At 38.3% G+C, this 72089-nt stretch overlaps 2 long non-coding RNA genes across 6 annotated transcripts; both read left to right on the top strand.

Moving 5' to 3' along the window:
• Positions 1–4206: 4206 nt before the first annotated feature.
• On the top strand, positions 4207–14869 carry LOC119715690 (uncharacterized). Of its 4 annotated transcripts, XR_005263031.2 has the most exons (7): positions 4223–4237; positions 4302–4375; positions 5542–5584; positions 9404–9532; positions 9638–9734; positions 11135–11244; positions 13028–14869. It is a non-coding gene; the product is annotated as an uncharacterized lncRNA (long non-coding RNA). The 4 variants fall into 4 exon arrangements; XR_005263030.2 differs by lacking the exon at positions 5542–5584 and having other exon boundaries at positions 4207–4237; positions 11204–11244; XR_005263029.2 differs by lacking the exon at positions 5542–5584 and having other exon boundaries at positions 4207–4237.
• A 14617-nt stretch (positions 14870–29486) lies between these two features.
• Positions 29487–67985, top strand: LOC140001732 (uncharacterized). 2 transcript variants are annotated; one of them, XR_011807240.1, is made up of 3 exons: positions 29487–29724; positions 35149–35227; positions 67831–67985. It is a non-coding gene; the product is annotated as an uncharacterized lncRNA (long non-coding RNA). The 2 variants fall into 2 exon arrangements; XR_011807241.1 differs by lacking the exon at positions 67831–67985 and adding an exon at positions 46869–47355.
• The last annotated feature ends 4104 nt before the right edge of the window (positions 67986–72089 follow it).

Genomic DNA, 72089 nt, shown 5'->3' with positions numbered 1-72089 from the left:
TATGAACATCAAATACACCACTGATTCTGCAGGAACTGCCACTGTGCATGTTTTTATTCCCAAGGACATGGCCTGCTTCTTGGCCCATCCTTCACTAACTAGTGAACTATCCTGCTACATTTCTGATTGCTAATAGTACTTTCTTTAACATGTTTTCATCCACAATGTAGTTTCTCAAAGTACATGTAATCATTTCCCAAAGTAATCTGAAGTAGTTTCTGATTTTTCTTAGAGACCAGATATATTCAAAATGCCAGTTCAGCATTGTCAGTCATCATTATATGTATAAACTCTCTTTTAATCACGAGTTTAACTAGTGAAACTTATGTTCACGTTAACAAATGGCTACAACCTCAGCAATATGGACCACTTACCTTTAACTTGAAGTCTTGAGTGGTGGCCACCTTTGGGCTGTGTTACATAAACTAGTGAAACTGATGGTGTTGGGCTGGTTTGTAACAGAGAGTGCAGGATGACACTCTTCTGTTACAGATGATGTTCATTTTCTTTGCATTCTTTTCAGTAGCAGTGCATTTGACAGTTTCCTTCTGAGTTTGCATGAGATACTAGGAATTTATGTCTTGCTTGCCTTTCTTTGGTTTCTGCTCAGCAGACAATCACTTAACATTTTCAGATAAGATTAGTTTTATCACTCTGTAGTTATGCCTCGTTCTGTACTTATGACTTGTTTTAATTTGTGTCTTGGACTTCTTTTCATACATTTTTTCTATTCCTGTAAGAACAACAATAACAAAAAGTTTTTAAAAAACGAAGCTAACTGATCAAACAGAAGAATCTTTTTCAAAATGCTGCATTTATAGTTCTGTGAGGACTGGTAAGATGAGTTTCTACAGCACTTATTGGTTGGCTGAACATAAGGCAATCAGTACTTGTATTTTGTATTTCTTTTTTTTTTTTGTCATTTGTTTTGTTATTTTTTTGATATTTTTGTGAATACAGTTCAGAAAAAATTTTCTCTCTTAATGAAGAATGAATTAATTCATTAGGATTGAAATGGACAATCCCTCCTTCTAACAAAATCTGTGTTATGTTCTGTTTTGTTTTTTACAAATCGAAATGCCATCACATTATTGAATTACTGATAAGGAAATGTTTACCTTTTAACAAAATATTAATTCTCAAATACAAATTACCCTTCAGCGTTTCCCCAGCCAGTATCAGGTATTGGTCAATCTTTGAGCTCTGAAAAGATTTAGATAACCTCTTATTTCCTGTTATATTTTATTTTACTGCCACTGTACTTTTAAGTGGCTGGCACAGTCAAAGGAAATATCTTAAAGTCGTGCAAAAAAAGAATAATTCATGCTTTATGTGACACAAGAATAAATGCTATCTCTGTACCAGTTGCTAGCGCTAATTGGCCTCCTTTCTCAAGAGCATTAACAGAAAGACAAAGAGGAATGGACTTTGAGACTAAATTGCCCTCTTGTGACTTGAGGTGATTCTTCCAACTAAGAGCTGAGATGCAGTCCATGACTGCAAGGAATCTTATGATGTGGATTGCACCTATTAAATGAAATGCATTTCCCACTATAGCTCTTAATTTAATATATTTTTTGAACTATTACATAATTATTCTAACTGATTCTACATCGATTCTGATTTCCCGGACTGCACATATCCTACTGAATCTGAAACTCTTCCACCATTATTTTTTTTTTTGTGTGTGCATTTTTTTTCCTCCCCTAACCAACACGATACATTTCTGAATTGTTAGAATATAATACTTATCTTTTTACACTTTCTAAGGAGACCCAAACACATGCACCCTTCTCACAATGAAAAGCTTCAAGGCATTTGTTTCTGTTTTCAATTTTCTCCTATTTGTTTTACTATGGTAACTTTTTTTCCAGTTACATATAACAAAGTAATTCTCCATTAGTCTACTCAGCACCAAACTATTAATGCAACTTAATACTGACACAACACTCCAAGCAACAGATGAATCAACAATTGACAACTGGGATTTTCAGAAGGGTTGAAAGCCTGATATCTCATTTTTCCAGAAGCGTTGAGCTAGAGAAACACTTGTTGAGCTACAGAAATGTCTGAAGCACAATACACTAATGAAACTGGATCCAAATTTGCCAGCCAATATTTAGAAGATAAAACCAGTGTGCAAAAGCTTTTAAAGAGAAAGCATAAGAGGAAAAGTAGGGAGAACCAGCAGGGTCTGTGGTATTGCACTTGCATGGGAGATGTGAAGCCATTCTCTGGAGAATTTTGACAGAGGTCTGAGGTGCTTACATACAGATTCATACCACCAGGCATTACCATTAGATTTCTACAGCTTCTAAAACATGCCAGTTTTTACCATACAGGTAACAAGAATTTATAGACAGTGCCTTAGAAAGCATTTTGAGATCTCACAGAGCACTTTAACTTTGATGCTATTATGATATGTTTCCAGATACTTGTCTCTCACAGGAGCAAGTGGTTGAAGGACAAGAACAATTCTGCCTTTACTTTCTGTGAAGGTTCTTTGTTGTCAAATAAGTGGTCATTTTATCTGGAAACCTCATTGAGGTAATTTGAGGTATTATCCCAAATAAGGTGGGCTAATGCCCTCAGTTATGCATCATCTTCAAAGAAATGTATTCTCTTTTTGACTACAACCCCACCTGTTTTTTCATTTTCACATGTATCTGCTATTCAAAATCGTTACAGAGCATTGTGAAGGGATCAGATAGAACTTTGAAATGAAAATGCTTCAGCTTTCCTTCAATTCAACAGGACACTGAACGTCTCAGTTTTTTGTTTTGTTTTTAAATGTTTTAATAGAACACAATAATAATTATATTGAGCAAGATAAACCTTTAAATAGACAAAAGCACCATCAGCTCCACCTGTCCCTTCTCAGGCCCAGCCCAGGCCCCATGACAACCCCAGGGCCGCCAGCCCTTGCCCCACTGAGGCCACAGTAGGGCTGGGATCCAGCACCCCACAGCTCTGCCCTGCCCAGCCATGGCCCCTGCCCAGCCATGGCCCCTGCCCAGCTGGGTCCATGCACAGGCCCATGGCCTGGCCCCAGCCCCATGGAGAGGCCTGTGCCCAGGGCAGGGACTGCACCAGTGCCCCCAGTGCCCCCCTCCTGGTGGGGCACTGGGACGGGCCGTGCCTGTGGGCCTTGTCTGGCCCCCCTGGGGACACCCCATTCTATTGGCCTCAGGGAGCTGCCAGACCCCACAGTGAGAATGAACGAGAAAGATTTCCATGTTCACCATAGCTTGTTTACTTTCTTCAGACTTGCTATTAAGCACAGAAACGTCATTGGCTTCCTGAATTACAGGGAACTCCACAGTCTCTTGTCGGTCTCTGAGGAAATCCTTCCACCATCTCTAAGGCTGGGCACTGCATCTGCTCTCAGTGAAGGTGATCTTTCAGCTCCTGCCCCAGAATCCCTCTCCCAGGCCCTGCTCCCCAAGCCCTTTTAGGAGCACATAGCAGCAAGGGGATGCTCTGTTCCCCTCCAGAAAGCCCCCATAGCTTCCCTCTTCCCTCAGCCCTTCCAGGTTGCAGCAGCCCAGGCTCATTCATTTTTTTCCTCCTGAAACTCAGCCATATTCATTAAAGAACCCCAGCGCAGTGTGCAGTATATTGATATGGTTCTGTTATTTATCACTTTCTGTTTGACAAGAGGGATACGATATACTATTAAGTAAATAATCTGTCCTGTTTAGAATTAGGAACTGTTTTTATGCTTATAACAAACAACAAACTCCTTTTCCCATGTCCCTAAGTCATCAACCTACCTTTTTTTTTTTTTTTTTTTTTTTTTTTTTTTTTTTTTTTCTGGCACAGTAGTGTGGAGAATCTCCAGAACTCCTTCCGAGAACAAGATTTGCAAACACCCTGTTTTTGTACAAATTGGGTGGTGAAATAACCATCACTGCTACAGATACACTGCATATGCCTGTGTGTGATTCAGTTCCCTAGCTGGCCTAATCAACAAAAATATTTATGTTCTCTCATGTGGCATTTAGACCTGAAGGAATATACATTTTACTCTTCTCCTTCCTATTGCTATGTCATTACTTAAAAAGTATTTTATTTTTTGAGATCTACTGTCATGCCATTCTAACTGAGATCTGCAGAGACACCTGTGCTACCCTCCTCCCCTGCCTCCTCGGTGCAGAGCACCTGTGAAGTAGCTTTGAGGGAAATTTAAAAATTAAAACCAGGAAAGTTAAGCACATCAGGGAGAGGCTGAGCTTCAGTAAGCCACATCGGGGGGGGGGGGGGGGAAAGTGTGCATTTACATTTGTGATTTATTTTTTCAGTTTTCTGTCACCTCCTACATCTGTAGTGCCAGCTTTCTGGCAAGGAGAAGACTTAGACATCCAAATCTCTTCAGGTAGGAAGCTTCTGCAATGATTCATTCCTATTTTTTCCATTTTTGCTCACTGTTTATCTTCCTTATTTTTCAAGGACTTGAAACCTTCTCAACCAGGGTCTTGACTGAACATGTACATAAATATTTTTTTTAGTCCAGAATATATTCAGTCCTGCAGTAAGCTATTCAACTTTCTAAGTAGTGACCTTAGCTCAAAAATAGCGTATATAATAACATGACAAACAAGCCAGGTCAGTTTTATGAATGGGTGAAATTCAAGTCCCTAAAAGAGATAAAAGCGAATGCTTGAGTGTGAAATATTTTTTACTAACTGGTAATTATTGTTTTATATTAAAGTTTTCAGAGGTGACAATTCTAATCAATTTAAAAGTCCTACTCCCCAACTGTAAGGTAATGGTTGTGAAGAATCTGTTTTTCTGAGCAGGAGGAAAATTGATTCTCACTACCTTAAAAGCAAACAAAACTGATGTCCCAAGACATCATGAGTCACTGCTGTCATAGGTACCATACTGTGTAATATCCTTATGCATATGATTATAGGTATCTGTAATTCCAAAAACTGGAATTAATCCACCTATTCCAAAATTGAGTTTTATGAAATAGCCATTATTATAACACAGGGAATCTCTCTTCAGTGGTTCAAAGGCACTGGTCAAACAATAAAGAGATTAGATGTAGTTACATTAACGGTATGAACATGCCAGGAGAAATCCATTGGTAAATTCTTTTATAATTGTCTAAGCACACAATAACACACAAAGTGCTCAACAGCAGACCAGCTGGCTAGTTCATATGCATTTGTGAATAATGAAAAAAAATATTTTTTTCTCATCTAAGAAAAAAAATGAAAAAAGATATTTGAAGCTGTTATCTGAATTGTTTTTCAATTACTGTTACTCAATCAGATGTACTAGAAACTTTAAATTACATTGAAAAGATGAGCCTGCACTATCAGTATAAAAAGCTTGGGGAGAACAGGCAAGGTAAACAGAAAAAACCATGCACAAAATTGAAGTGACAATCTGATACTGTCAAAAGATCATTATATTTGATATGGATCATTTGATGAGATAGAGGCCAAATTCAGCCCTGGGGTAAAAAAAGATGGAATGCCCAGAGACTGGAAAAGTAACAGCAGAATCTTTTATTTCCTTTTTATTTTGAAGCAAGAAATAGGACGTGCACTGCAGCTACAGCTCTCTATAAAAGGTATGAAAAACAGTAGTATTTTTGTCTCTGAAAGAAGCTCAAGGAAACACGCATCTATTTCATGTTTTATTTAAATTTCTCATAATTGTAGAATCATTTAGTTTGGAACTCCTTACCTAATATTTAGTTGTACTGATTATTCTTCTGCCTATTGCTATCACCATTAGGGCATCTGTCTCACAGCGTTGCATTTGTCTCAGGCTTCCATATTTTGTTTTCCCTCCGTCCCTTAGAGTTGTCTTTGAAAGAAGGCATGCATATCTCGTAAAACCTCTAACAAGGTAACACATTGAAAGAAGTGCCAGTCACTTAATACAGGAAGGGGAAAAGAGTTTTCAGCTGTCAAGAGCATAAAACACGTAGTAGAATGCAATAAAATAATACTGGTAAGGTCTTGCTTTCCTCTGCCCTTTCCCCCCACTGGTGACTGTTCTTTGCTGTAGTTCAGTTGCAATTGGAAAGCAATCTGGCTACATGCAACCACCTGAGGGAGGGGTGGTTTAAGCCCACACACTTCTCTGCAACCACCTGAGGGAGGGGTGGTTTAAGCCCACACACTTCTCTATCAGCCACATTTAGTAGTGGAAGAGTTGTGAAACTCCTGTGTTGTGGTCATTGAGTAAGATAAATTAGAAAGCAAAAAGGCAAAGTAGATTCCCCCTCCCCCGCCACCCTCCAAGAATGGTAGCACACTTATACATCTATGAGTTTTAATCCAGCTACCATCTATGGACTTAAGTTTTCAGTTCTTATGGTACCACAGTCCATAGAATTGTCTCTCTACACATTGTTTCTGAATTAAAACAAATTCAAAAGGGAATATCTTAAATATCATATTGTCTGTCTATTCTAGCAGATCCTAGAGTAATGGTGCTTTAAGCAAATTTTATCTGTAAACCTCAGGAGGTCACTATATTTATTGGGATTTTTTTAAGATCAATTTCAGAGAAGAAAAGGTAATCTCAAACCTCTGTAAAATAATAGGCTATGTAACAATACAATGTTTTGCTTGTACAGGAAGGAACTTGTTATATATATGACATAGAGCTTAGGGACTCTCTTAATTATGTATATCATTCTGTACAAATGAACTTACTTTGTGCACAGTAAGTGCAAGAATTACTATTTAAACCCCAAAATCACTGGGAAAACCTGTTACTCAGTTCTTGAAAGTTTATGCTAAAACTAATTTTGTTCCTTGAGCTATTTGGGGAAGAATTCTACAGACAAACATTCTACGTATCTACAGACAAGCAATTCTACATATCAAATTATGACAATTATGTACACCCTTCAGATAACTTTGCTAGCGATAATCTGTAGGGTTACTGTTTTTTTTGCCATATATTCTACCTGAAGTCCAATGTTCTATGCTAGAGGTAAGGATTCAGCATGGAAGGGGGTTTAGGTTATGTCTTGTAGCTACTTTCTGACTGCCTCTGGCCTATCCCCCTTAACATTTTCAGAACTTAGTTCAAAACACAAGTACTCATCAAAATAAGACTTCTCTTAGATGGCTGAAAATAAAACTATTTTAGATAATCTTATTTATTTATTAATTCATTCATTTTTAACGAGTATCAGCAAGCATTTCTTTTGTAGAGTTATCACCTTATTTGTGAGTGTTCATTTCCCTCCTATTGCATCACTCTTCTCCAGGCTCCTCAGACTTAATTCAGCGCAAATTCCTACAAAATCATTGTGTTTTCTCAGTGGTGAGAAAGGCACTCAGAGAACAGTTCAAAAGACCTCAACGAGGCCATGAAAGAGAACCTACACTAAAGCAGGCAAACAGGAAACAATAACAAGGACTTAAACAGAATTTAAGCTACCTGATCATAGCTTTTCCTTCTTCAAACAGTTTTTCTGGTGTTACCAGCAAAGTTAACTTTCCTAATGTTGTTCTCTGAATTAAGGCTATTACCGATTATTGTTTTCATGAACCAGAGAGATCGCATGGTTTTGTCAGAGGTAAACAGAAAAGAAGAATTTTGTATCCTTACACCCGCAGTGGTATGGTATGTGAACAGAATGGCTCCTTTTGTCATTTGTCAGCTGAACTGATTGAACCACAGCAGCAGTGATATTACCAGCAGCGATTGTTTTGATAAACACAATCTTTTACATCTGTTTTTATTTCTAATCAAAGGATAGGAATCACTTTTAAGTTCAAACACACAACTATATATATTTTCAATGTTTTATTAGTCTAATCATACAGTAGTTTGCTCACACAGTTTTCCAGAAAATATGACCTGGACTTTGTACAAACATCTCATAATAGAATTATTTAAATTTAGCCATTTAAAATTTAGGTATGTTAAACCAAGAAAGTTACTGACATTCCCACTATTACTGAGACAGTAAAAAGTGCCTCCAAACTGTTATTTCTCCTTACCACCTCTGCATTATGTCTAGGTGACTTAACTAGAAAGATGGCCCACCTTTTAAGTCACAGAGAAATTCAGACATTTTGAGAGTGTTGCTGAAGTGAAGATAAGCCATGTCCACCTCTCTCTCTTTATCTGCAGAGCAAATCACATCATCATAAAAAGATTTACTTTCACTAAATCTGTGCTGGCTGTTTCCAGCCTCCTTGTCCCTCCCATCCCTGCAAAGGGCTTCCATAATTTTGAGGGCTGTGGTGAAACTGGATGGCCTGTAATTCACCAAATACACCTTCATGTTGTGTTTGGAGATGAGACTAACATATGCTTGCTTTTAGGCAGTAGACCCCTTATCTCTCAGTCGCCACATTGCAAAGATGATGAAATGGCCTTGTGAAGTCCCAAAAAGTGGATGTGAAGACATCAACTAGCTCTGCATTCCCAGATGCACCCCATATGGGCCTAGAGACTTATATATAATTTGCTTTACTGCTCCCTAACTTAATCTTTCTCTACTATGCTACTAGATAGACTTTCGAGGCCTGGGAGCTGACCTCACCAGTGAAAAGCAGGGCAAAAAATAGATTTTGCTCTTGACCTTTCCTATGTGCTGCTTGATTTTTTTTTTGGTTGTGTTCTGTTGCCAGTGTATTCATAGAAGACAATTTCATTACCTGTCCTGTCCTAATTCCATCCTCGTGTGCCTTTGACAGGGCTTCTTTTTTCCTCCTTGGAAAAGCTACCTCCCAATACCACCTTCTGTACACATCTTTTTGGCATTTTGTTTGATGTAAAGGAGACCAATGATGCCATAAAGCTTATGAGTTGAGTGGGTGGTTATTCCTTTTTTGTTTTGCAGGAGTAAGTCATACCAGTATCATAGCAATCTTCTTCCAAAAAGAATCTGTTAGCCCAAATCCAGTTATTGTGACCATTAAAGAGCTGGAGAACGTTGGCTATTTTAATGTTGAGTGCTTTATAAGAAAAGTTAAAATTCTGAGTTGGTGGATAATTTGATTTCTAATGTGCTGTGTTAGGCCTTACTTGCAAGTATATCTATACTTCTGAAGTTTTAGTCACTGACAGAAGGAGCTATTTCTAAACAAGCAATCAGTCAAAACTCCCTTGTCATTTTAAGTTAGATGAATTTATATATTCAGTAATCTAATAAATGCTCACATTTGGTCTTTCTCTAGTTATATATTTGATGAAGGCAGCTTCTTAAATCTTGTTCTTGAATCGGATAGTCTTTCTTTCTTTCTTTCTTTCTTTCTTTCTTTCTTTCTTTCTTTCTTTCTTTCTTTCTTTCTTTCTTTCTTTCTTCCCTCTCTTTAGAAGGGTGTTGATTGCAATTTACTGTATGTTTCACCAATGAAGTGTAAAATCTTTGCATGTTGCATGGTAAGCTTTTCTTTTTTGGAATTTTCCTCAGGTCACATTTTATGGAAAAGTTACTTCGTTCTGAATCTAACAGGATACCTGTGTAGGAGGTGTTGGGAAGCTTGAAAATGTTTCCATAGATACAAAACAGAGCCATAGCAGCAGCTTTCAGCCAGGCCATGTAAGTGTTGAGATATTTTTCTAAATTAGCAATGGGCTGTAGGATTCTATCCAAATATATATTGGATATATATATGTTCATTTTTCAAAGTATTTTTTTCCCCAGGGTATCTCCATTGGTGGTAATTGACACAGCTCCACCGGTATCAATGGAACTGCATGAGCTTATGAACTTTCATGGTGCTTCTAGATAACATTTTAAGGTAAGAGAATGCACATGCTTCAGTTCATATCTAGCCAGTCTGCCAAGCTTTATTTAGTTATCTGCAATGCATTTATTACATAAATGCTTGGCATTATGGATTGCTGAGCTTAGTAGAATTCATACTTAGTAAAAAGTTACTTGCAGCGAAGAAAATGAGAATAAACATGAAGTTAGGATACCTGATTTTTATGGAAGAACTCTACTTCTGTATTTCTTCCATGTTGTGCTTGTACTGCCAACAGTGTCTCCAAGCTCCCTTTTCCTTTCCTGTTTTATTTTCATGTTTACTACTCTTCCACTGCCTGTTCCTTTCAGATACTCTTGCTATCCTTTCATCATCCTCCTGTAATTTATAAATAGACTGCAGACTATTCACTTTACCTCTAGTATATCCCTGTGAAGACCACTGGGACCTCCATGAAATGAAATACTAAGCCCTGATATTAAGTTCATAATTGTTATTGTTATTGAATACCTCTGTGCTTCAGAGAGAGGGAAAAGAAGAAGAAGAAGAAAAAAAGTATAGGCTTATTTTCTAAGCTCCTCTCCCAGCATTCACTGAACTCGAGACAAAATGGATGAACGACACGAGGAAAGTTTATTTTTCACTCTTGCAGCTGCATGGCTCAGGTGCCCCGTGTTTGTCACAGCCCTGAGGGCACCGCCAGCACCGCCCAGGCCCGGGCCCCACGGCAGCCTCGGGGCTGCCAGCCCCTGCCCCAGTGGGGCCGCAGCAGGGCCGGGCTCCAGCTCCCCACAGCCCTGCCCGGCCATGGCCCCACGGAGGTGCCCGGCTGCTGGTGGGGCGCTGGGCTGAGCCCTGCCTCCCCCCGGGCTGCCCCAGGCTGCCGGCCCCAGCCGCACCGCGGGGAGGCTGTGTGGTGAGAGGGCAGGCGAGGAAAGCGCTTGTTTGCCTTCTGCAGGTGAGGGGCTGCGTGTACCTGCTGCTAGGTGTCTGTAGATATTTACCAGTATTTAAGTTCCCACTAAAATGGCTGAGAATCGTGAAAGTTTACTTAAAGGTAGGTTCAACCGTGCTGTTTCTCCAACCTCCCCCTCCCCCCCTTGTTATTTCTAACCTTGCAAGGCTCTTCCCTGCCAGAGCTATTTCCAGTGATCTTCAGTCTGAGGGACAGTGCGTTTGCAGTGCTCTTCTACTGAGCAGGTTCTTCTCACACAGCCACTGGCACTATGAGTGTAAAGAACGAGCATTTTCTTCTGCCTGTGTCTTTAGTTAGCACTGCCTCTGCCTGTCCTGGCACAGTTTGCTCCTATAATCTACATAAGAATACATTAAATTCTTAAACTGTCAACAGACCAAAGCCATTCTGTCTTTAGATGTGGTTTTCTCTGTATTAATCATAACCTTATGTCTCATACCTATCTAAATTTAAATAGCATTGCAGCTAATGGTAAATGATCCTGAAAGCACCTACAAGGTGCTGCTAATACATCAATCCTCTGCAGAATGTCAAAAGAAGACAGGAGAGGACTGGGAATCTCTACAGGTACAGTTCAGTAAATTAACAAACTCTTACTATCACAAAACTGATTTTTTTTTTTTTCCTCTCTTATCTTTTGTGGTTTCTTTGGAAGTTTCTGATAGTTCCTTATAGCTAGTTTTCATGATAGAAATGCCATTTGTTTTCCACATCAGCCATTTCAATGAAGTTGTTGCATAGAGTTGTTTCAACCTGGTGGTTTTTGTTGCATAGAGTTGTTTCAACCTGGTGTTTTTTTGATTTTTTTTTTTTTTTTTTTTTTTCTGTATAGTTCTGTGTGGGTTGGAACTGTATGTATGTGATGTGTCCTGAATAGAGTATCAACTTTTCACCTATAGGTACAAGGTCAATGACAGAAAGTACGTCTATTGCATGTTTTAAACTATTTTCTGTAATGTCTGTGGTTGTGTAAATGTTGATGGGTTTAATGGTGGGGTAAAATGCCAACAGCTTGAAATAGCGATGAGTGGGTAGATATGGCAGTGTTACTGCATTCCAAACAGTCTACAGCTTTCACTTTAAAGAAAGGAAAAAAAGCATATGAACATAAAAATGTGCATTAACATGTGGCCCTAGCTAAGTTCAATAAAACCCGTTTAGTCCTTACTAAGGAAAAGGTTTCTTAGTAAGCCCTGTGTTAGCTTGATAACAACTTGGATTTAACCTCCGCACCTCCACTGCAAAATAAGATGCAAAGGATGGGCTTTAAGAGAAAAATACCATCTAATTGAAATTGTAGTTTTGAGAAACACTGTTCTTTCCCTGGAGCTGGAAAATGACTGGTAAAGAGTTCACGTGTATAAGGAGGCCACTCTTGTTTTCACTTTTTCATTCCATACTATGTAGTAAATGAATAAGAGTAGTAGAGCACAGCAAGATAAAAACATGGGCCACTGATCAGAAGCTTTATTATAGTGTCAATAATGATATATTCAGTAATTTTTGTTGCCAAATGTCTTCTGTATGCATTAAAAAAAAAAGCATGGAACAATACACATTGTTTATTTTGCAAATAGCATATAATAATCAACATATTGTAATGTGTATGTGTCAGTGAATATTTGCTGTACAGCTTTACCTCAGGAACTCTCTGCCCTGGTTCTGTCAAACCAGACAATACTGCCAATGTATAAAGTGTAAAGAAAGAAGAAAAACAGGATTATATGGGCAAAAATCATGCAAATTGATTTTTATATTGATAAACCTTTTTTGTTATTGGCTTCTGAAGTAAAACAGGTGAACCGAGATGCTTATAAGGTATTTTAATCAGCTCAGTAATTAGGATTTTTCACAGCAGGGAAAGGGTGGCTATTTAAATATTTTATATGGATTTAAAACTCTCTTAGCTAGAGGTATTAGTCTTTTGTTTTATGCATACATTTGTAAAGATACAAACCATTATATTTCCTATCGTGTTTTGTGGGTCAAATTTGTTCTATGTGGCTGTTGCTGAGTATTTTGCACTCGCTATACTTCTAGTAGAGAGTACATGAAAGACTGTACCATTAGGAATGGCATTGAGAGTGTTGAGAGTGCCACCACTGAAGTAGTTGGCATTAGAACTATAGGCAAAAATAAAGCACAGGCTGTTCTTTGAAAATAGGGAATAGAATTTAATGAGGACAGGGATGTCCTTGTCTAGATAGATAGGCAAACTTTCTGCATCCTTATATTTATTTGTTTCAAACTAAGCTTTCCAAGGTATTGCAAATATTACAAGCAACAGCATGCTCTATTTATTGGAAAAAAAAACAAAAACAAAAACAAAAAAACACCTCATCTTTTCCAGATTGGGAATGTGTTTCCAGAGCTACAACTTGACAAAGATGACTCCGGATGTTTTCACTTTCCCATGTGGAAAGCTGTGCATACTTTTTCCAATCCCAAAGTAAAATATGGAAAGCTTGTTCAAACCCCATTATTTTTCTGCCTTCAGGTCATCTTTCATGATGCTTGAACAGTGATATGTGATGTGATTTTTATGTGGAAAACTGCAGTTGAACTTTTCAAGGTGTTTTGTAAAGTGCATAACAAACATGGTAAACCAAGAACTTCCAGTCTTCGGCTTTTGTCTAATACACGTTTAAGTCTGATTTTGCTTTGGGCAAGTTCTACTTGAAATTATGCATATGGATAGCATTTTAGTCTTTGTAAGTGCCTCTGCTCTCGTCTCAGAGCTTTCTATATTCTTAATCCATTATTGACATATTTTGGCAATTCTGTTTGTCCTGTAAGTGTAGCAAGAAATAGGAAATACTAATGGGTTCATTTTTAGCACTCAGTGCAGAAAGAGGTCAATGCTATAATTTTCCACCATGTGATGATAGTATTCCTGTGAGCATTTACTCCAGAAATCCTAATGCTAATGCATGTTCTAGTCCAAGATAACTTGTTAGTGTGTGTTACTTGGAAGTGAAGAACTTTCAGCTGATTAAGAACAGCATAGATATGTAATTAATGGAGAGAAAAAAAAAAAAAAAAGAAAACTATGTATCTTTTGCCTGTCTGGGAATCCTAACCCTTTTCATCATGCAGGGTTCTATAAAATGAAGAGAATTGAGAAATTCAGAAAATCAAGGGGGAACTGGGGTCCCCATAGACTCTGTAGATTTCTGTCTTAAACCACAAGAAGAGTTTATTTCCTTAAGTTGCATTTTTCCACCATCTAAAGCATAGGTGAAATATGCATGTGAATGATTCTAACCCTCTGAGTATGTCTGGCTACCTTGTTTATGAGAACTGTGTATTTCTGTGAAGTTCTGATAGATTCATGAAAAAGATAGAACTAATCTCACTTGCTTTGCAAAATACGTTTTAAAGATGTTTTGACGGCTTCCGGATTAGTAGGTTCCTGGTAAGAGATTTCATTCTTTGTCATAATACGATTATGGGACTAACTGCCCTCACTAACATAAGTTCTTGCTCAAATTTGTACAGTGATATTAGCAAAGAGTAGCATCCAGCTTCAGGCTGAATATATGTTATTAGAAATCTCCAGGACTCCTACTTTTCTAGACTATTGCTAAAGTACTTCATAAAGGAGGAAATATGAAATGTTTTCATCACTTAGGTACCATTGCTTAAGAATTTACATTTTTCATTGCTAAAAAGGCAGTGTTACACATCTTCTTTGGAAGTCAATGCTTGAGATTTGATCAGACCAAGATTACTTGTTGTTTAATTATATGTAATGAAGTATAGATCTATTTGTTCGTGTTAACAAGAGTGGACACTTTATAGACAAGTAAATTTCATGGAGCACTGGATGTATTTTCAGACTGAAAATTCCAGTCATCCATGAAATTAAAGAGAAAAGGGTTCTCTTTAAAGGGACGTTTTGCAATTACTGATCCTGTCCACTTGTTTGATTATATTTTCCTATACAAACTTTTTTATCACTTTCAATAAACCTTTCACTATTACATTTATTGGTATGGCCAATATAAGGAAAGGTGTGTTAGGAAGCTTGTTTAAATAATTGTGATGGTAAGAATCCATGCAAATTTTGCTCTGGAATGAATTTTGCCTTACATTTCAGGGAGTCAGCCACCATGTATGGTTTTAACGGTGTGAAGTCTGTCAAAAATACAGTAGGAGTTGCATGGACCAAAAAAAATAAATCCCGTTCAGAGCTTTGAAAATGTTCTTTGCAGGGTCTCTTGGTTAATGTCATACTGCTATTTTTGTACAACTTCAAATGTATGAAAAGCTTCTGAATGTTTTATTTAAAGAAATGAGGGACTGGTTCTGTAAAAAAAAAAAAAAAAAAAAAAAAAAAAAAAAAAAAAAATCCCCCCCAAGAAAGTACTTAAAGTTAGTCACAGAGGTCTGCAGTTTACACATCCATAAAACTATTTGTATTTTTGGAGATGCTTTGAGCTACCAGAACTTGTGTTAATTTCAGTAGCAACTGCCACTGATCATCAGACTACGTTTATACGAGTGTTCCATATCAAATGACTTCCTTGTAAACCAGTTTACTGCAGATTAAATTACTAACTAAATTATTTCTGAGCTAGACAGGCAGACTGAATAATATCAAGACTCTACTCTTAAAGTAGAGCCAGGTTGCCACAGGTACACAATCAGGACAAGGAGGCATCTCTATATGGAATTTCCTTTAACTTGAGATACAGGGCTGGGGAACCTGCCCTGTAAGGGAAGACTGAAGGAGTTAGGTCTTTTTACCCTGCAGAAGAGAAGGCTTGGAGAGGACCACATCATGGTCCTCCAGTACTTGGAGGATGGAGTGTCTCTTTTTAGGTTAGATGTTAGGAAGAACTTCTTTACCGAAAGGGTTGTTAGGCACTGGAACAGGCTGCCCAGGGAGGTGGTGGAGTCACCATCCCTGGAAGTCTTCAAAAGACGTTTAGATGTAGAGCTTAGGGACATGGTTTAGTGGGGACTGTTAGTGTTAGGTTAGAGGTTGGACTTGATGATCTTGAGGTCTCTTCCAACCTAGAAATTCTGATTCTGTGATTTTTACGGGGAGCCATTAGAAGGGCAAAGGACAAAGGTACAAGTTGCACTGGGAGAGGTTTCATCTTGATACAAGAAATAAGTGAGAGCAATCAATCACTGGAGCAACCTCTCCAGGGACGTGGGAGAGTCCCTAATGCTGAAGGTTTCCAGGATGTGAATGGACAGGGTGCTGGATAATCTCACCTAAGCTCCCCTTTTCCTGTGAAAGGTTAGATCTGGTGATCTTGTGAGGTCCTTTCCAATCTGATCTGGTCTGTGGTTCTTTGATTCTGTATTATCTTCTATTGGAGCACTTGTGATGGAGGAATTTTCTCCTATCTCACAACAAGGAAAAACTGGCTCTAGGGTGTTGAAGATAATTATTTGTGTAAGGCCTACTGCTCCTTGTATCTCCACCTGGCAGCAGTCCATGTGTTTTCCTTGACATCATAGCTCCAGTAGGTCTGCCAAGAACATAGTGCAGGCTGGCTCCATATATAATTCTCAAATTTAGCCAAAAACTAATCAATAAACCTGGTCAAAAGCTGTTAACAAAACCTCTTTTTGTCATAAAGAATGCTTCCTAGTTGAATTTCAGCTGTTTTGTGTATTGCAGACATTGAAACAGCAGATCATCCTTCTGCATTTCCAGTGCAACTTTTATACGCATACCTAGCTGTATTCTATAGTCTTGCAGTGCCTTTAATGATTTCTGTTAGTGTTTCTGAGTGCATTCTTTTCCTATTTCAGTTGTGAACTCCACTGCCGTCTCTATTCAGGCTGAAAACACATTTCAGTATGTCTGCATTATCACAGAATGGAGGCCATGTTCTCACCACCCCTATTAAATATGGCATGTAGTTTTTCTTCCTTTAGCTTCCCATGTCATGCAGTCTTGGCATTCCCAAAAGCCTTTTCAGAGACTTTTCCTTTCTAAAGAGGAGGATTGACTGCAATTAAAAGATCTCCCTCGTGTACATTACATTCATTACAGTGTGAATTGTGTACTGCTTTGGTCACGTACATAATGTCTTGGCTGTCACTGAAATACAGAACTGGAGAGTATATACACCTATAAACCTACACTTTGTGACTGTGCTTGAGTTAAGTATTGAATTAAGTATTCACTGCGGTATCCAGCATTGCTCTACGCTGTCATTGTAGAAGAGATGGTTCCAGACTGTTGTATTTGGGGGTGGGTGGTATTGCTACTCTCTCTTTTTTCTTAAATAAATAAATAAATAAATAATAAAAAATAAATAATAATAATAATGAAAAAGTAGTTTTACTATCTAGGCTTTCTTTGTATTTCAGATCCATGTAGAAACCTTTCTTTTTTTGAGACTAATTCTGGCGTTCCTATGTAGTTTGCTGCTCAGGGATGCCTATGATTACAGGTACTCTGTAAACTACAATGTAACCAAGAAGGAAACCAATGAAACCAACTACAATTCCGTAGTTGTGAAATACTTGACAAATATATTGCTACCTTTCAGAAGTCATAAAATTTACAAACAACGTGTTAATAACTTTAAGGATACAAAGAGTTCAGATAGCTTCCTGAGGTTATCTCAAAGGAATTGAACTTTTTGTACAAGATGGGATGAAAGTTCAGCATATGAAAAAGACAATGATAACGTTAATAAAAGATAAGGATGTTTCTCATAATCCTGTCTGAAAGTTTGTGATGAAATATTACTGGTTTTTAAGGTGCTGGTAAGCCCCACAAGACGCTGACATGGCTTACTGATAATCATAGAAGATTGTCTTTAATCTAGATTTTTGTGTTTTCATGAAAGGCTTTTCATGTGTTCATATCAAACCGCTGGTTCCTTCAGCTGAAACTTCAGATGGGTTCTGATTACTTTCCTTATTGAAGTGAAGAACTAGCAGAATGAAAACACTGTGCAAAGGGAGGCTGTCCATGGATGGTAGTTTCATTACCAAAAATTACTGTTTTGTTATTTTAGGTGTCTATTAGAAAACATGACGTATATTTGTTAGGAAAAAAAATCTCTCAAGATCAAGACCTAATAATACGTGAAGCATGATTTGCAATTACTTAACTGTGTGTGTTTGTAAGTACTATTTCTGTGCACTTAACAGGACATTCCTACACTTAACAGGAAATAATAAAAAGTTAGCTTTTCATAAAAGCTACGGAAGTGTAATATATTGAAACAGTGCCAAAGCATGCTCAAAGTGTGGTGTTGTCTTACGCATCTTGTTAGTTCTGTAAGTATTTCCAGTTTTCTGTGTGAAAGTTGTCTTATGTGGGTATGTTCATTAATTTAAGGCCACCTATTTAAAGATCCTAAGATATTTGGATGCTTTGAGAATGCAATTAACTGACTGATTGAACTTTCAGACTTACAAATACCTTGATAAAAAAAAACAGTAATGCTTTCCTATTTGCATGTCTAAGGCAAAATTACGTAACATTATTATGAGGTGATATCATAATAGATAAAACACCAGTGCTTCAGACAGATCCTTGCCTGATGGTAAAGCCTTTCAGAATTTGCCAATGCTACGCTGAAATAAATGAAATCATACTTTTTTATGGTAATAGAGAAGCTGCCTGACAAATTCACTATGTTCATTTTCAATACAGTTTCATCTAGCTTAAGGTCCTGCTTCCTGAGTGCAATTTCTTTCCCTTCTGGTATTTTTCCATAGCTATCAGTTTTATCCGAAATTTTAATAGTTAATTTGTAATACATAGAGGCCAAAATATTTCAAATAATAAAATCAGAAATGGAATCTAATGTTTTCACTAGATATGGATATTAAATATAAGGGTGAATTCCTGTCAATACACTATTTGTTTTTTTAAGAGCTCTTAAATGAGAGCCAGAAGTAATGGAAGAGATGTTGCTCCATTCTTAATCAGAAATTATTTAAGAAAAATTAGTAATTCTGAAAAGTAAAGATAGTAGTTCTCAGCTTGGCTGATTCACCATACAAGATGGGGACAAATTTTTTTTTCTTAAAGCTTAGCTGTAGTGGTAACCCCATGCCAGCACGTCCTAACCCTTTAAAATCACATGAGATCTTGATGGTTGAGCATCAGGGAAAACCCCAAGACCATCGCGTGTAAACCCAGTGCTCTGTATGTGTGTAAGAGTTCTGAAGTCAGAGAGCAGCTTGTCAGGTAAAATACATTTGTGTTGTCTTATTAGACCTGCTGACATTGAAAGCTGGAGGAGGAAAATAAAAAAAAATCCCAATGGACCAAGAACTTTGACTAGGATAAATCAAGCTCAACAAAGCAGTGTAGTCTGGTCAAAGATCTGTCCTCAAATTTTTCTATTCGCTTATATGTACTGCTCAGCCTATAAAAAAATCTTTTTTTATAAAATACAGTAGCTGTGTTCATATGAAATCAATAATTCAGGTCAAAAATAGGAAACAAGACTCCTGATTGCTTCCCAGAAGAGGCCTTTTGGCTTTTCCTTTTCAGTGTCTCCACAGCACTCCTAGATAGACGATCCTTGACAGAAGAGCAATGTCATTTGCTTGGTCTCTGTCTTCCAGTATCCAAAAGCTAGGCAGGCCCCTGCATGTTAAGAAGACAACTGAGGTTTGAGTTTAATTAAGCAATTAAATTCTATTGCTTTGTAGTATTTGAAGCTAGGAACAGCTGCTGAAACTGATTACACACTGAGGCGAAGCCTGAGGTGTTTGATCAGTCCAAAAAGTCATTTTATGCCAAGTAAGGAATGAAGTGATAAAGATTATTCTTGTAATTATATAACAAACTCATAATATAACAATAGGAGGACTGACTGACACTCGGAGATTTTGAGGAGTGGTCCTAAAGCTGCTTTCCTGGACTGTCCAGAGAGATGCTAGTACACAGACGTCTGCCTTTACCAGCCTCACAAATTAAGTGGAACATACTCATATTTTTCTGTCATCAGTCAATTTGAGGCCACATTGTGATGAAAAATCTGTAGCATAAAGTGTAATACATATCCTTTCCCCCCCTTTTTTTTTCTGGAACATTGGACAGACTATTCAAAGATAGTCTTGGGTAATAATAAAACTGAAATATGGTGGTAGTTCCTTAAAATCATTGAACAGTTTAAAAGAGGAGCATGTAGGGTAATGCAATGACCAAATATTGCACTGATTTTCAGGAGAAAACACTGAATGTCACATAATTTGCATTGTTCTAGTGCTTTCCAAACATGGTAACTTGTGCAGATTTTAAAAATTGCAACCTCACAATATTCCTCCAAGGGGTATACTAAATTTTACTTCATTATTTTGTAGTTTCTGAAACTGGTTCATACAAAGCATAACTGATTTGCCTGAGTTTGTTGAAGTGTGCCACATGTCTAAAAACAGATGTGTACGTGCTTTTAGCTGAAGTGCTGTATTTTGAATATTGAACAGTGCATCATTTCTGAGTGAATCTGAAATTCTCTCTGTGTAAAACCCACCAATTTTCATGAACAGCTATGTATTTCTTTTACATGGAGTTGCATGTTTTATGAAATTATTTGTACATATGTTGAAATCACAATGTAGGTGTCTGTTTTAGTCAGAAGAAGGCTTTTTGAAAGGCAATTTTCAGGAGCAGATGGAAGGAACAGAAAATATAGTCAGTAGCTCCAGATCATATCATGGTAGCAAGGATTACTTTAATTCTCCTGGCTGTCACTGGGTGGATTTTTTTCCTCTCAAAGACCTGAGAATTGTCTGTCTTTGCCAAATCAAACAAATGAGGGAGATGGCTCAGTAGTCGCTGGCTCACATACTTCAAACTTTGAGTTGGTTTTCATATTATGTTCTTTGTCATGATCTAACAAGTTAGATTCATGCACAAACTAGCTCATACACTGTACAGATGGAACTTAGTATGTTCCCAGTCAAAAGGCTGCTTTTTTCTGATCAATTTAATGTAATTCAGTACTGTTGTGTAGCTTGCTTCACATTACTACCGTAACGTTTGTGCAGTTTGATGTCTTAAAAATCACTGAACCCAAAAATAGGAGATAAATATTTCCAATATATTGCTGTTGATTATTTGTTGCAGGCCTAGCTATATGTCACATGCTTTTAAATGATACCTAGAAACATGCTGAAATCTTTTTTCCCCTTAACGGCCCTTAAAGGCAAGTTTCTCTTTCAGCAGCAGTTTGCTGTCCCCGTAGATGTTAATTAGCAAACTTCTGAGCCCTGTTAGTCTTAATTGACTGAAATCTTTGCTCCATTTATGATACCCTAAGCCTGATAGTGTTTTTTATCCTTGCTCTGCTGATTGAATTCAATTAACATGTTCCCTGTTTGATACTATAAATAACTTTTTTTTTTTTTTTTTTTTTACAACTCTTAAAATTCCTTTCAGAATTTTTCATGTAGGGTAAGTGCCCCTTAGAATTGTGGTTGTTCCACAAATTTTTCCCCCCCATAGGGGGGAAAAAAAGGCAGACAAAAACATTGGATCACCTTGCTAGGTTTTGCTCACGGGAGAATGATGTCAAGAAAAAGAAGAAATAGCAAATAGGATGTAATAACTTGAAAAATTGTCAGAAAAGAACTTGAAGTATAAAAGACAGTAATAGTTGCACCAAAAAAAAAAAAAAGTTGTTATTCTCACACCAACCGTACAAGGAAACCATAAAGAAAGATGATCACACAATCATCTAGGTTGGAAGAGACCTCCAAGATCATCTAGTCCAACCTAACACTAACAAGTCCTCCACTAAACCATATCACTAAGCTCAACATCTAAACGTCTTTTAAAGACCTCCAGGGATGGTGACTCCACCACTTCCCTGGGCAGCCCATTCCAATGCCTAACAACCCTTTCGGTAAAGAAGTTCTTCCTAATATCCAACCTAAACCTCCCCTGGTGCAACTTTAGCCCGTTCCCCCTCATCCGGTCACCAGGCACGTGGGAGAATAGACCAACCCCCACCTTGCTACAGCCTCCTTTACAGCCTCCAGGGACCTGTAGAGTGCGATAAGGTTGCCCCTGAGCCTCCCTTTTCTCCAGGCTGAACAATCCCATAATGATGCAGTCTTTAGATGATACAGAATGTTTTAAGTGGTATGGGTATGCAGCTCTAGAAAAGCAGTTTCTTCTATTACGTGAGATGGCAGGTGCTAGTAAAATATCAGTAATAAAGTATTAGCAATGAGGCTCAGGTTATGTTTTCGTGTAACTAAGATTAAAAATTAAAGAACTAGAAGTAACAGTAGGAGTCCCCTAAATATTCCATGTATTTAGTAAGTGCTTGATGTCCAGCAAATGTAATTTAGTGAGGAATTGTGAGAACTGTTTAAAGGAGTCAAGAACTCAGTTACCTTTAACTGCAGCAGGGTCAGGGCACCTGAATCTTTATGGCACCTTTGAAAATGCCAGCTGCTGTAGACAGGGATGCGCGTAGGTTTCAGCTTTTGATTGCTTTTTTTTTTTTCTTTTTTTTTTTTTTTTTTTTTTTTCTCCCCTGACTAAAAGGGGAAAACAGTGGAGAAGATTTACATAAAATCACAAATTGGAGACACAGCCCAGTCACAGACAAATAAACTGGGAGAAAACAATGTGAAACAGAAGTAAGCAAGCCTGGTCTTCCTGTGCATGCTCTTGTAGAAATGTGTGTGTGCAGATATGTGTATGTGCACGTATAAGTGAAGTATATTTCTTTTTGTGCAGGGTCAGTGGTGAAGATACAGAGTAGTTTTCTCCCAGAACCAAGTGATTGTGGAGAATGTGTTTTCCATGATACCCTTACAATGTGGATAACTGGGGGGATGTGCACGCAGTCCTCAGATGTGAGTGTAGGTGATGAACACCAAATGTGCTCTATCACTTTTGTTTCTGGAGCATAAGGACAGCAATGGCATTTACGTCCATTAATATAATGATAACATCCAAACCAATTCTAAATGAGCTTAGGGATGTCATACTTAGTTTTAATTTCTGAGACAGAAATATTGATGGGATTTATAGTCCCTGAAAGCTTGTTTCAGAATGGTTTTTGCTCACTGTCTGGTTAGTCACTTGAAAGGCAGTCCTTTCAAATGTGGTTTTCATCTTGTAATCACACAGAGACAGTTAGTGCTTTGATTTATTTATTTATTTAAAAAAAAAAACAAAACACAAAAAACAACACCCACCTTTGAAGAATTATTCTGATATTTCATAACTTTCAGGACTACAAGAGATTTTAGGTATCGATACATTTTATTTTGCAGCATGTGTCTACAGCTTATCCATAGCCTGTTAGTGGAATGGTAAAAGAACACTTACACCACAAATCTATTACAATCCTTGTGCGAACTTCCAGTTTTTCACCTTACTTGGAAATCTGACCAAATATAGTGTGTGACCTAATATATATATATATATATGTATATATAATGATTTGTTTTATTTTTTTTTTAGACTTTCTATACTAATTTGCTATTATTCAGCTGTAATGTTGAAATGAAACTGAAGAGTACTGAGTGATGTTCAACAGTGCTGTGAAGAGAGCTCCTTAACATTTACTGTGTTAACAAATACACAATATTTACTTTTTATTATAATTACTATAAAAAAAAGTTCTGTTAACTGTACTTGCTTAAAAAGCCAGCCAATTTTATGAAATTATGTTTACTTCTACTAAAGGAACTCTGCTTAATACTGGTGTCCTTTGTAAGTCTAATTTTGGTCTCAAGTGCTTGTTTAAACCCAGGAATACTAAACTACTCTGAACATACTTACAACTGGATCAGAAAATGGCTTCTTGAAGCTATAACAACAGAAATTTTTGAAGAAATCCAACCTGGTCCCTTGGTTTTGATCTAGTTAGGACTTGTTCTTTTTACCTAAGGAGGAAAAAATAATGGAAAGAAACTGACTGTGTCTGTAGCAGAATATAAAACAGGATTTGATCAGAAATAGAAACAATGTCATCTGTCTAAGAGTGCCAGAACTGCTATTATGTTTTGCTTGCTGCCTATAACTAGCTGTTTTCCTGGAGTATTCAACCCCAAATATAAGTTGCAGTTCAAAGACTGTGCTCTCACAAAACATTTCTAGAGTTCATTAAGTTCTCTGTGATAGCTTTGAAGTCCCTAAGTTTCATTCTCTTACGTAAGTTAGCATTCTCTAACAGAGGAGGGGGAGTCTAGTGAATCACTGAAATTTCAACAGATCAAAAAAAAATAAAATCCTGACCAGCTCCACACCTCAATCAACCAACCACCTCCTGTTTTTTTTTTTTGTTTGTTTGTTTGTTTGTTTGTTTTTTCCCCGTGGCTGTTTCTAGCCATTCCATTTATCTTCCGTTCAGTTCATTTCACTGCACTTACCCCTTTCCATAATGCCTTTCTCATTCTAGTTCTCTTTTCTGCCTGCCATTTTTCTCTTCACACTTCTCTTTTGTACATTCTGCCTCAATTGCACCATTTGTCCCTTTCTCATTTCACCCAGTGGGCCAGACCTTTTTTTTTATGTGTGTGAAAGGTTGTGTGGTTAATTCTACAACATCAAGGTGAAATGAGTGTTTACTACTAAGTTTAAGCAGAAAGTGAACCTTCAGAAATCATCCTGTTTGTAATTGCAGCATAGTGGAGGAACAGCGTGAGATTTCAAAAAACAAAGCTTTGTCACAGGTGAAAATACACATTTCAAAAACCATGTCCTTACAAATCTGCCCTTGATTATTTTTCTTTTATTGACAGCAAACAGAAGCAGAAATGGCCTACTGTCTTTGGACTGTACTTTTTTTCCCCCTAGACTTTTTGCTGTATTTCACTTTTTACAATTTTGGAGAAAATAAAGAGGAGGAGAAGGGCAAACCCTCCTATATAAAACTGATAAATCTTCAACAGGTCATCTTCAAGAGTGCTGGAGTGAAATGAAGCCCATGTTTCTTTTCCTTTATATTGATCTAGCTACACTAATGGACTATTGGCTCTGCACACTGTTGTTTCACTGGGTTTAGTTGAACTTGCTTTTCATCTCAAGATAACTGCACATTGAGTAGCAGATGACAGTGTTTTCCTCAACAATTTTCCATTTTCTTTTACAGCAGAAATTTTCCTGAAGTAAATGCTTTCTAATGTATTTATAATGGTTTCTGACTTGGGTTCATTTTTCAGGCTAGCAATCACACACACAAAAAGGTATGAAAAGCTGGCTAGCAAATCATACTGTCACAGTGTGCACGTGATGGGTATTTAGTACTTGTGTTGACATTTCTGATTCTGCAGTCATATACCTCTTTTAATTATACATCTTTATTAATAAAAATAAAAATAATCAGATGATTACTATGAAAAGCGAGTTGTTCTTTTTAAGCACCCCTTCACTGGTATCATTTTGTGCACACTTTAATTCAATTATTAACCTACAGAGATTGTATAAAAGGGCAGCTAGTACAAACAGTGAAGTGTTGGATTTTTTAATTAATAGACACTCGAACAGCCACTTCCTGGGTTTTGTTTCCCATGGAATTGTATGCATGCAAATGTTACATTTAATTGCCTGGAGTGAAAGCGCAAACCTCTTTTCTTAATTTTAATTAGGAAATATTTCCCCCTTTAAAGTGCCCTGTGAATACTTCATGGCAGATAATCAGAGCTGAAACATCATTTGTTCTGTGCTTGCTTCAAAAGTGTTTCTTTGATTATGAATAAACATACTACATTAGCTCCAAGAGATTCCATGTGGGTTTGAGGCTGCTATTGCACTGGATTCTTTGTAAATGGAGATGAACATTCCTGAGACACAAATTACTGGAACAGAGGACGTGATGGAGAAGTAATATACAAGCAAATGAACTGTGTTCTTGCAAGTGTTTGGCAAAGCTGACTGTTTTTATTTTTTTTTTTCTATAATAGGTAAAAATAGATGTAAAGTAGAAATTTTACCTTGGAAGAAATAATGATATTAGTTTTCTTAAAACCTACATTTCCTGATGGAAAATTAATTGTAGTGGCTAACATGAATAGTTCAGTTTGCTATGGCTTATAAGTCGTTGGTATAAAACCAAAACCATAGCAAAGGGGAGACAAGAGGAGCACCGAATGAAGATGAATAAGCATGACTTTTGATAGTGGGGAGCAGTAACTGGGCATGATAAACATTGTCAGGAAGCAAGTAGGAAAGGGATGCAGGGTGTAACAACAGACCTATACCATATTGCCCAGAAAAGAAGGACAAAAGGCCTTGCATGGTGTGTGGGGGGGGGCTGCCTCATGCAAAAGCATCTCACTGTGGCTCCACATTCTGTTGATTAAACTCTTGTTTAATAGGAACATTTGGAACCATAAAAACAGCAGTGTATAATCATCAGAAGGCTTCATTTACGTCTGGCATGAAGTTGTTTTTTAGTGGACCTTTCTAAGAGAATTGATTTTTAAATTAAGAGGGACCGTTTGTTTTCTTTGGATATGTATGGTCACCCAATATAGTAGTACTAACATAATATGTAGTGAGTTTTGCTTTTATCAAATATTTAAGTATATTTAAGTTGGTTTGCACTCTTTCAGCCAGCTAAGCTTGATGTTCAATGGAAAACAAACATACAAATGTTACAAATGTGAAATGAAATGTACTTTCAGATTTAAACTAATATTCTTAGTAAAAACACATTGTCTGCTGTCATCTCTAATTATGACAGCAATGTTATAGTATTTATCTTTCATACTATAGTATTGCAGATTCTTCGTTACGGTCACTGTATGTTAATAGTGACCTTTTATTGTCAATTATAATGGGTACTTTTCCCCTTTATTTCCTTGGCAATACTATTAGAAGGCAACTGTGATTGCATATACTTTCAATTTACCAGATAATTGCTTTGTAAATCTCCAGATATGCTGCTGCATGAGCGGCTCTTTCCTAAAAAGGCAAAAATAGTAATTTTTGGTTTTGAGTTTCTTGTCATACTGCTGTGAATCCGGAGTTTTGGAGAAGAACTTTTTACCAGATAGCTTTGTTGCTTTCTCTAAACCTGCAATGCTGAAAGTCAGTAAGGAAGCTTTCTGCTTTGAAATTGAAATATTTTTCCTTTCTTGTAAGGAAAAGATCTAAGGATCCTAAGCAGGAAAGGATCTCTCAGTTCCTTGTCTCCCTTTATTTTATTGATTACAGGCTGTTTGCTCATCTTATTATGTCAGGTTTAAAACTGAGCTTTAAAAATTCAGTGGTACCTATATTTTCCTGAGATGAAATCATGAAGATTTTTATTTATTTCTTTGCTATTAAATTCCTGTTGTTCTGAGTTTCCTTTAGAAAATTACCTTTTTCCTCTCCAAATAGTTTTATAGATAATTGATCGTTACATTTATGAAGTAAATTGATAACTGATTATCAATTTTATTTTTGTAATAAAAACTCTGAATATAAAATATAAACAGTGTATTGAGATTCTTAAAATTCATATGAAATGAGAGAAAGAGAGAGAGATGCAAACCAAGACGTAGCAACTGACATGGAAGAAATTCATATTACTCCAACGGTGTTAGAGATGGATTTTGAGGATAAAAGTCCAAGTTGGCTTCTTAAATGACAGCAGAAATAAAATGACTGAAAAGTTTGAAGTGGCAGGATTAGTTTATCTTGGCTACAAGGCAAGACAAGGCTCAAGAAAGATACTTCAAACGTATTTCACGATTTGTAAAATAATTATAATAATAAAATGCGAGTTTAAAATAAATGCATCATGTCTCACACAGGCAGTGTGGGCTATGTTAAGCAGGTGTAAATATACAATCTTAACTAGCTTCTTATGATAGACAGTTTGCTTGCAACCCTACTAAGAAAAAAAAATGAAGTTGTCAAGCGTTTAGTAAAAAGGGCTTGTGATGTTCTTGGAAGGCTTCACAATACAAAAGGGCACAGATTTTACAGAGCGTGCAAGAGGAAGAACTACAACCACTGCATGGCATCTCAGAAGGAGGCAGACTTACGAGCTTCACATGTCTCCTGCTCCGACTTCCTAAAGGAAAATGCCACTTTTGATGGCTCGCGTGCAAGTCTTACATTTACTTGGGTTAGGACGTCGGTGGGTCGAATCACTTGGTTTCAGAACTGGTAGAATCCTAGGGTGAGTGCTACTTTGCCAGCCGCATCAGGAAAGTTTTTGTTTTGTATTGTTTTAACCAGCAGGCCCCACTGATAAAAATTGTCAGTGGGAAGACATTTTCACACAATTGGCTTGCCATTCCTATTACCCTCTAGAGGGCTACTGCATGATGTTTATAGATGCACGGGCAGCTTTTGTTAGTCACCAAAATAATGGTGACATTAAGTGGTATCCAACGCTACCCAGACATCCTTTGACATTTACATCTGTCAGAAAGAAAAGAACAGTTGCCTAAAGCAAACAGCTCTCTTCTCGCTCCCTGTGGACAAACAAACAAGGAAAGGAATATGGCTTGCACTGCTCCTAAAGGTCAGCACTACATCTGATTATTGGTGGGAGCGTTCAGTCAAATTCCCCCTTCAGGACACCTGGCTGCTGCCCACAGCTACTGGGGGGTTTTATGTCAAGTGTGTCTTTTTGTCCCTGCTGCTGTGACACTTGCTGAGCCTGGCAAGTCGGCTGGGGGGTGGGTGGGGGGGGAGCGAGGTGAGGTTCTCAGTGGTGGGTTCTCAGTTCTCACTGCTCAGAAGCAAAAACTATTACACAGTTTGAGTAGGACAAATCAATTGTCTGTTAATCCTGTATAGAGAGCTAATAGCTTTGTGAATCAGCAGTAACCCTTAAATAACCTTGAACTGTAGCCTTTGGTAAAGGACCGTGTCACCATGCTAAGGAACTGTAATCACCAGTGCAAGAAATATCTGTATCTATTTGGTGGAAACTGCAGCTGCTGATATAGATTAGAAATTACATAACTAAAGATATGCCGCTGTCACTGTGAGGCTTCTTCGGATTTAAGAAACAGAATCACTCAGGTTTTGAAGCTCTGGAGCAAAGAGTTTACTTTACAAAATAATTGTAGCTAAAAATATCCCTGCCAGACCCACCTGATAGTGCACTCATATAATCGCTGCCGTGCTCATACTGTACTCCATCCAAGCTGCTGTCATCTATCTCCTTCTCCTAGCTGAGCTCTCTGGAGGGGTGGAGGTGAAAGCAGAAGCCTTCACCCCGTGGCAGAGGAGACGCATCCTTGGCCAGCACCGCTTGTGCCCCTGCCTCCCCGCCGGGCGATGGCACGGGCTGGGGTAAAGTCACTGAGATGCTCAGAGGAAGAAGGCACCTGGATCAGGACCTCTGGGTCTGTGAGCTCCTGGAGGCTGTGTTCTGCACTGCATTTATAATGCATTCGTTAAAGCAGGTTTCATCACATGAGTTTATCATCCTGGAGTCCAGGTTAAATGCTAAGAAAGGACAGATGCTGCAGCCTGTGTTTGACTGACTGAAATGAGACATGCAACGGTTAGCACACCAGGGATTTCAACATTTTGTCTTGCTTGTGTCCTGCAAAATATGACTAACTTCAACTGCTCTGATCAACTCTTTGCCTTTTGCATGTAGTACTTGATAGCAGTTATCAGAGGTCAGAGCCAGATGGGCTGGTGGGGGCCCGCAGGCTGGCAGGGCCTGTTCCCAAATGTGTGTGTGTGTGTCTCGGGGGTTCCTGGCCAGGTCACCCCATAGGATCAGTGGGAGCACTGACAGCTAAACTCCAGCAAGGGCCCCGGCACTTGCAGTGTTTCTGCCCCAGCCAAGTTCTCCAGGTGATAAAAATATGGTGATCGATTCAGTCAGAAGCTGCCATCAGTTCAAGTGATTAAACCTGGGCTTCTGCTGATTGCCAGTCAGTACATAAAGAGTGTCAAGGTAAAAGCTGAGAAGTGTCGCAGCGCTATTCCTAGATCAAAAGATAAAAATTTGCAAGGGAGGGCATCAGGTATACTCCGGCCCTGCTTGGTCTCTGGCAGCAGTTCAAGTTCTTGGCTTGTCCTGGGCCTGTGCCCTACAAGGGGCAGCCATCTGCCCTGGGCCATCCTCTTCACAGGTCTCCCTCAGTTTCAGGCACGTGCCTCCCAGCCCTTGGGAACCCATGGTGAGTGAGACTGAATGATGGTTTGTGTAAAATGAGTGTCTTCATTGTGAATAAGAAAGCTTCAAATGCTAATATGTAAATATGGTATCTTACGCCTTAGGCAGCTGTGGGTTCTCCAGGAGGGGAGCTTCTGTGTGTCTCCCTCCTGCTGTACCAAGGTAACCTTAACCTCACCCTTGTACCAGGAGATTTCCTTAGAAATCACAATGGGAGGAGGGAGAGAGAAAGTGAACTTGGCTGACAGAAGCAGCTTAGTAGGCTCTTTGGGGCACTAAGCCACAACTGCCAAAATTAACTGATCAGGTATTGCTCCTTAAGAGAAAAGAACAGGGGCGGGGTAACAAAAGGTCATGTTATTGAGGACTTGTCGTTGCTATCCGAAAGATGGGAATCACAGAGGGATTAATCACGTTTTTTGTGAGTGCTGAAATGCACAAATAGAGTAAGTAATTTGTGGGGAAGGACCCAGCAACCCAGCAACAGCATTGGGAAGATTGGAGCTTTTAGCTTTGAATGACCTCTTAGTAAGCTCTTCATCTATTGTCAAAAGAGCCATAAACTCTGAGATCATGAGAGTGCTTCACAGTGGGAAAGGGGAAAAAAATTAAAAAAGAGGTCTAAAGACAAAATGTTAATTCTGAATAGTTGTTTTAGTCTTATTGAAGCATGTTTTCTGTCCTTCAGAATTCCATTCCTAGTTAAATTTAATTCAGTCCTATCACAGTGCAAGTGCTTTTGATATTAGTCTTTTAATCTCTCTTACAGCTAGTATTGTTTTATGCCCCAATCTTACCTTTTTTTCCCCTAACATGGCCACCAGATTTCACCTAAATCAGTTTATTTTTGTGCCAGTATTACTCTACAAGCCTCATAGCTCTTCATGTGCTGTCACTCTGAAGATGGATGTTAAATAAGCTCTCTGCTCTTACCTTGAAAGAACTGGAAAGTCTTGTAAATCCTACCATCTATTTTGGTGCTATGCTGAAAGATGCAAGAAAGGAAAACGGCCTCTCTTTGATAGTTCATTGAAATATATACTGCACTATGCCAACAGCTGCCATTAGAAGTATGCAGTCCCTGGTTCAGAAGATCTTTTAATAAACTTCTTCAGAAATACTGTGTTTTTGTAGGCTGGATTTGTCAGTATCTAATGTTTTCCAGAACAGATACTCAGAACAATTACAGAGCATTATAATTTAGAAGCAGAAGGGAAGGTCAACAGCCTGTGTTAGGAAAATACTTCTATAGTTTCTATTTGATAGCCCTTCTCTGATGGGGAATGGGGAGAGGAAAAAAAAAATAGAGAATTGCATTGTTTGCTCATGTCTAAGGATGGGGAATTGTGAAGATAATTTTAGGAAAGAAAAAGCTAATTTATTACTTGGCAACTAGAATTCTCCTTAGTGTCTCTGCAGATTTGTCAATGCTATTGATACTATTTCTTTTTCTAAGGTATCTCTTCTTGTATAGTTCTTAGGCAGGGTACAGAAGGACAAACAGATCCAAAGACAGAAAGCCAAATACACCCTCTTTATACTTCTAAATTTACTATATGCATATACAATAGACTAGTTAGGGGCACGACACTGATGGATAGCTGCAGTCAAGATGCGGGGTTTAAAAAAAAAATCCAGTGGGAGTTTCTGTCTGATTTTCATTTCAAGCTGCCAGAGATGTTAGCTATTTTCTGGTCTTGTTCTTCATCTGTCAAAGCTTCACATACTGTCATACTCTCTTTCTCTACCTCTCTTTCTCTTTTGCTCTTCCACTTCAGCTTTGGGAGATAGCCTAGTTTACATCCTTCACATATGTGGGAGCTGATTAAACCAATGAGCTATACTTTATTCTGGTGCACTTGTATTTATTCTTGAAGAAATCTCCATGTTGTTCCTTACCTAAAAGCATCCTCTGTATTTTGAAACAAAAATGGAGATGTTTATGCTGTACTTCAGCACAGACCTCCTTGTTTTTCTTTAGAAACTCTTCACTATGATTAGTCACACGGTCTGGACAGCTATGCAGAAAATACTTAAAATAATCAGACAACATTTTGAACTTCAATGTACAATCTTTATGGTTCTATGCAGGCTTGGCTATTAAGTCTATATTAGTTTCATGCTACTGTGTCAGTTAGATATTTCATTAATCATAGTTAAATAGCTATTAAAACTCTTCAGCTGCTTTCATATTTTTCTGAGGAGTATCTGTGGTTTTCATTAGATATTTATGGTATATCCAATAAGCAGTATTGTGTAAATTCAAGGAAATGCCACTACTAATCAGAACAGTAGCATAACAAGGAGCCATAAGTGAATTACAAGATGTTACGTGCTGGAGATTGTCGATAGCTGAAAGAGATAGGGATGAGTCAGGAGTACTAACCAGTTTTGGTCATATGCTCCTCTGTCAGACACACAGACTCCCCCTTGCATCCGAAGCAGCAGCATTGCTATGGTAGGGAAGTACCAGTCCACAGTGACTGAAGTACACAATCACTTCAGTACGCCTGTTAAAGCAGTATTACATGCCTGGAACATCCTGCGCCTTTGAGGTAATAGATGGTTTTTAATAACAGTTCATTAGTAAGATAAATTACTTAAATTTGCCCTTAATTTCTCTGTTTCCAGTAGGCTACGTCATCAGGGCAGTGGGGCCACTTTTGGGTCTCAGTGACAACAGAAAGCTACTACAGAATATTTCTACTGAGGAATTGCAGTGCAGGGACTAAATAGCTCAATAAACATGCAAATGTGAAGAGTCTGTGTGGGACAGTTTCTCACAAGGCCACATTCTGATATGGGAAGGTTTTGCTTGGGAAAACATTTATTTTGAAGTTAAATTACTAAAGGTCTGTCTAAGTTAGAATATAGAGTGCATTTTATTAAAAACTTAACAGGATACATTCAAGTCTCATTTCTCATGTGTAAAAATATTTCTCAGTAATTCTGATATTTAGTGGTGAGCCTGATTAGTTTATAGCGTTCTTCCATGGCTTTGTAAGGATATGAGGACGTGGTCAACTGCCTACAACCTTGTCTATTATTACCAAATACTTTTTCAGGCTGATAACTCTATTTAGGAATATTTATATGGTGACACCTAGTGGCTTTAAATTAAATGCTTCTTGTTGATAGCCAGTGACCTTGTGTCATGTCCGTTTCTTGGAAGTAGAAGTTTGAATTCTCTGGGATGCCTGCACCTGTTTGATTCTTAATGATTTTTGTGTTTGTTTGTTTTTGTTATATGAAAGTATATTGATGTTAGCAAAGCCTCAACTGAGTATAAGAACATTCAGACATCTTTTTCAAAGCCCACATTAGAAAGGATATTTATGTTCTTCAGCCTTTTTTATACTATGTATTCTACCCTTCAGAAGAGTACATGTAGTAAGAGCCAATGACAGGTCATTGAATTATAGGATGTAATATTTTCACATCCAATAATTAATAGGGTGAAAACACAACAAATTTAGTTTGTTTCTATCTTTGGGTACTTCCGGTGAAAGTAAATGTTTCATTTGATTCAAGGAGTGGGCAAGTATGTTGAGTTTAAATAGATTCCTAGAAAAAACATTCACTTGAGCCTGTTGAAATTTAGAGCTTGGTGTAAATTTCTGAACATTTTTGAATACCTGAATACTTCTTTTTTGGATATGAACAACATACTAAAAAGGTCTTGGGTATACAAGTTATCTCGTTTATAATGAAGGCTTGCTATAGGTAATAAAATGAGGAGGAAAAAAAAAAAGAAATAAAATAATGTTATAAATATTTACATGCAAGCTTACCCAGAAAAGTAGTAGGTTCAAACAGCTTTTATTGTGGAGGGAGACTGTATGCTGGAAGTCTAATTGGTTTATTATGTTAGCGTTGCTGTGGTTTTAAGGGCAAAAATAATTACTAGACAGATAGAAACAGTATAATAAAACACATTTATTAGCTAAGAACCACATTATCATTGAGAACTGTTAAATATTTACAGTTTTTTTGATATTGTACTACAGGAAGGAGTAAGATAATGATTACAGTGATTGTAACTTTATATGTTTGTTTTATTTAACTACCCCTTAAAACTGTGTTTATTATTTTTGTTTATTTACAGTGCCCTAAAAAATAAATAAATATTCCCTGTTTTGTGTTTGAGCCTGAGTTTGAAAGAAGCCCAGCATGAATTCTTCTAAGATAATACTACAGATGCAGCATGTGCATTTGATACCAGCACTTCTGAGTACGTGGCCAAGACTAGGTCAATCAGCTGGCCTTCTAAAACTGACTTAACCAGTCTTGCCTTCCAAAACTTGTTTTTTTTTTCCCCTGGATACTCACTTTAACACTGGGTAAAGTGATTAAAGAGCCTTAGTACACAAGATAGTCTGTGTGTTTGTATTTATTTTTACTTTATTTAAGAAACTGTATTGCCTCAAGTCTAATTGGCTGGAGCTTCATAGAGAGAGACAAATCTGTATTTCAAATTAATAAAATTCCTGTCCTTCATAATTTGTCTCTCTTTTCCTTAAAGAAATTACACTGATACTTAACAAACCACTACATATAATCTTCAGCTACCATTTTGCTTTCTTTTGACATTATAACGTGGAAGTAGCAAAATAGCTAGTTCTTTGTTTACTCATCAGTCTCATGTATGGTCACAGAGGAAAAAGACTTGCTACCTATGTTATTCCAGCCATGAGTTGCTAGAAAGCCATTTTCACAGAAGATCCAAAAAAGCAGAGCCTGCATTTGACTCTAGAAGGGAAATTACAAAACAAGTTCCTTTCAAGGTTACATTCTGTTGCTCAGCATTATGCTAATAATCTTTTATATAGAATTAAAAACGCTTGACATGCATAGTGGCTGACATTCCTCCTTTTTTTTTTTTTTGCCTGAAAATGCAGTATGAGAGTTGCACCTTCTTTTTTTTTTTTCCTACTTAAGAGTTCTGAAAAAAAATATTAAAAAATCAAACAAACCTTATTTTACAACAAATTCATTGAGGCTTCCTAGATACTTCCTAATGAGAGAAGAAAACAATGTTCCTTAAGAATCTTCTAGATTGTAATTATTTTCAAAAATAGCTGACCTTACACTTGGTGACTTTCCTCATTGTTCCACTATCCAGTTTTGGCCAAAAGTCCATCCTTAGGAGCTATCCTTTCCATTTTGCCTCAAAGAATGTTAAATTCTATTGTATCAGTAAATTGGTAAAATTACGTATAATATCATGGATCTGATTTTTAGATTCGGAGTTAGGGATTCTACGTTAAAAAAGAGATCCCACAGTTTTCAAGTGTTTCTTCACCATCTTTTGAATCTGAACTTTTATATTATGTGTCTGGTTAAGTACTTGGCTGGAATGGGACACAGATGAGCTGTCTTTGAGAGCTGCATTTGACCTTTATTTTGCTTTTCTGAATTATGTTTTCAGGTAGATTCTAGAATGCCTCTGTGTGATCAGTTTAACCCAGTACTAATGCCTCTTCCATCAACAGATTCCTCAAATGAGTGTAAGTTACTTACAACCTTATTTCCAAACTTTAATGTTTTTTTGTTGGAATTCAGTTTTGCTAGATCTTTCCCTCTTCGATGTGTGGATAAGTGTGTATGGGTGTCCATATATAACCCTATTTGATAAATAGCCTCCCTTGTTCTATACTGCCAGCTTTGCAGCCAGGGCTACCATTACCCAGCCAAAAGAAATTGTTTCCTTGGCAACAGGAGCCATGTAAAATCTCACAAAACACCTCTTTTATTTTCTACTCTGATTTCATTCTGCTAAAAGCTGGAAAACTGGTTATCTGCTTCAATGTCTGACTTAAAATAGGTGAATTATGGTGAAGGAATATAGTTATATCTCAAGACCCATGGTAGACAAAAAACCTGACAAGCACTCAAAAGTGTTTGACCCTTTTCTAGTTATTGGGATTAGCATTTTACCAACAGAGCATATATTTTCATCACACCTCTCAGGGAAATCTTTGGCAGTCAGTGACATTATTTAAACTTGAAAAATCCAGCTAGGTATAGTAGAACTTTCACAGTGTGAAATGACAATGCATTACTGACACTACAGCTCTGTTGTCACCCCTAGGCTTTCTCGTCATCCAGAATTCATAATTCATAAAGCATAGTAATATAAAAGGGCAATGTGCCTGAGTGCTCGGGAAAATTACTGTCAACTTCTAGTTTATAAATTTTTAAAATTATACATTTTCTTGATTGGTTTGACTCTTACAAAAAAAATTAGTTTTTTTTTTTTTTATTATTCCTTCCCTCTTTTAAACACCCTACTAATCTTCAGTTGCGTTAGGACACGACAGGAGTTGTGACAGGACATGAAAAGCCCACCTGATAAATACATGGCTTAGAGGCTGGTGCCAGCACATAAATCTTTTTTTTTTTTTGACTGTGGGGTGCTTTACTTGGCACCCGGCCTGTCTCTAAGGGGAAAACGGATCCTGGGCCAGGAGCTGGCGGGGCTCATTGAGAGGGCTTTAAACTAGGTAAGATGGGGGATGGGACTGAAACAAGGCTTGTTGGAGCTGTGCCAGAGGGAACAATGGCAAGGCTGAGGGATAAGGCAATGGCCCAGCTGAAGTGCATCTACGCCAATGCACGCAGCATGGGTAATAAACAGGAAGAGCTGGAAGCCATCGTGCAGGAGGCAGGCTACAACGTGGTTGCCATCACGGAGACGTGGTGGGACCCCTCTTATGACTGGAGTGCTGCAATGCCTGGCTATAAGCTCTTCAGAAGGGACAGGCAGCACAGAAGGGGTGGTGGTGTGGCTCTCTATATCAGAGAATCTCTCGATGTTGTGAAACTCGAGGCTGGGAAGGACAAGGTCGAGTCCCTTTGGGTTAGAATTGGCGGGAAGGCCAACAAGGCTAGCGTCCTGGTTGGGGTCTGTTATAGACTGCCGAACCAGGATGAGGAGACGGATGAGGAGTTCTACAGGCAGCTGACAGAAGTTGTGAAATCTTCAGCGCTTGTCCTCATGGGGGACTTCAACTTCCCTGACATATCCAGGAAGCACAACACAGCCCAGAGAAAGCAGTCTAGGAGGTTTCTGGAGAAAGTGGAAGATAGCTTCCTGATGCAGCTGGTTAGTGAGCCTACCAGGGGTGGTGCCCCTCTAGACCTTCTCTTCACAAACTGAGAAGGACTGGTGGGAGATGTGGTGGTCGGAAGCTGTCTTGGGCAGAGTGACCACGAAATGGTGGAGTTCTCCGTTCTTGGCGAGGCCAGGAAGGGGACCAGTAAAACTGCTGCATTGGACTTCTGGAGGGCTGACTTTGAGCTTCTCAGGACACTGGTTGGCAGAGTCCCTTGGGAGGTGGTTCTGGAGGGCAGAGGGGTCCAGGAAGGCTGGGTGCTCTTCAAGAAGGAAATCTTAATGGCGCAGGAGCGGTCTGTCCCCACGTGCCCAAAGACGAGCCGGCGTGGAAGAAGACCAGCCTGGCTCAACAGAGAGTTGCAGCTTGAGCGTAGGAGAAAAAAGGGGATTTATAATGTTTGGAAAAAAGGGCAGGCCACTGAAGAGGACTATAAGGATGTTGCGAGGCTGTTCAGGGACAGAATTAGACAGGCCAAAGCTCATCTGGAGTTCAATCTGGCAACTGCCATTAAAGACAACAAAAAATTTTTTTTACAAATACATCAGTGCAAAACAGGACTAAGGAAAATCTCCATCCTTTACTGTATGCGGGGGGAAACCTTGTTAAAAAAGATGAGGAAAAGGCGGAGGTGCTTAATGCCTTCTTTGCCTCAGTCTTTAGCAGCAATACTGGTTGTTCTCTGGATACCCAGTACCATGAGCTGGTGGAAGGGGATGGGAAGCAGAATGTGGCCCTCACTATCCACGAAGAAATGTTTGGCGACCTGCTACGGCACTTGGATATGCGCAAGTCGATGGGGCCGGATGGGATCCACCCAAGGGTACTGAGAGAACTGGCAGAGGAGCTGGAAAATCCGCTCTACCATCATTTATCAGCAGTCCTGGCTATTGGGGGAGGTCCCAGTTGACTGGCAGCTAGCAAACATGACGCCCATCACGAAGGGCCGTAGGACAGACCCGGGGAACTACAGGCCTGTCAGTTTGACCTCAGTACTAGGGAAGCTCATGGAGCAGATTATCTTGAGTGTTATCACGTGGCACTTGCAGGGTGAGCAGGCAATCAGGCCCAGTCAGCATGGGTTTATGAAAGGCAGGTCCTGCTTGATGAACCTGATCTTCTGTGACAAAGTGACGCGCTTGGTGGATGAGGGAAAGGCTGTGAATGTGGTCTACCTTGACTTCAGCAAGGCTTTTGACACCATTTCCCACAGCATTCTCCTCAAGAAACTGGCTGCTCTTGGCTTGGACTGTCGCACGCTTCGTTGGATTAGAAACTGGCTGGATAGCCGGGCCCAAAGAGTCGTGATGAATGGAGTCAAGTCCAGTTGGAGGCCGGTCAGTAGTGGAGTTCTTCAGGGCTCGGTGCTGGGACCGGTCCTCTTTAATATCTTCATCAATGATCTGGATGAGGGCATTGAGTGCACCCTCAGTAAGTTCGCAGATGACACCAAGTTAGGTGTGTGTGTCGATGTGCTCGAGGGTAGGAAGGCTCTGCAGGAGGATCTGGATAGGCTGCACCGATGGGCTGAGGTCAACTGCATGAAGTTCAACAAGGCCAAGTGCCGGGTCCTGCACCTGGGGCGCAATAACCCCAAGCAGAACTACAGGCTGGGAGAGGAATGGTTGGAGAGCTGCCAGGCAGAGAAGGACCTGGGAGTGATGGTGGATAGTCGGCTGAATATGAGCCAGCAGTGTGCTCAGGTGGCCAAAAAGGCCAACAGCATCCTGGCTTGTATAAGAAGCAGTGTGGCCAGCAGGGCTAGGGAAGTGATTGTCCCCCTGTACTGGGCTCTGGTGAGGCCGCACCTCGAGTACTGTGTTCAGTTTTGGGCCCCTCGCTACAAGAAGGACATGGAGGTGCTTGAGCAAGTCCAGAGTAGGGCGATGAAGCTGGTGAGGGGTCTGGAGAACAAGTCCTACGAGGAGCGGCTGAGGGAGCTGGGCTTGTTCAGCCTGGAGAAAAGGAGGCTCAGGGGCAACCTTATTGCTCTCTACAGGTACCTTAAAGGAGGCTGTAGCGAGTTGGGGGTTGGCCTGTTCTCCCACGTGCCTGGTGACAGGACGAGGGGGAATAGGCTAAAGTTGCACCAGGTAAGGTTTAGGTTGGATGTTAGGAAGAACTTCTTTACCGAAAGGGTTGTTAGGCATCGGAATGGGCTGCCCAGGGAAGTGGTGGAGTCACCATCCCTGGTGGTCTTTAAAAGACGTTTAGATGTTGAGCTTAATGATATGGTTTAGTGGAGGACTTGTTAGTGTTAGGTCAGAGGTTGGACTCGATGATCTTGAGGTCTCTTCCAACCTAGAAATTCTGTGATTCTGTGTTATGTCTACTAAGATTAAGGTCTTGCATACACTGTGCCATTACTGCCAGTCTATATGGTGCTATTTCTTGGCTCCTCCTGTACCTCAACCTCTGTTCTAATTATTGTCCTCTATTGTAAAGTATTCCTATTAACAAGTTTGGGTATGAAAAGTAGTTCCATTAAGACAGCAAAGTGTATTGCTAAATACATTTCTGAGAAATTAGCATTTCTCATTTGATGTACATGTTACCTAAAGCTCTTAATATAGTTATTGGTATTTGTTCTCAGAAGCGTCTTGCTTCAATAAAGAAATATAGTTCAGTCTTTTATATATGCTGGATAAAAGCCAGAATAATTATGTTTTATGGATTTTCTGCAGGCATCATCATTATTATTTATTATTTGTTCAGTCATGCCCGCCATTTTGCTAAATGTGCTTTACTTATTACTGTGAGAGAAAAGGATGAAATATGTCATACGTTTCATTTTAAGTTTGGCAGACATAAGATATTCCTTAAACAAAAAAGACGTTTTGCTGACACAGTCAATATATTTTGCTTATTCTGATTTCAGTTCCAGTTGTTATCTCACAGCTTTATAGTCAAGCACCTTCTGTTCACAAGCAGCTAGCTCTTGATAACTGATGTTGTCATGAAAGCACTAGTAGTGTCATATCAGCAAGTAGGGTACCACTGTTTAGAGGATTGATTTGTATGACTTGGTAATCGAAGGGATGGAGGGAAGGGAAATAGAAGTGGGTGTCAGATCTTAACTTTCAGAAATGGGTTGAGCCCCTGTTCATAGGCCTGAACCCAAATCCTATTGATTTCAGGCTCCCGGACTTTAATGTTATGAATACTGTCCACAAGACTTTTAGGGTGGAGTTGGTGACAAGTAATGGCTAAACTCTTGGGTCTCTATGGTTTTACACAGTCACTTTAGAATCTCATTTTGACCACTGCAGAATATGAACACCTAAAACAGAATTTTGCTCATGACCATTATGTTGACAAGTTGTTTCATTCTACCTGATGAAGTCAGTCTGAACTGCGAAGTGTTAGAGAAGTACTTGCAGAAGGTAGCTGAAGGCATTTTTATGTGGGTGATATTTCAGCACTATCAGCTTTGTCCTCTAAAAATTTTCTCAAGCCTAATCCCTGTGATGGCATGAATCTCTTACACTACTTGAGCCAAAAGCATCATAGCTACAACAAGATTAGAGGTAAAATGTTTTAAAGAGTTCATGTTATTATTTTGATATTCAATTAAGCCATTGTAACTCTTGGAGATCATCATTAAGCCATAAGGCTCTTCATACTGAAACAGGCAAAATTAGAACTATTTGGTCTATGTCCAGGTTTACAAAATTTCAGTGAAGTTCTGGGCAAAACATTCATACAGAAACCTACACTGAACTTATTTTCTGAGCAATTCTAGCCCAAGTTCAGACCTATTAGTATGTTTCTACATCTTTCTTATTTTTTGGAGATCTTTTGTCTTGTCCTCCACGGGTCAAAGCAATAGAGTAGAAGTGTAGACTTCACATAGAATGAGCGATGATGTCCTTCTCTAGAATAAAACTCAAAATGGAATGTATTTCCAATAATATGGCTATGAATATGGATACTTATGTAGACAGTACTTGAAATCCAGATGCTTGATGGAGATGGTCATGTTCCGTTTAGTCAATGAGCAGTAGACTCGATTTCTCTTCCAAGCTGAGTGATCTTGTGGGGCTTTTTTCAGGTTTCCTAGGTTGTCACAGGAGACAAATACAAGATCATAGTTTATGAACTCACAAAGGCAGGGGCTTATAAAATCAGGCTCTTAGGTCATGTAAAATGATGAAAAATCTCCTACACATTACTTTGGAGTTTAGTTTCCGAAGTCATGGATAGCAGGATAAATTTTCATATAATTAGAAGTAAGTATCAAGATGAAAATGAGATAGAAAAGTGAGTGAAATTGATAACAGAATTTAAAAAGGGAGGTTGAACTTCTGTTGAAAAGGTGCTCAGGGATTTAGATGTGCAAAATTGGACTGAGTCACCAATGACTGTATGTCCATCTTTCCAAGAGATATACTGCATTTACAGTATTTAGTGGTACTCATATAGCAAATCAAACTAAACAAAGAAATGGCATTACTGTCTTTTTCTTACTCTTTTTCTGGTTTCCATTTTCTTCACAAGGGCCACAAATGTTTTCCAGAAAGGTGATGTAAAAGTTCTCTTTTGAACTTCATTGGGTCTTGACTCTAATATTAATATAATTCTGTTTGTAGAACTAATAAATTACACTTTCTTAGCCTTTATTTTGGGGTATATCCTCAGTGACATGTTTATTCTGTTACAATGATATAAACCATTTTAGCACAGACATGGTGAAAACTGGGAATGGAGGTGTGTGCTTCATTATATCCCGTCACGGACAAGTTTAGGCCTTCTGTGCCAAGTAGCATTCCTGAGTCTCTCTATAGAAAGAGCCAGAGAAAGAATAGCTTCTCAAAGAATGATTTAGAGCACCTAATTTAGATTGCCTTCTGGCATACTCTCTAAAGTTTATTTTCACTGAGTATCTGAAAACGTTTGGAGACTATCCTTGTTATTTCAGGTATATGAGTTGGTTTACATAAATCTAGATGGGAAATGGGCTAGGGTGGTGTTCCCTGTTTTGACCTGTGAACAGCATTTGACCAAGAAAATTTACAATACGGTTCTTCTAGACTGCTTTTTACCTGATATCCTGAAAGTCTTTGTCCCTAGATAAACTTTTCACCTAACAGCTGAACTGACTGCAATTGGAGTACATTACTATACACAAGGGTACAATTGGGTATCCCAGGGTATCCCAGATATGGGGTTTGTATGACTTTTTTTTTTTTAATATATATGACAATGCAGTTCATCAGTAAAAGTAAAGATAAAATAATGAAAATCATTTCAGTTTGTGATTTTTGTAGCACCTCTACATAACTATAAATGGGAAAATAAAAGCTTCAGCCAAGTTCAAAATTCTAAGTTGCAAGAAATTAGAAGGAAATATGTGGATAAAAAACAGAATAAATGAGAAGGTGTATTTTCTGCAAGAATAAAGAGAGATTCAAAATATAATCTTTATTCAATTTGGTATCCTTCATAGATGGTACATTTCTTATCATGCCTTACAGAAGTTGCTGTATTTTTTCTGAGTTAAAATAGGAGCCTTGTTGGAATATTGTTTTCAAGGAATGAGTCACTTGATGCTTTTCTTTCAAAGCACATGTTTTTAGTCAGCTATGCTGATACCTTCAGCAGCACTTGACATATGCTCAGAGAAGATGCTTGGTGACAGGGAAGTCTGGCTCTGAGTATCAGAAACAGACACAACTGCGTTCTCATTTACCAAAAAATGTACCTTGCAGTTTACACTCTGCTATCATGCAATAATTCTGTTATGACAGAAACACAAGTCTCTGTAGATGCTTCTTTACCCTCTGGAAATGTCAAGATCTTCATTCCTTTCTTTTTCTACTGTTTTCTTCTCCCCCTTCATTTTTTAGCATCAGAATGTAATCAGAGATGCAGTACTTTATGAATCTCATAATTTATTAGCTTAAAATCTGTCATTACTATGCCCAAACATGCAATTGCAGAATAAATTATCTTCATTATCCATTTGTATTAGTCTCACTTTCAGGCTTTTATTTGCTATGAGAGAAATGGCATTATTTTTAAAAAAAATATTTCATACTTTCAAAAGGTGTATAAAAGAGCTACACAGAATGATATAAAGTATGTTCTAGGAGGATCAGAAAAGGTCAGTCAGTGTTGATAGAAAATTATCCTGATGCTGAAACTTTTCTATTTAATGTTAATATGGACCTCTCTGACTAATGTAAAGCACTGAGTAGGAAAAAAAAGGTCATCAGTTATTTCTTAGCTAATACAAGAATCGTAGTACCACCGCTGACTTGTAACAAGAGATTGCATAGTTGATTATGATTATACACTTAATGCTTTCTACAAAGGGTGCTTCAAGATACAGAAATTAGGAGCCAAATTGTATTGTGAGATTTACAGCTCAACCTTTCAATAGGTTGAGCTGTAAATAAAGAACAAGTGACTGACTCTATTAGGTATGTTAACCATATTGATCTGTATTACCTATCTATATTGATTCTTGAATGCAATGACTTTGCTGGTGCAGACTCCAATTATGGGAGAAATTGGTGCACAATCTTAACTTCAGGACAATATCCAAGAAGACGGAAAAATCATTTCTGAGCAGTGGTCTCTCAGTGACAGAGAGAAGGACATGAAAAGATGAACCTATCCAACTATACGAATGGCCTGCATCAGAAATAGTGTGGCCAGCAAGACTAGGAAAGTGGCTGTCCCTCTGTACTTGGCACTGGTGAAACCACACCACAGGTCCTGGGTGTTGGCCCCTTGCTACAAGAAGGACATTGAGTTGCTTGAGTGTGTGCAGAGAAGAGCAATGAAGCTGGTGAAGGGCCTGGACAACAAGACATATGAGGAGCAGCTGAAGGAACTGGGGCTGTTGTGTCTGGAGGAAAGGAGGCTGAGGGGAGACCTTATTGCTCTATACAACTGCCAGAAATGAGGTTGCAGTAAGGATTGTCGGTCTCTTTTCTCAGGTGACGAGTGATAGGATGTGAGGAGACGTACTCAAGTTGTTCCAGGGAGGTTTTAGATTGAATATGGAAAGAATTTCTTCTCAGAGAGAGTGGTTAGGCATTGGAACAGGCTGCCCAGGGAGGCGGTGGAATCGCTATCCCTGGAGGTATTTAAGAGACGTGTGGATGCAGTGCTTAGGGATGTGGTTTAGTGGTGGACTTGTAGTGTTAGGTGATGGTTGGACCCGATGATCTGAAGGGTCTTTTCCAACCTAAATGACTCTGTGGTTCTGTGATTCTGTTTGTATCAGCTGCAGCTTTGGCAGCCTTTGTGGTAAGCTACTCTATTCAGGAAAGTGATAAAAAAAATATCTACCTCAAAATGCACTCAAACAATTCAACTTCAATGCTAAGTGTTTCGGCAATTGAGAACCCTGAGCAGTTACCAGCCACCAGACTGAAATGCATGGAGGCTGGGAGCAGGTGAGTATGAGAGCACTGTCCTTTGATACAGAGCTCAAGCCTAAGCCATTTGAGCCACAACTGTTGTTTTTTTGTGCAATAGGTACCATGATCAGTGTTTTCATAAAGTTTCTGTATGAAGTTCATCTCAAAAGAAAACAAATGTACAGGAGGTCTTACGAATTACATTAAAAATACAAAGGGCTTGAGAAAACTTCCCCCACTGGCCCCCACCCTGAGCCGGCTTTGTGGTCTTTTAAACACAATGCTGTAGCCTAACCCAAAATTGGTAATGCTTTTATTGCAAGCACACTTTTCCACACTACCCTTTTGGGAATGGCCATTTTAATTAGCAGAAAGGAAAACAAGGCTGGGTTTGTAAGAAGACACATAGTAAATCAGTGTTCCTTTGAATTGATAGGTACCTATTCTGTTTTTTTTTTTTTTTTTTTTTTTTTCTTTTATGTTCTGACTATCTGCAGAAGATTTTTTTTTATGGGAGTGGTATAAGATTAATATAATTGGTGCTAATCTAGAGTAGGCTAGAAATCTTGAGTGTGAAGACATGCGTAACTGAGTAGCAATAACAGTTGTTGTGGTAGCTTATTAAAAATACAATGTTTTTGTTTTTCTTCTTATTGATAACAATCTCTGTGTTACTACTTTTACTTACTAACTTTGTATCAAGTACCTTTGAGAGCCTTCCTATGTTGAATGTGTTTATAGATTTGACATTGACGTGAAGTTTCATAAAAATCACTGTTACTTTTGCCATTGTTAACCAAATGGAGACACTAGTTCTGAAAACAATGTCAGGAGCTGCATGTTGGGAAATAATCTTAAATTATGATAATTTCTCTGTATAGAAACTGAGATGAAAGTGACTGTCCTGCTACACAATCTCACGTTTTGTCACTGAAAATATTCTTTGTGATCCACAAGGCATAATTAATAATTATTTTGCCACTAGACATGACCAACATACTAAATGTTTTATTCCATTGCTAGCCAATCCTTGCTGATGTTTTCAGTACAGTCCTGCAACATTTTAGTGTCATAACCAGAAGGTACAACTGGTGTAACATGAAGCTCTTAAAATACCTCTTTTATTGCATTTTAGGATCAGGAGGGGATGTTTTTGAACTCTGTTGTAGGCTTGCTTATCCTACGATCCTTTTCAAGTGGTAGAACTGGAAAAGATGACTGCACAGGGATTGTATTTCTTTACATTACTTTGCTGGCTATTGATCTGTGTTCCTTAAGCCTTATGGCTACTGCATCGTACATGCCTACAGTGTCGAATGAATTCCACCAATATAACTGGTTACCTGGACAAATAACTGTGATGTATTTTCCCTTATGAAAGCCTATGTGTTTATCTGTTTATCTGTTAAGGCAAAAAAAAAAAAAAAAAACACAGTTCTTTACGAAACTTAGAACTTCGTGAAGTTATTGTCTGTTAATTATCAGCTTTCAGAGCTCTTTTCATTTCTAGAACTGTTTGCCATAATATATAATATAATGTAGTAATGGTTTCTGTAGTTTTTCAGGATTAATTGGCCTATTGACAAGGAGCTCATTTCTGTTTACTGCAGAAATGAAACAACTCACCCACAAGCATTCATAGAAGTGCCTTGCTTAGTTATGATTATAGCTTTTTCCCCCCCGACCCACTGGAATATCTCCACGGATTTCAGTGGTGTTACCTCAGGAATTTTGCCTGTATATTCAGTCCACTTGTCTGAAGTCTGTGTAGAATTTGTAATTTTGTTTACATTTTGAAAGTGCCTGACAGCAATAACTACTGAAACTCTGGTATCTGTGTGTGTGTATGTGCCACAAAGTAAAAAGGAAAAACAAAAAAAAACAAAAACAAACAAACAAACAAAAAAAAAACCAAAGTTGTCTTTTAATCAGTAGGAAATGTGTGGCTTTATTTTTCTTCTCTCTCTCTCTCTCTCTCTCTGTCTAATATGTATTACTGTCACAGAATTTACTAACAAGTGATTTGAAAATTGTGTTACTCTGCCCCCCCAAATATTCTTTGCATTCATCTTTTCCTGAGAAAAAAGGTAAATCCAGAGATTCTCTGGAAGGAGAAATTCCTCATAGCCTTCAGAAGACTCCTTTGCTCCTCTGAATATCAGAGCATTCTGCAAGTCTCTTTTTCCACTTAAAACAATAGCTGCCTCTCTGGGGACCAAGGGGAAAAGCAAAATAAAATTTAGAAAACATGCTGTTCTGTATCTTGGCAAGGAACTTACCTAATCCAAATGTGATTTTTGGTCTGCTTATTATTAGTTCCAACACACTTATTTTTCTCTCTAAATACAAAAGCCCAGCATAATTTAGGACCCTGATGTATTCTGAAATACGTGAAATATTTTTTTCCAAATGTCTACAGGTTTCAGTTCTGCAGCTCTCCATCTGTTATGAGAATGTTTGGGTTGCTGTTTTTATTATTTTTATTTATTTTTCAAAGACAGCCCCAGCAGCTGTGCTCTCAGAAAGACCTAAACTGTTACCAAGTTCACTGTGAAACATTAAGAATCCCACAACTGTTCTTAGCTTTATTTTTTTTTTATAATAGTTGTCTGAATTTTTGTATTGGTATTATTATTATTATTATTTTTATTGGTCTTTGAAAGGGCCTCAGTTCTTCCACCTAACCACTGGAGTCAACTGGAAGTCTGAACTCATGAGGCAAGAAGATCTGGGACTGCTCAGCCTGAGAAGAGGAGGCTTGGGGCATTGCATGAATGCCCACAAATACCTGAAGGGAGGATACAAAGAAGGCAGGGCCAGGCTCTTCTCAGTGGTGCCCAATGACTGGGCAAGAGGCAGTGGGTACACACTGGCACACAGGAGGTGCCGTCTGAACATCAGGAAATTTTTTCTGTGTGCAGGTAACAGAGCACTGGCACAGGATGCCAGAGAGGTTGTGGAGTTTCCATCCCTGAATGCATTCAAAACCCAAATGGGCATGGTCTTGGGCAACTGGCTGTGGGTGACTCTGCTTGAGCAGGGTGGGTTAGACCAGATGGCCACCAGAGGTCCCTGCTAACTTCAGCCATTCTGTGATTTCATCATTCTGTGAAATGTGACTACAGTAGTCTGAGAAATGGCATTGGTTCTGTTCGAGAAATTGTTAAATTTACTAGGAAAAAGATTTTTTGTTTGTTTGTTTTAATCTTATATGTCTGGATCACTTCAACTGCTTAGAAATAGGGTATTTTTGTTGATTTCTTTTTGGTTTTGGTTTTACTTCTTTTCTAAGGACATGCTGTTGAAGACCTGCTATTCTTAACAAGGTGGCAACAGACTGTAAAAGAGAAAACACTTAAAAATTATAATAAAAAAGCACACCCTTATTATAGCACCCCCCACTTCCAAAGAATTCCGCAGCCAAAACCATAACAATTTCTGGTTTCAGAGGTAAGAATTTATTTTATGAAAGTCCATGCAAACTGTTCTAACTGTCCTGTAGCCTATGTGATGGACTACCCTTCAGAAAACTGGGGACTGAAATCACAATGCTATTTTGTGTATGCATCTCAAGGGCCAACCTGAGATTGCTAAGAGAAGTACATATCTAGCTTCTACCTGAAATTGCACTGCTGGTATCTAGGAGTGTAGTTTACTCTGGAAATCTGTAAAGCATATTATGTTACCAAACCCTACCCAGTATAGGAGTGAGTGGATTCAAACCATTGAGTGCAGGCTGAAATACAGAAGAAAAATCCATTATCTGGCTTGTACTTCAGAACAAATACAGTCAGGATCTGCTGAATCTATATGGGTTTAACAGATAACATGAATTTTCTTCCTTGCCAGTTCCCTTGACTTCATCTGCTTTCTGCTCCCTGGTGCTCTGCTCAGAGAAGGAACAGGAATTCCTGAGCCCACTTATAGTACATAGAAAAATGATGGAGGAGAGGGAGCTATGTCAGATCTAAAAAAAAAAGTAGGTACACACAAAATATTGTATTAGAAACAATGCCACTTGAAAAGCCTGCCTTTTACTGTTTTACTGGCTGCTAACTTCACTTTGGCAAACCTCACAGCAAATAGTCACTTAAGAAAATAGTCTTCCATAACCTTCAGACTTGATAGGCATAACAGAAGTTATCCCATAACCTACAGTGGAAACTATTGTTTGAAGAAGCAGCTGTATTGCTCCCTCCAATATATTCTCTTTCTAATTGAATTTTAATCACTATGGGTTGATTTGCGGTGGGTGAGGCAAGCTTGCGAGGTGATTAGTATGCCCAAACTCATTTTGAAAGGAGTTGCACTCTCTTTTTTATCTGTCTGAAACCTTTACTTTGTGGGAGAAAAGGGTAAGTGAAAGTGACTTTTTTTTTTTTTTTTAGATGATTCAAGCACAGATTGTCTGTTTGTACTTTGTTTTTATTAAAAAATGCTAAATTTCTGGCTGATTACTGTGCAAGTTTGCTGAGAAGGAAGAGCTGCAGAGGCAGATAAATTCCTTGCTTAGTTAAAATTACAGCTAATCTTTGGGGAGTTGTTTTTCAGAATGTTCTAATGGCCAGCTCAAGTTTTTGGAAAGTGATACAGTGTGAGAAGTAGCAAAGCACCTTGAGAGGATAAGGCTAATGACTTCTTATTTTTCCCTGCCAGTGAAATCAGTGAGTATCTGAGGTGTCCCACACTCTTAAAATGAAGAGTACACCTTGCCTAACTGGAGAGTTGAGGCAATGCCAGTGGCGTATCGCAAGATATTTCTGGTGTTCAGCAAGTTTCAGATTAACAGTGTGAATGCTGATGTCTGTGGGGAAGACTAGGCTGAATGCAGTTACAGTGTCTCACACTTCACAAACCTTTTAACTTGAGAATGTTGTTACAGTGCTGGCAGTATCTGAAAATGAACAATGCCATCAGCACTTTATCTGTTCTTATGCACCAGTGTTAAAATCTTGTTACAGTCTATCATGTAGTGCTGCGTGTACTCTGAAAATATTACCACAACACTCGAGTAAGAGGGAAGTCAGCTCAAGGAGTATTGATTCTTGAGAGAAGGCAAGCAGCTTGCGTGGCAATTAAGTGTTTTCAGTGGTTTGAGTCTGAACCGTGATTTAACATATTCAAAAGTTGGGAGCATTTATAAAGCTTTCTTGATTCGTGTGGTGTTGCTGGTATATACCCATAGGACACCAGCAATCTGGGAAGTGTCCCGCAGAAGCAGCATACTCAAAAAGAGATGGGAGAGAAAGAGAAATAATGTGCAATAAAGCAAATGCAATAGAATCTTGGAATCACAGAATGGTTTGGATTGGAAACCTTCCACCTTCCACCACACCAAATGAGGTTCAATTGTAGAGTGGTTTGGTTTGGGTTTGACCTTAAAGATCATCTAATTCCAGCCCCCCTGCCTGGGGGTGGGGGCTTTCCCGTAGGCCCCCTTTAGGTACTGGAAGACTGCTCTAAGGTATCCCCAGAACCTTCTCTGCTCCGGGCTGAACAACCCCAACTCCCTCAGCCTGTCTTCGTAGGAGAGGTGCTCCAGCCCTTTGATCATCCTCGTGGCCCTCTACTGGACTTGCTCCAACAGGTCTGGGATGCCCAGAGCTGAGCGCAGGGCTCCAGGTGGGGTCTCACGAGAGCAGAGCAGATGGAGAGGGAGAATCCTCTTCCTCACCCTGCTGGCCACACTGCTTTTGGTGCAGCCCAGGATATGGTTGGGTTTCTGGGCTGCAAGTGCTCATTGCCTGCTTGTGGTGAGCTTCTCAGCAACCAACACCCCCACGTCCTTCTCCTCAGGGCTGCTCTCAATCCATTCTCCATCCAGCGTGTATTTGTACTTGGGATTGCTTTTTAGGATGTCCTTTTAGTTTGAATCATTTTTAAAATCAAACCGAAGTCTTGAATTAAATTGAGATTTTCAAAATATTGAGAAAAGATCTTTGGCAAGATCTTAAGTGCTGAGTAGATGTGTTTCTTTAACTGAATGCCAGCCAGTAGGAGTAGATTTTCTGTATTTTTTTTCTGGCAGATCTTGATGATTCTGTAGGACTGGACACTATTTTTAGCTATGATGAAAAGAAGAGTGAGCAGCCATTTCCTGACCCTCATCAGATTCCTTCTTCAGTTGTTTTGGAAGACTGATTAATTTCAAAGCATTCGAATGAAAACAGGATAACATTTTAAAGTTAATCAAGACCTGCTTTTCTGCAGCTGTGAAAGCCAACAAATATCTGTTCAGTAGAGTTGTAAGTGAAGGTGGTACATAATCAAATGCAGCTAGCAATTGTATGTATGCCTGCTTCCAGGTCTTGCAGCTTACCTTTCTTTCAGTGCTCTCCTCCTTTCTCCACACAGACACAGGCATATACACCAGGACTGTATTGTATCTAACTTCTCCATACGGAACAGGTGATATCTGCAGAAACATCCTTAATCGTCTCTTCTTTCTTCCCAGTTTCCACAGGACAGAGTGAGAAGCTGAAATGTTCTTGGCTTGGTGTAAGCACTGCTCTGCAACAATTAAAACATCAGCATGTTATCAGCACTCTTCTCATCCTAACCCAAAACATAGCACCCTACCAGCTACTAGGAGGAAAATTAACTTTGTCCTAACTGAAACCAGGACACTGACTCATGAAAGCTTCTCTCTCTGTTGTCTGTTCAGTTTGGAGGTTTTTGAGAGGAGCCAGAGCGCAGCCAGTCTTCGGTAACCTGGGTGTAGTTATTGTAAAAGTGATGCTTTTAAAAGCACAGACTGCAGAGGATGAGAATTTGGAAACATAACTTCCAATCACAGTTGGTGAAGCTTCTATTTTTAAATCACATCAGCATATTTAATTCCTTTACTAGTGGTAGTTCACTAGTACTGTGTGAAAGTTCCTTTATGAGAGGACTGAATCTCAGTATTTAAAGATGTCTAAGTCAGAGACACTCAGAAACAAGAGCTGTATCAAGGGATTTCTGTAGTAAATGAACAGCTAGTACCAAAAAGTCGAAGTGCAAATTAGTGGGAGGATTATTTTAAATAATCAATGGGTTTAAGGGCTGGCATCTCCAGCAGTGTGTTAGGACAGACCTTGCTGTACAATAGAATAATTAAGTGGTAGTAATGCTTCAGGTGCAAATGCCTGGAGTTTTGTATCTTCTATTTGCATGAATCCTATACAGTGGAATGTCTTAAGGAGCTGACAGTGCCTTATTTAAGTAAATTTTCCATCAACAGAGAGAGGATTTGATTTTTCTTTTTTAACTCAGCCTCCACAGTGACAATTAAATAAATGATCTACTTTATTTCACAAATTAACTAATGTGGCAACAGCTTCCATGAATTGCTGGATGCTACAGCATATGCAGATCAGTGCTGGATTCAGAGTCCAATAGCACTCGCCTCCCACTCCCAGCTGAGATAACTGCACTACTCAACATGTTTGCTGTTGTACCTGCAATGCGTAGTTCTTCCAGGCTTTCAGTGGGGTACTGATTTGATACAAAATCCTTCGCATTCAGTGTATGCCAGCCCTCATTTCAGGAAAGTAGAACAACAGCAATAGAAAAGGCTCGGTGTCACTCCATAACTTAAAGTAACTGGCAACTTAACTGGGATGTGGGACATGTGGCTTGATGTGCCTGGTCTGTCCCATTCATTGCAAAAATGTAACATAGGATTTACTGGAGTCCAGGTAAATACTGTTCTACATGTTTAGCAAGCTGACTTTTTTATTATTATTTATTTATTTATGTATTTATTTTTTTTAAGCTGCCCTGGTTTCAGTTAGGACAAAGTTAATTTTCCTCCTAGTAGCTTGTAGGGTGCTATGTTTTGGCTTAGGATGAGAAGAGTACTGATAACATGCTGAAGTTTCAGTTGTTGCAGAGCAGTGCTTATACTAAGCCAAGGATGTTTCAGCTTCTTGCTTTGTCCTGCCAGTGGGCAGACTGGGGGTGCAGCAAGAGCTGGGAGGGGACAGACCCAGGACAGCTGACCCAAAAGAGGACTGTTGTAGTTTAACCTGGCCTGCAGTTAAACACCACACAGCCGTTCGCTCACCTTCCCCCCTCCCTCTCTGGGATGGGGGAGAGAAACAGGAAAGTGAAGCCTGTGAGTTGAGATAAAGACAGTTTATTAAGACAGGAAAATAATAATAATAATAATAACAATAATGATGATATAGTACTACTACTACTAATGTGTACAAACAAGTGATGCACAATGCAATTGCTCACCACCTGCTGACCAACGCCCAGCCTAACCCTGAGCAGTCTGGCCCTCCTCCCCTCAGCTAGCCACCCCAATATATTGTTCTGCATGACATTAGATGGTATGGAATATTCTTTTGGCCAGTTTGGGTCAGCTGTCCTGGGTCTGTCCCCTCCCAGCTCTTGCTGCACCCCCAGCCTGCCCACTGGCAGGACAGAGTGAGAAGCTGAAACTTCCTTGGCTTGGTGTAAGCACTGCTCTGCAACAATTAAAACATTGGGGTGTTATCAGAACTCTTCTCATCCTAATCCAAAACAGCACCCTACCAGCTACTAGGAGGAAAATTAACTCTGTCCTAACTAAAACCAGAACATATGCTTAGAAGTGCCTGCTTTATTAGAAATTTTCCTTTGTCCTTATGCATTTGTGAAAATGTAGATTTTTTTTCCATGCCTTCTCCTTACACAATTCTTTTATAAAAACTTAAGCTAGGGCAAAAACATATTTTGTCATAAACACCCAGTTTAATATTTCTGAAAAGAACCTGGGTTGAACAAAACTCTGAAGCCTATGAACTGTTAGTGTATAACAATGATCATGGGAGGCAAGAAATGGGAGCAGAAATACTGGTTGTCCCATCATAGAACATTTTAATTAATTTTTCAGTAAGTGTACAATTCATTCTTTGATAAAGTTACTAGTTATATATTTGCTTAATAACCAGAATTTGTGAGACTTTCAGCAGGATGTAAAAAGCAGCTTTCATAATATTTTCTAGGCAATCTGTTTCCCTCTTTGGCAAGACAATGTTAACAACACCCTTCTAGTAAAAGGATTAGGTGGTTTAACTTAGTGACAGAAAATCCAATTCCAACTCAAAAACCTAGATACAAATATCTAAATTAAGCTTAGAAATTTAGGAAAAACAGCACTCTGCTTAGTTTTAGCAAAATCAGACATGTCACTGTTTCTCTCTGTAGTTTATCAGTGAGGAGAGCTGATGGAATCTGAAAACAGTCCAAAGAACATACAGGCTGGAAAATGTTTTCTAACAGCAAACTTGTGGCATCTGAGTCCAATTCTGTCTGAGCTCTTTTCTATCACTGGATCTATGTTTCCATCTCCCATCAGCAGATGAGGCCTGAGCACTCATCTGGAATCCAGAATGTTTTGCTGAGAGCAGGTACCTAAAAAGGCAAAGGGAATTGATGGAAAATAGAAGAAAATTGCTACCCCTGCTTCTTTCTGCTCTGTCTTCAGCATAAATTTACCATCCTTTCAAATGTCTAGAATGCAATTTATTTGGCTATTGTAATTTCTGTATGGTAGATCTCTACAGTATGAGCTAGTTACTGTAAAGTTTCTTTGTAGTTACTGGGATTGCTATCAGTGAAGTTTAGGATGTGATTTTTGTCATCCAAAAGCAGGAAATTAAACAAATTAAGCCCTAAAAATGTTTATTGTACTCCACTGTCAAGGAAAGGAAGCTATACTCTTAGCTATACTCTTATGTGGTTGCCTACAACATTGGTATTAACATTTCGTGAAATTAATACCACCCCTCCAGGCCATGAAGATGATCAAGAAGTTTAGGAAATCTTGCAGTCAGTGAAACACCTGAAGAGGCCTGGGTTTGGCCAAAGCTCTTTGCTTGGTACTTAGCTTAACCAGGGATTACTCAAAGTGTGAGCAACTTACTTGAAAAGAGGAAGTTTGCAAAAATATTCCCTGGGTTTTCACCCTCGAGTGTGCAGTAAAAACAAGTAGACAGTAAACATTCAAGAATCCTAAAACCTGGCTTTACTCCTTGTTTTCCAATAATGAATTTAGTCAATTCTTTTCCAAAATTATTCACTAGCTTTTTACACCCAAAACGTTAATTTATAAGGCATATTTCCCTATGTTAGATAAACCTAAATGTTAAATTACTACTTCAGTTTTCAACATGGTGGTGTTTTTAAGCTTCTCTCACGTATGTAAAATAGATGCATTTACATGCCATATGTCCAACTCTTTCCCATTAAGTTATAAATGTGTTACCAAAGAAGAAACAGGAAATGACTTAAGTCCTAACATGTGCTATCAAAATAATTTTAAATGTTGCACAGCCACACGGAATTGTTTGACTCAGTGTTGCAAGACCTCAGTACCAGATTTTGTTTGCAGTGTAGGAAAGTTAGGGAGCTATGCCAGAACTCAGCTGTGTTGTATTTGCTAGAAGGACTTCATCAGTTCGTGTATCTCCTCCACAAAATCCTCAGATTGCAGCTGTGGTGTTTGTGTCATGTCTGATTATTTATTTTGTAAGCAAACTGAGAAGAAGAAAGGCATGTCACTAATAAAAGGCTTAACGTTCACCTCTAAGAAAGAGTGTGGCTCCAAGCACTGACAGGATCCACGTGACCCTTCAACTTCTGCCTTTATTCCTGGTTCACAGAAGACCAACAGTGATCAAAAGGTGTTTCTGTCCAGTGGCAACATGATGACTGGACTTGCACATGTCAGGATATTTTGCAGTCGCTGACATCAAGGTCAACACAGTTCACAAAAAGTCACCTGAATAGTCTAAAGATGGGGGAGACATAAGGCTGTTCTACTGTTGCTTTTTTTTTGAGTGGAGAGAGGGTTTGTTGAGAAAATACAGCTATTTAGACAATGAATTCAATGCTTCCTGCCACAGTCAGTACCTCATATGAAGAAAATAATGAATGCTAAGTAAATGCTGTTGAAGGATTTGATAATCTCAATAAATCCAACCAGTAGAGACTTTTTTGCCACCATGTAAAGTATAAACTGTTATTTGTAACAGTACTCATCTCTCTACTGGTAAGTGTGTGATTCATTGGTTTTTACCTGACTGAGTATTTCATGCTAGGGGCAGCTGAGTAGGCACAGAAGAGGTGGACTCTGAAATCCCATTTACGATTACAAACCTTTGGCAGTGTGATGTTTTAGCGAAGAGACTGAAAATATGAAACTGTATGCAGATATGTTATGCTGAATGTATATGCTTGACTTCTATGGCCTTGTCCTGTAAGACCTTCACTGTACTTCACTTCATCAGGATGATTAAGGAAGAGAAAAAAAAAAAACACAACAAACACAAAAACAACCCCCCCACACACACACATTTACCATAAAATTCTTAATGAGATATAAATAATCTCAGCTCAAGATACTATAAAGGACTACTTAGCATTTTGCTTATGATTTTACATAATTCATCTAAATATAGTTAATTGCAGAGCAGATTTATTTTTGTTGTGCATGACATTTTCAGACTGTAGCTTGATCACTTTGTTTCATAATGGTATCCCACATATCTATTTTGGTGTATCTGTAGGACTTGAAGCAAATACCTTTTCTATTCTTACATTTCAAAGCCTCTGGTATCTCTTCTATTTATGACTATATGATGATATTGCATGTGTATGCATGTATATATATAGAGAGAATATATATATGTATAACATGATTAGGTCAGTACTATACAAACAATATTTGAGGGCTAATAATGTCAGTATTAAGGTGGGTTGATCTTTCAGTTTTGCAAGTAGTCTTTTTCTAACCTCACTGTCTTATGGCTTTCCATTCAAATCTGAAGTCACTGAAGCATATGAGTGTGTGCTTAAATATAATTGTGCATTTAAGTCCATTCTTACTGAGCAAATCCCTTAAGGCTATACTCAGAGTTAATCAGTATGTTACTGAATTGACCCCCTTTTCAGCAGATTATGAGAAATTTGTACTTCCGAAGAGTCCCTCTCCTAGAGACAGATCCACTTAGTAAGTAGAAATGCTCTGATTCAAAGGAGAGGGTCAGGGTGTGTCACTGTAACTTATTTTTAAGGCCAAAAGAAACCACTGTGATTATTTTCCTCCTGGTTGAGTTTTAGTTGAACATTTATTGGATAAAATTCAAAAGAGAACACGTATATAACTTGTTGCGGAACTGAATCAAAGGGCATGTTCAGTTATTACAAAAAATAATGGATGCTGGGTGTTATTTGGGAGATCATCTTGTGAATTGGTGTTACTTAGAGGACATAGTAAAGTATATTATATCTTTGTTTAGTGAGGAGGTGTATCTTAATTTATTACCTTCAAATATCAATATTAAGGTTCTTCAGTGTGATTTCTTAAAAGTATGAGGTGTGTGTAATAATTCCATCATCCACATCCCAAGTTTTTCATTCCGGATGAACCATTTGAACCCATTAACTGATTTTAAGCAAATTTAGAAGAAAGCTGCAAGTTACAAAGATGTCATTTTCACAGATATTTTGACAATAAGCATCTAAAGCAAAGAGAGACTCAGTTAATGTCCCACTGGCAGAAATCCTGCAGGACACTGGTTCTTACTACTCATCAGGACATCTATCAGGGGTGTTCAGCAATTAAGCAACAATTACTTCCAGTAATTTCTGCTGTTCTTGAAATGTATTTCTTCATGGCAACAGTGCTGTTTCTGCTGCATGTCTGAGACTCTTACAGAATAAACTATTTCAAATTGACTTCAAAATTACAGATGGAGTGTTGGACCATACCACACAAAGTGCCAAGCCCATTACTCCCATTAACTATTCCTTGTTGAACCCCATCTCTCATTTATTCTTACGTTATGATCTCTTCTCTGAGGGAACCATCTCTCTATCACAGGCATAGTAAGCATGAATCTATATCTCCTCTAGACACTTCTTCAATACAGAAAGCATTAATTATTTTTGGGTGGCTGTAAGTGCACAGCTATTAGTCTAAAAACAGAAACCTATTAGAGCTTCGTTAATAATTTCAAGTCAAATATTCTATTGGAAGGGTACACTATAATAAAATCATATTAATTCCCTTCCTATGGCATCACTGCTGTCGAAGGTTATGTCTGCTGTCTTGTTCATGCTGGTTCTGCTCTGTTATGTGATTATACATGTACAAATAATGTGGTTTTGGTCAATGGCTCTTCAGTGTGAAAAGTTAGAAATACATCTGAGAGCAGTGACAAGAATCAAACAGAAATCTTCCTTTGTTCCCATGATCTACAGCCTATACTACGTATAAATGTATAAAAACAGCACACAGCAATGATGACAAAAGACATTAATTTGGTAGTCAGAACTTTGACTCCTAAGGATCAGGGAAGGAGAAACTGGCAGGGGGTTGGGGGACAACAGTTCCAGAAGCAGTCAAACCAAAATGTCTTTATGTCTTTTTCTTTTTCTTTTTTTTTTCTTTTCAAAAAGCCATCCTTTTGCTATTTTCATCTTCCTTCTTACATGCCCTATATGTTTCACTGGGCAAGAGTTGCCATGTGCTATGGCTTGTTTGGCGGTGCCCCTGTGCTGACTGGCCAGCTGGCAGCCAATTCACAGGATGACTTTCCAAAGTGACCGGGCTTATGCACTGGAGTCTACTTGCCTTCTCCTCTCCAGCCTGCAAAGTTAATTTAGGCGTCTCCTTTTCACTCTGCTGCCAGTTTCCATAAACAGTGTAGGAACTTCGTGTTCTGAGATTCGTAGTCTGTCAAATCTTGTCTGGATTCACCAACAGGTTCAAAAGTAGCTGTCATCTGTGATAGATGAAGACAGGGCACAATCCCCCAAGTTCTGTTTTCTCTGGAAACTGAACTTTGAAAAATAACAGGTTGCCTGTATTTGGTGTCTCACTTTTTTAAACTAGATATATTTGCCAATGCTGTGATGCAATAAATATGAACAATCATGCAACCTTTAAAGTCATACATGGTTAAATTGTTCTTGCAAGGAACAGCATGATGTTAAAGTGAAATAATATATAGGAGTGATTGCTGAATTTTCCAAACTGTAAATGAGACCCTTTTTAGTACTGAGGAATAATACATAGCTGCATCTAAGTGTGCTCCCTTTTCTGTCAGTAGGATATTTGTCCTTTGTTTTAAATAGAGACAAAGTCTCAAATGCAGTAATTATGGAGCAGTAATTTATTTATTATTAATTATTGTTATTTACCAGTAGTTGATGGAATTCTGTCAGAGAAAAAAATCTCATCTGTCATGACATTTCTTATAAAATAATATATTTTTTCATATTTTATACTTAAAATAACATGGCATACCTTTTCATCAACATCAGGTACAATTTAACAAATAATACTTCACTATTAAGCAGTTGCATATCTTCTAAAAGACTGTCGTTCTTTGGCAGTGGGGTAAAAGCATATGGACCTTAAATCCTAATGAAACTATTAGCAGGATGGAATAGGACAACCTATGAATACATTGTCCCCATTCAACTTTTTGTGATTTTTTTATCTTAGACATATTGTAGAGCTCCTAATAAAAGAAGTGTAATTTTAGTAATTTGAGAAATGACTAAACAGTGACCCAGAGGTGGCAGAGCTGTTCTTGTAGCTATGCTGGAAGCTCAACACGTGAATCTGAATAGGCGTGCTGTCGGAAGCATCATATTCTCAGCCTCACACAGGACACCTTAGTTTCTTCACACCAAGTGCACCTATCACAGAGATTGCAGGTGTGACCGTATTTGTAATTGAGCAATCAGCTTATTTAGAGCAGTGTTTCTAGTCATTTTCTGTCTGATAAATGCTTCAGACTTGTGATCTCATCTCCTGACTCTAGCTTGACATCCTGATCCCGTGTGCTAGCTTTTGACACTTTGCTTTCTTCTCACTTATAGTTCCTGACCTTAATCAGGACCATCTAATTCCTGCCTGCCTTATGCCTGTTCTAACCATTACACTGTGTTCCCCAACACGGTATTGTGTGATTAGTATCAAAAAAAAAAAAAGTTATTTTTTGCAGGCTAAATGGAAAATCAGTTTTAAAATTACTTCTGCTGTACTCTTACAGGATACAGTTGCTCTGGGTGAAGTGTAACTGAAAAACGGAACTGAGTCCATTAAAATAATCTATTAAGAAATATCAGAAAGATTTAAATCTAAATGTCTACATCTGTTAGTGCTGTTGAGATATTTCTTTAGCACCTGCTCAGCAGGGGGGAAGAAGACTTAACAGAATTCAGAAGTTAGTTAGAAAGGAGAAGTTCCGTTTTCATTATGACTAGATCATAAAATAATTTTTAAATCTTGTACGGTTTAAAGAAATGTTTGAACAAGTGGCTTCTCCAGATGAAAAATATCTCATGGTAGTACAGATATTAGCTATCTTTGTTCCTGTTTTTTTTTTGTGGTTTGTTTGTTTGTTTTGTTTTGTTTCTCTCCTTTCAGAGAATGGATTCACGCCTGAAAATATTAATAAAATAAGGCTTATGATGAGTTGCTTTTGGGCCATTTGTCATTTCAATCCCTAGACCTGAGTGACAAACATATGGTGTGTGTAGGGTGTGTGTATTTGTGGGGGGGGGGGTGAAGGGAGAGTCATGCTGCCCATAAATTCCACTGGAGGTGACTACATTTATTACTGGCACTAGGGTATTGTATTAAAATAAAGCTTTAGATTAGAAATTGATTATTCTTTGGGAGGGTTGGTGTTGGTTGTTTTTTTTTTTGTTTGTTTTGATTTGTTTTTTAGGGACACAATATACAAAAAGCATAACTCGCCAGTGCATCCTGCACATGCAGGGGAGGAATTGTTCATTCCCTTGGAAGCAACTATTTTTTTTCAGGGAGAGAAATTCCCCCAAGACATTTTACTGAATCAAGCAAGAGAACAGTAAAATACTCTGAGCAAAGAGCTGGGATCCTGACACCAAAGAAGATGATGTTGAGTGAAGTAGATAGTTAAGCAGAGAGGTCCAGAGTGAAAAATGCCTTGTACCCCAAGAGGACGAGGTAGAGAAAGCCTGAAAGGGAAGGCAAGCCCTGACAGTACACAGTGAGTGGGGAGAAAGTTGTGTGGGAATCCTGTTGCTTCATGTTCTTTTTTTTGCTAATCAAATGGAATTTCCTTTCCTTAAAAAGTTACTTTTTTTTTTTTTTTTTTTTTTTTAAATAATGCATGCTTTCTGAATTTAAAAGCCTTTCTTATTTTTGGTGGGCTTACTATAAGCAAAAGGAATAGGCTAGTCTCTTCCAAAATACTGATGCATGCATTTTCAAACCAGCTGTTAGTAACTCATTACTTTATGCCAACTGATACTGGAAGAGCAGGCACAGTTCCAAGTCAGGATGCAATAGAGAAGACAAAAATGAGTCTCTTAAGCTTCGTTCCTCTTTCCTTTCCCTTTGTAAGGAAGGATGCCATTCAGGTTAAAACAGGCCAAAACATGGAAAGCTGCAAGTGCACTACAAGTTGTAGAATACCACCAGCCTAGATACCAAGATGGTAGTAGTGGCAGTAACCATTCAATTCTGCTGCTTCCTCTGTCTTTGGCACTGGCATGTCTTAGTGACTGCCTCACATATGAGAGAGGAAGGAGATTAGTGACAAAAATATTGCTGGTGGAAGTATTGAACATTTTATTATTATTATTATTATTATTATTATTATTATTATTGTTGTTGTTGTTATTGTTATTGTTATTATTATTATTATTATTTTGTTATTTTTTCTCCCTTGCAGGTGGTTCTGTGACAGTAAATAAGAAAGATCTGTATGGAGAATACAGAAATTTGGCCTCTTAAATCATGATTGAAAAAAAGAGATTTGGGAATCTAAATCTAATAGGTGTTACATGGGTCTTAAATCCCTTTTGTTTCCAGTTTTTCCAAGGAATTAAGACATCTAAAATGCTGTGAAATGGTGTTTTGTTTTGTTTTGTTCTGTTTTGTTTTGTTCTGTTTTGTTTTTTCCTCCAGTATGTGTTTTGAATCCCTCTCATGGGTTTTAGTGTCTAACATTTATATGTTCTTTTCAGCCCTAACTTACAGAACTTGGATTCCAGGCACTTGAGTCATCTGGTGCTTTGTAATAATCTATCCAGTTCAGGGTGGGTGGGGGGCAGTGTATGTGGAGGGAGTGCTAACTGCCACATGCAAGTAAAACTTGGAATTTAACATAATCATTATTTGACATAATTAGATTTTCCAGTAACCATGAATTAGCAAACAGCAGGTCATATTTAATCAAATATTTTAAAAGGAGTACACTTGAGCATTTTATTGGCTAATGTCACTATATTTAAGTGTCTGTCAGTATTTTCATTAGGAACCATATTTTGGAAAACGGAGTTTAATTAAACAGTAGCTCAACTGCTCTAAATTTTGCGAGCTGGCATGCAGGCTAGATAGAAAATATTTCACAACATAATTATGGCCCCAGAGGAACTGAAGCAAGCAGACAGGACTTTCACCTAAGTTCTCAAAGTACAACTGTGATGAGCAAAGTCTAAAGAAGCTGAAGTAAACAAGGGAAGGGTTTTTTAATTTGTTTTGTTTTCATGTAGCTTAATAGAAGTTACAATGTAATCAGCTGGAAGGTGAAAAGAGCTTAAAAAGCAAAAGCAAAATTGCATTGTCTGATTTTTGAGGAGGAGGGAGAATGTATTGTAACAGGTCTTCCTCTGCTCCTCAGAAACACCAGATCTGTTAAGTAACTGCAAATATATGCAGTCAGCGCTTTATAAGCATGTGCAATCAGAGTGTAAAATTCATAAAGAAGTCAACAGGAGAAGTGGCATATAAATTTTGTTGCAAATATATCTCCAGGGATATATGGAATTATTTAATAATCTCTTGATATAATGCTGGCACTTTCAATAGAAGAGGAGAGGGCCAATTTTAAGCATTGGAGGTTATTTTTAAACCGTATCATCAGCCAGTGTATGTAAGGTCCAAACAAAAAGTGCTAAAAGTGGCAAAGAAGAAGCTGTTCTGTAATTGTACTGTATGGCAGTTCAAAGTCCCATCTTGGAAGTTAATTAAAAAGTCATTTACATTCAACCATGAACAGGACTGAACTTCCAATACCAGTAAATGAGGCATGTCATCACTGCCTGGTATATTTCATACCCACCTTTAGTTCATTTAGTTTCCAAAGCATATAATTCTTTCTCAAGTTTCTTCAGTGACTCTAAAAGACCAATACAGTACTGAGAACTACTGCAGCACAGATGTTCTGTCAGTGCAGATGCTAGAAGAGTGGTGAATTGGTAAGATGCACAGAGAACTAAAGGTGAATTATTTCAAGCATATGGATGAAATCTCCTGCCAGACAAGGATGTTAAGGTAGATGATATGAACATGTGCTAGAAATTTTTGTACTAGAAAAATATTGTCTGAAACAGAGCCTGACTGAATAGGTGTAGATCACAGGTGTATGGTTTTGTTTTTCTGGTTTTGTTTTTAAAAGAGTGTGATAGAAATGGCAGAGGTTTAAAGAGTGTGTTTTGTTTGTTTGTTTGTTTTATTTTTAGCAACAACAACAAAAAACAGATTGTGGTCAATTGTGACAATAAAATAATAAATTTAGTTCTAGGGAGCATAGGACTGAATGCATAATAATAATAATAATAATAGTAATAGAAAACCTCAGTAACAGTATGCATATTCAGATGTAACATATGTTTAATTTGTCACTTCAAATTTGTTCCAAATTTTTTTTTTTTTGGTGGTAATTTTAACTTGTGATCTGTCAGATTTTCTGTTTTCTGGCTTTCTAGCTCTAGCGATCTGCTCGATTGGGTTGTCCATACTTCACTGAAAGATGTTTTGTTGTTGTTGTTCATTCCCTTCCACAATCCTTTTGTCATCTCATTGACCTGAAGCTGCAGTTTCCAGCTGTACCCAGCTGTGTAAAGATGTGTAGGAAAACTCTCTTCTTCCTTGTTTGCTCACTAGATTAATGGCTACCCATGGTTGCTGCTAAATTTCTGAAGATTCTTCTAGTAATTCTACAAGTAGAGGTGGCCTTGCTTTGTCCATAGTTAGCAAGAAACCTAGCTGGAAAAAAGCTGTCTTCCTCGATTTCAGTCACTTCCCCTCAAAGCATAATGATATTTACTGCCAGTCAAGGCGTGTTAGATGCTGGCTGGCTCCCTAGAGTATTTGCACAGAGTGTCTGTGGTGGGTTGTGAGAGTAGAAGATGAAGATGAGTAGAAGATATTGCAGTCCCGCCACAGTATCAAACTATAGTAATTTTTTTGTGTGCTATGAGTAATTTGATAGAATTGTGCAAATACAGTCAGAGTAGACTAAATTTATGTTTCCAGGTGATCTGAAAATATGCAAATCTGATATTCCTCAATGTCTGACTGCAGCCAAAAATGGTAGACACTAGAAAGGAAGATTTGACAAATGGTGGAGTCAAGAATAAATGAGTTCAGGGGTCCAAAGAACAGAATGGAAGAGAATTTTCTTGTGAAGAAATCAGGTAACTTAGTTGCAGCTCTGTGACTTGCTTACTAGCCAAATCTCTTTCTCCTTTTTTTTTTTTCTTTTTTTTTTTTTCTTTTTTTTTTTCCAGTGAGAGTTTATGATCAAATTGAATTATTTACCACTCACCAGTACTCAGTTATTATCATTCATAACTCAGAATGGGATGTTTCCTAAGCATTCTTTTTTTTTTTTTTTTGTGACTGAATGGAAAAAAACTCTCAAGTAGGAAAAATAGGAGCAGGAAAGCATGGCTAAGCTGTAAAAAATAACATATTAAGGAATAACACTAGTAATTTTTTTTTTCAGGAATTCAAAGAAACATCCAGCTCTTCCACCTCCCTCTCCTTTCTACTGATGCTAAGCTTCATTCCTTCATTATCCACTTTTCTAACTCATCTCCATTGAGCAGTGCAAGGGGACTCACACAGTGCCCTGCTCCAGCATGAGAAGTGTCTAATGATGCTTTTGCTTGACGTTTCTTTTTTTGTTATTGTTTTCCTTGTTGAGCGTGAAGGTGGTTGAGTGACTTGGGACAGGTGTAAAAAAAAAAAAAACACTTTCAAATATTATTAGAATGATAGGAGTCTATGAAAAACATTTAATTTCACCTTCATATATCACAGATCCATTGTATTGCACTAACAGTTGGATAATGTGCTATGGGGCCATAATATGTGACTGTAAGTGGTATTTGTGACAGGGAGAAGCTGCTTACCTGCAGCTGTCTTGTCCTCTCTTGCTGCAGATTGTCCCTAAAACCACTTCAGGATCAAATCAGGAGTTGAAGTAGGCTGGACATGAATATACTGGGAGTTGAAGGAAGTAAACTTTAGTTGTGCCATGGTTGGCTTTATTTGCAGAAGAATTACCTTAATTCAAGTAAGATGGTTTTGCTGATGAATGAAGGGATCCCCATGGGCACCTTTCCGTAACATGCATAATCTACCACATTTCCTCAGCTCCTCAACCTTCCTTAAGTTTTTGTGAACAGATCTTAGGCAAAGATTCTCTCAAGCATTGAAGGATCTAGCATGTACATTCATATGATGCCTCATCTCTTAACTTGCTGCTACACTCCGGGCCCTTATTTCAAAACAAATAGCTCCCTATTTCCCTATTTCCTCTGCTTCCTAAACTAAACAGATGATAAGAAAGAAGCAGGAAGCTCAAGGTATCAGGGGCCAACAAAGAGGTCAGCAGTCCTCTGAAAGAGAGAAGCCTCAGTTGTTCCGTTACGATTTTGAAACTAACCACAACAATTCAAACTTAATCCCATAGTTGGTAGGGTGGGAGCCTTTGTTTATAATGTGACATTTTATTTCCTTAACAATGTCTCTGGCATTTTGCATTAAAATTTCACCTATGTGAAGTGTACTAAAATCTGTCTGACATTTATTTACTCTTTATGCTTGAAAACAAGAAATCCATCAGGGGACTGTAAAAAACATAGTATTGCAAGTATTGCAACAGCTTTCTCTGAAATGAATAGGATGAGATAGCTTTTAGAATTGTACCTTTTTTGCTTTTTTTTTTTTTTTTGTCTTCTTAAATTGGATTTTGGATCTCTTGTCAAGTAAAATAATGTAAGATTATTCCGAGAAGAGCTTTTTTTTTTTTTTTTTTTTCTTTAATTAGAATTCAAGAGGGAAAACCTCTAACAACTTTAAATTACACCATACCAGGCCAGCACCCTGATCTTTAAATGAAATGCTTATAAAAATTTAAACTGCTCTAGTAATTTTAAACCAGTGTATGCTGCAATGCCCAGAACCCTGATTGCCTCCAAATTTCACTTCCAATAAATTTAAATTGCTTTGTGCAATGCAGAGTGATTTAAAATTATTGGAGTGCTTTAAATTCCATACTGAAGTGCCTATAAAATTTGAAGTCCTCCAATAATTTTAAATCACTTCATGTTGTACTGTGATTTAAGCCTATTTGAAAACAAAGGTCCAAGCAACCTATGCTTTAATTTGTAATGATAAACAACATTGGAAAAATGGCAGTTAAAGATGTATATGAAACATGCCACTTCTCAGTGAACTAACTGAAATAAAGTTGTCAAATGTAAGAAGGAAGCATTCAAAGACAGAAGTTAAGCTGCTTTTGTACCTCTTTACTCTGTGCTGATGCAGCCTCACCCTTGAGTCCTGTGCGCAGGTTTGGGTGCCACAACGTGAGAAGGTCATAAAACTATTAGAGAGTGTCCAAGGGAGCCTTGCTTTCATATGAAGATAGTGGAGGGTCTAGAAGGCATGATGTATGAGGAGCAGCTGAGGTCCCTTGGCTTTTTCAGCCCAGAGCAGAGCAGGCTGAGGGAAGGCCTCATGGCGGCCTGCAGCTCCCTCACGAGGGGAGCGGAGGGGCAGGCGCTGAGCTCTGCTCTCTGGGGACAGTGACAGGACCCGAGGGAACGGCATGGAGCTGGGACAGGGGAGGGGCAGGGTGGGGGTTAGGGAAAGGCTCTGCACCCAAAGGTAGGTCAGGCACTGGGACAGGCTCCCCAGGGCAGTGGTCACAACACCCAGCCTACTGGAGTTCAGGAGGCATTTGGACAACGCTGTCAGACCCATGGACACGTGGTCTGATTTTTGGATGGTCCTGTGTGGCACCAAGGGTTGGATCCAATGATCCTAGTGAGTTCCTTCCAACTCAAGACATTGTGTTATTTTTTGATTCTGTTAGGATAAAAGAATAACAAATTTATTTATTTATTTATTTATTTATTTATTTATTTTTGAGAGCGAGAACTACTTTCATAGCACAGGTCCTTTGGAGTGTGAGATTAGGGAAGTTTGTGAATATACTTGATTGAAATTCGTCACCTTTGTCACAACTGTAATTAATATAGATGACTGCTGTTCTATTATATGACTTTGTGCATGCTACTGAGTGGGAGCACACCTGAAAGATGTGTCAAGGCAACACATCCACATGTTATTTGGAATATGTCACACATCAGTGAAGCCAAATTCTACTCTTAATTACATCACTGTATGTTCAGAGGTGCTTTCTTCACTTTAGGATTTGCTTTGAAAAGCACTTAGTAATCTTTCAAGATAAAGTGTATCTTAAAAGACAGTATCTTTACAGGGTAGTTTCCTGCCTTTTCTTTTGTATCTTTAGCAGGTTTTTGTCATCTAATGAGCCAGGAAATAAGTAGCAATAATAACAGTGTTACAGTGACTCATATTAATGCCTCATTTTGTATCTATTGTATCTTACATGGGCAACACTTTCCAAAAACATACAGTGGTAGCTTAGCTTTGCTTCCAGGGAATTTCAAAGGGAGTTTTCTCTTTGTGGAGGTAAAGACTGTTGGTTATTTGCATGAATATTCTTTGAGGGATAAAAATCTTGTGGAATTTTGTTATTTCTTCAATGAGAAATGTAGCAAAATCCATTGAATGAAGAAAATAATCATATGAGATAGAACTAAAGTACATCTTCATGCATAAATGGAGTCAAAATGGTTATGGCTGTTTGAAGCCGTCAAAGATACTGTTATTTTATGACCCATGGAGAAGTAGCTTAGTGTTTAATCTACTCCCCTGTAATAGATTTCTCTTTGTTGTTGTTGTTTTGTTTATGCACCAAATAATACACTCAAAACTAATGCAATAAATGGCATAACCTTAGCTAATTCATTAGAGGAATTAATTTTTTGTTTATAGGCATAACTTCACCTAAAATTGACACTGGAATTATGAAAGAGATACATCATTAGTTACTTGGAATCACACCATTAGTCTGAGGAAAAACTTAGAATCTTTTTACAAATGTGTAAAAGGAATTTTACATAGGCAGAATGGAAACACCAGCAGAAAATGGAAAATCAGCACCATTCTAGTGGAATAAGTAAACCAACTTTATTATCTCTAGAAATTCTATGGACACATATGAGAATTATACTTGAGCATAAATTACATAAATTGAGGTTAAGGGTCCAGTCACTTTTTTTTTTTTTTTCTTGGCTAGAAAGTGCTTAGAAGACTGTCCTGCCCATGCTCTGCTTCTAGGCTGTGTGTTCCTGGTAGTGAGGTTGCAATTGTCTTTGACTGTGTCGTAGATTTAAGTGACAGTAAGCTTTGTTCCATCTTTGTTCCATCTCAAATGAAATTTATTTGATTGGTTGGTGACCTCAATAATTGTTCTTTCCTAGGCTAGGAAGCTGTGAATTTCTGGGATATGACAAAGCCAGACAGGTGACAAAGTACATCTCTTGGCAATGTAAGATGCATCTGACCCTAGCTGCTTCTTTTACTCTTGTGCCTTCTGAGGTGTACTAGTACAACATTGTGAAATAAACAGAAGAACTGCTCACAGGTAAATAAGAACAGCAATTTATTTATTTATTTATATATATATATTTTAAAGCTGTCAATGGCACTGTGAGAAATGTACAGCCTTTCCGTTGTTTCAGAGTAATTTTTTTACCATTAGTAAAATTCAGCTTCAGGTGGAAGGGCTACTGGCATTTGTTGTTTAACTGACAAGAACGTTTTTATTTAACAAAACAGAGAAGCAATTTTGGGATATAACAGCATTGCCTAAAAGTGGATAAAGATAACTAAATACACCAAAACTTTTATTTTACTGTTTGCCTTTAGAATTCTGTGTGGTTACCATGAGCATCTTTTTTTTTTTTTTTTCTTTCCTTCTCTCAAGTATTTTCCTTAGAAGAGATTCTTAATTACTTCTTTCTGCATAGAATTAAGTTTTATGTGCTGGGTTGACCCCAGCTGTCAGCTAAGCACCACACAGGCACTTGCTTACTGTCTCCCACAATCAGACAGGGGAAAGAATAGAAGAAAGAAACCAAGAAAACTTATGGGTTGAGATAAAGGTAGTTTGATAAGGAAATAGGGGGAAAAGCAAAGCAAAATGAGTAATGTAAAGACTGTCACTTACTACCTCTGACCAATAGACTCAGGCAGTCTTTGAGCAATAGCTACCTACCCAGCACTCCTCCCCCCTACCTTTTTGTTGTTAGTTCTTGTTTCTTTTGCTGAGCACAGTGTTGTATGACATGGAATATCCCTTTGGTCAGTCGGGGTCAGCCATGCAGGTTGCATCACTTCCCAACCTACCCCCAGCCTACTTGTTGTGGGAGCAGACTGGGGAAAAAGAGAAATCCTTGGTGCTGTGAAAGTACTGCTCAACATTAGACAAAACACTGCTGTGTTATTAATGCTATTTTAGTCACAGATTCAAAACACAGTACCATATGGGCTGCCAGGAAGAATATTCAGTCCACCCCAGCCAGATCCAGTACAGTTTTGTAAAAATATTTTCCCTTGTTCTTCAATTTCTTTTGAGCCCCTTTTGGCTGATCTGAGTTAAAATGAATGATAAATCAAAATGTACTATTTGCCCTGAAATTAAGATTTTGTAGAGCTCCATTATAGGTATGCTTAACCATTTCCTCTGTGCTTCATACAAAATCAGTGGTCTCTGTAACTCAGTCTTTCAAAGTTCTCTTTGCTGTGTTGGTAAAATAGAAAATGGTCAAAAAGTGAACACAGTGTTAGAGCTTTAAATTTTAAAGAGATTAAAAAAAATATAGTATTTATGTAATGGGAACATGGAACTGAGAAAATGTCCATCCTCAGGGTATGTTTGAAAACAGAGTTTTGAATGGGGGTCCACTTATCAAAATTATTTCTACCTGATTCTCAGCTCACATCTCAGCTGCATCTTTCCGCTAGTGCCACTGTTGGATAAGTAGCAAGTGTTGCGGGGCTGGGGAGGGAATGCTGATCTTTCACATTTTCTCAAAAGTTTATCTATTGCTGGCTTCCGAAAGACACATTTAGTGATGTTCTTATGATAAGGGCTGGGGAAAAAGCCAATCTTTGGACTTGTTGGAAGCCTTTACCAGCTTCCATGAGCAGGACTGATGGAAGAAGGCAAAATGGCACTGTTTCATTTCCGCTGCACAGGATGAAAAGCCTGGGGAATCCCATTCAGCAGCAGCTGTGTGAACCGAAAGTGCAGCTCTTGCCATCCTACACTGAAAGCTGCGCACTGGATAGAGGACATGATATGCAGGAAGGAGATATCTATATGTGTTAATAAGAGGGTAAGAGGAGGGAAGGCATTTATGTCCCTGGATTCTTAGAGCACAGAAGCAGCATTGCATTTAACTGACTTTAAAGTGTCTGATTGAAAGTAAATTCAAAAGAGTTCTTTTCCTGAAGTACACAAGATGTTATTCTGAATTACAGAAGGAACCTGAAAAAAACTCATTGCACAAAATGTTGGGCAGGTTGGAGGTCTTTAAGAAAAGTTTGGGCAGAGCATTGAAAGAACATCCAAGTCATGGCACGTTAGCAATGAGTAAATCCCACAGGTTTCAACAGGACAAAGCCATTCTCTCTCTGGACATGAGAGGCCCACTGAGAGAAGGCAGAGGAAGGAGAGGATGATTCAAGTAGTAATTTGTGGGAAGACTGTGATGACTTCTTGCATCTTCCTAAGAGTCACCTGGTACCAGATGCTGTCAGGGAATAGTCTTGGACTTGATAAACCACAGGAGGACCCACTGTAGTGTCATTTCCAGTCTTTTATCTTTTGTATTGTCTTTAGTAATTTAGTTTACTATCACTTGCAGATGTACAGGATCTAAAACTACTCAGGATGTGGTGGGCACACTGAGCATACTCTTCTGTTACATACATTCTCTTCTGTTTTTCTGCTATATACAAAAGATTCTGATTAGTTATTCCCATTTCTTGCAATATTCCTTCCTAACCCTTCTCCCCATCTTCATATTCAGTCATTGTTCATCTCTCTAGAAATACTAATATGTCTAACTATACTAATATATCTAACTATACTAATATATATCGTTGGTTTTGTTCCTCTGTTTGCCTATGGAGCAATTCTAATCCTTGTCCAGCTTTCTTCCTTGTTGACTCTTGTGTTTGCCATTTCTGTTTTGTTTCATGAGCAACTTTAAATGTTAAGGCTGAAGGCGTAGTAGTAAAAAGCCCATACAAAATCTCCTTAAATCCCAGAGTTGGACAACTTTTCTGAAATTCTCAGAAATACTTTTTTTCTGTCTTTCAGTTAGATATATATCTCATTTATTGTGGTGCTGTGCCCTAGATCTAAATTGTCCGAGGCTTAATCAGCAGCCTGTCATGGAATTCTACAGAAAGCCATTTGAAAAAATATATCCTCATAAGTTACATCTTGAGCACATAACGGCAAGCAGAATGTTAACAGCTTCTGTTATACAGCTTTTCCAAAGCACCAATTTGGCTGTTAACATGGTATCCTGCCTTAAATCAGCCCCTGAATATTATTTCACATCTTTTGACTGCTACTGTAGATTTCTTCATTGTGCATATGCACAAGGTTTTATGGCAAATTCTCGCTTTTAGAATTATGTTTGTTTAGAAATTTCATTGCAGGGTAGCACAGACATATTAAGCATTCTAAGCAGCAGTCATTGCATCTGTCATTTTCTCCTGGCTGTATCTTCAAGATGCTTTCCTTTCTAAAAGTACTTAATTTTCAAATACTGAACACAAAAAACAAACTCTAGCACAGAGGTACAGAAGAAATATTTCTAAAGGCTGTTTATTCAAATAATAGAATTTGTTAAAAGTAAGAATATGAATTAGCCTGTTGTTGTTTTGTTTTTCTTTAAGGCTCTGCTGAGTACATTAACTGTCTTGCCATTCTTTATGATTGGCATGACGCAACACAAGATCATGAACATAACAAGACAAATAGACTTTAGAGATGGCCAACCTTTATTTTGTGAAATTCTAGACACTTAGAATTATACTTAAACCTGACATTTTGGAGGAATTTTTCTTAAACCTGACATTTTGGTGAACTACTCTCACAACAGGTTATATCTTTTGTTACCCAAAAATAGGACTCAGTGGCCTGAGTCCTAGCAGCTATCTTCCTGCTTGACTAAGCAACATTTTTATAGTTACCAGGGGTTGTACTGGGATAATTCTTGCATTGCTTTACCTGTTTGTCAGTCTAAAGCTGTAGCTGAACTTTATGTAATGTTAAAGTTATGTTAAAATGTTAATGTTTATGTAATGTTAAAGTTGCAAACAATATTAATTATATATATATATATACTTTTGTAGAATGGGTGAGAATTTTATATTTAAAGTTTCATAAGTATGACTCATGTGATAGCAACAAATAGCACCCCTTGTTGCCTGGTGAAAATCTCCACAGGTAAGAGGAAGAACAAGAAGTATCATGCTGTTGATACTTTGCCAAGAGTAAGCAATATTCCTGAACAAATTTTAGAGGGAAGAATAGTTGAAATGATATTAAATGGAAAACCATGCCAAATTATCTTTTAATTCTTTGTTGTTGTTGTTTGTTGCCTTTTTTTTTTTTTTTTAAGCAGTTTAGTGACTTTTCTAGACAAACTAAATGTAT

Source organism: Anas platyrhynchos, chromosome 2 (assembly GCF_047663525.1).
Source record: "Anas platyrhynchos isolate ZD024472 breed Pekin duck chromosome 2, IASCAAS_PekinDuck_T2T, whole genome shotgun sequence".
In the NCBI taxonomy this organism is placed as follows: Eukaryota; Metazoa; Chordata; class Aves; order Anseriformes; family Anatidae; genus Anas; species Anas platyrhynchos.
This window is presented reverse-complemented; position numbering and strand designations above follow the sequence as displayed.